Source organism: Ctenocephalides felis, unplaced genomic scaffold (assembly GCF_003426905.1).
Source record: "Ctenocephalides felis isolate EL2017-DRISC unplaced genomic scaffold, ASM342690v1 CF-g0.4_SCAFFOLD_01170, whole genome shotgun sequence".
In the NCBI taxonomy this organism is placed as follows: Eukaryota; Metazoa; Arthropoda; class Insecta; order Siphonaptera; family Pulicidae; genus Ctenocephalides; species Ctenocephalides felis.
The window spans coordinates 66,608,468-66,680,556 of NW_020537324.1; the positions used below are offsets into that span (position 1 = coordinate 66,608,468).

The 72,089-nt window shown below is 28.4% G+C and overlaps 2 protein-coding genes across 2 annotated transcripts in view; one reads left to right on the plus strand and one right to left on the minus strand.

Moving 5' to 3' along the window:
- Window positions 1-3,992, minus strand: part of LOC113367556 (alanine--glyoxylate aminotransferase 2, mitochondrial-like) — a 13,090-nt gene extending 9,098 nt beyond the window's left edge. The window contains exon 1 of the mRNA XM_026609154.1: window positions 3,971-3,992. Coding sequence (XP_026464939.1) covers window positions 3,971-3,992 — 22 coding nt within the window. The remainder of the gene's footprint in view (window positions 1-3,970) is intronic.
- A 19,299-nt stretch (window positions 3,993-23,291) lies between these two features.
- On the plus strand, window positions 23,292-58,683 carry LOC113368104 (dual specificity protein phosphatase 15-like). Its single transcript, XM_026609667.1, has 9 exons — window positions 23,292-23,688; window positions 40,864-40,980; window positions 42,967-43,091; window positions 49,929-50,100; window positions 50,216-50,369; window positions 52,358-52,706; window positions 53,153-53,190; window positions 57,768-57,957; window positions 58,387-58,683. The coding sequence occupies exons 1-9, from the start codon at window positions 23,668-23,670 to the stop codon at window positions 58,424-58,426; spliced, it is 1,206 nt and encodes a 401-aa protein (XP_026465452.1). The 5' UTR covers window positions 23,292-23,667; the 3' UTR covers window positions 58,427-58,683.
- Window positions 58,684-72,089: the final 13,406 nt, after the last annotated feature.

Below are 72,089 nucleotides of genomic sequence, written 5' to 3' on the forward strand. Positions count from 1 at the left end.
CTCTACGAGTCTATGAATTAGATCATCATATGCATACTTATATGATGATAGAGTCTCAGTAAAGTTCATATTTATAGTAAAAATTCGTAATCTATTACATTCTTAATTTCACGAAAAATGGATAATATCTTTAAATATGGGCCTATAATGCATCTATTCTGCCTAAAGTTCAAGGAAGCTTTTAATCAACAATTCATTGATAAAATGACATACGAGGTCTGTTCAAAAAGTTTTCGTAATTTTCGTTTTTTCAAAAAAATATTTATTTATTCGTCTACATTAATGTGGTCCCCTTCAAAGTAGTCCCCCCCAGATATAATACACTTATGCCAGCGTTTTTTTCCAATTTTCGAAGCACCCTTGATATTCACTTTTTGATATGTCCTTGAGCACTCTCGGCGATTTTCTTCAATCGAGGAAAACCGCCGTCCTTTCATGGGTCTCTTCAACTTTGGGAATAGGAAAAAGTCACACGGAGCCATATCTGGTGAATTTTTGCACTTTGCAACACTTTATTTCATTTTTTACGCAAAATTTAATACAAATTCTTTGACTTTTTCAATTCTTCCATTGTAAAAATCGCCGAGCTCAGAAAAACACGTCGAACCTTAGCGACTACCACAGACAAAGTAAACAGTGAATATAGCTGAAAATTTCATCATACTTTAGGGGCATGTATACCAACACAATAAAAAAAAAATTTTGACAATCAGACACTCCAGACCCGCGAAATTTAATTATTAGTAATTCCGGGTACTTTTTGAACACACCTCGTACATAGCAATTTTACTTCTTCAGTTTGTCTCTATAGGTGATTCGAATTAAATGTTTAACATGTTTTTTTTTATTATATTGAATTTTTACACCTGCCTTGAAATGGACAATAAGCAAAACTGTAGAAAAAAAAATTTAAAAATGTGTTTTAACTTATTATTATAGAACTTTTCTATTTATTTTTGTACATGGTGTCTAGCAATTTTTTATATCGAGAAAATATCTTGTGTAAAACAATTTTGCATTAGTGTCAATGAACTAGTAATGAATATTACCATTTCCGTATATAAATAATTCTACGTAAACACCATTGTTCGCAAATATTTTAAAATGAATTTGAAATTCAGCTAGCCTTGATACATCTTTGAAATTTCTTTTTCTTTTTAATTTTATAAGAATTATGTAATTAGTCTTGTGAATGAATTTGCAATTTTATAACATGTAATAATTTGATAAACTGCGTGACTCCGGAATATCTGATTCGAAACTGGAACAAAAATCATATCATTAACGTTGACGTATTTTAAAGTGATTTGTTTACTGAACTTTGATACCTTTCACTATCATAATTATTACGTCATATAAAAACAAAATTTATATATATATATATATATATGTATATATGTAATATTTTTTAGATGATATGTTGATTAACAAAATACTTCTTATTAGCCATCCATCCTGATAATAAAATAGAAACTAAACTAAAATATATTTCTTAAAATAATTTTATTAAACCCATACATTTCGAGTCCCAATTTGACTCTTCCTCAATGGAACAAAGGACACATGCTAATATGGTACAAACACAAATAAAAACATGATCGATGAAAACATAACTTCACTATCTATCTTCAAGTCAAATTGGGACTCGAAACGAAGATCTATTAAAATTATTTTAAGAAACAAATTTTAGTTTACTTTTTATTTCATTATCTGGATAGAGGCATGTTTAGAAGTATTTTATTTAATCAATATATTTATCAAGTAAAATCTATTCTAACATACTTTTTTCATTAAAACAATAGCTTATACGATACTTTGTATCTTGATTGCTATTATAAAAAATATATTCAGAACCTAAATTTTTTATAGCGACATTTCTTATATTTTATATTATATAATTTCCTACGCCAACAGTTTTAATATTATGTAAGGGCAAGAGGAGTTCATTCACTTTCTTTTATCAATTTAGTGATAAGATACTTTGGCCTTTGTGGTAGTTAAGGGTTCACCATATGTTCGATAACATAATAGTTGGGATTGTCTGTTTTAAACTTTTGTATATTACAAAGTATCAGTGTTAGAGAAATTGTAATAATAAATATAACATATAGAGATAAGCTAACCGAAAAGCAAAATAGTTAAGAAGTACTTTAAGTTCTGATTGCTATTTTATAATTTTTCTAGTATTATTTTATTATTCAGAAATTTTATTTATATTATTTATTAATTTTATTTTTATTATTATTTGCTTATATTTTATATCATATCATATTACGGATATTATTTTCATGTAAATTTTATCTTTTGCACTTTTATTTATTTAAATTTATGTTATTATTTATCAATATTACTTGATTTTAATAATTTAACAACTGTAATACTTATTGAAATTAAAAAAAATCAAGAATATTACAAAAAAATTGAAGGAGGAACAAATGTAAACTGTAAACAATTTAACAAATTTTTATTAAATAGATTTCATATAATAGTGATGATAATTTCCATTTTTCGAAACATTTAGGTATTTTAGCAAATATTAATTCTTAAAATGTCGATGTACCTACTCATTTAATATCCTTTTAGTTAGATAAATTTATTATAATTTTTGTCATACTACTTGTTAAATTACTGTAGAATCTCCATAATTCGACAATATTAAAAACCACAGCGTTTCGGATTAATGGAATATTCGGATTACTGGATTATAGTGAAAAAATAATTATCGGAATTAGAGAAAAAAAATTCAGCTAATTTCGACAAAATTGTCCAGCACTTTGATAACCTTAACTTTAATCTTAGAATTTTCGAAGTTGTATTTTCAAGAAATTACTTTTTTTCATAGTGAATATTATCTCGCCAACCGTCATTTTGCTTTGAAAAAAGAACTTTCTTCCGAGTAAAATATGAAAAAACCTTAGCCTTAACCAATACTTAAGAATTTTCTAAGTTATATTTTTAAAAAATTACTTTGTCTTTCGTAGTTTATATTATTCCGCCAACTGTCATTTTGCTTTGAAAATTCATTCTTTTTCCAAGTAAAATGGGAAATTTCCTTTAAAGAAAAATTGTACGTGAAAATTTTGAAGGATATCATTAATATTGTGCTCATTTTTAGGTAATATTATTAAATATACATATAAGTCCAAATTGATATCGTTTGTGGCTTTCATAAATTGCGCACGTGCTTTTATCATATGGTGTTTATAATTCAATCATTCATAATGTAAACAAACATTTTGTTAACAAATTTATTTTTACGATATTTATTTTGCGACTACTCCATAAAAATAAGTTCTGAATGTTTTGAATAAGGTGACAAAAAATGAATTATTTTTCATATTATTAAAAAGTTAACACAGGACACTATATTTAAAGACATTGTTTTATGGAAAACGAACTATTAAGATAAAATAATGTACTAAAAGTTAAATAATAAATTTGTGTCTTAAGCCACATGATTAACGAATTGTAAATGAAATAAAAAAATTGCTTTATAATTGGTTAATCATGTGACTTGCTATATAAATATATTATTTAACTTTTAGTTCATTATTTTATTTTATTGATTTGTTTTTTTCATTAAACAAGGTCTCTAAAAATTATATGTTATTTTTTTCTCTGGTTTGAATTTTTTTAACGTGCTGAATGATGACGCACATATAGTGTCGAAACGTACATGGTAAACGGTTAATTATTTAATATACATTTCTTGAAAATATTTGTAGAGTATGTCGTAGATACACATTATATTTAGTATAATAATATTTTGATTTCACTTTCTTTAGATTAGTTTACTGTATCAAATATCGTTTTCTGCTAAGAAAATTAAATTAAACACTTTTATCCACTCATTTACCTTATACACAAAAACTCACAATCGATGTATTTTAATATTTAATTTTAATGCATATTATAATATTTACACTTTATATATTTTATTGTCTCTATAAAGTTGTGCTTTTCCTCTTACCTAATATAGTTTTCCTCGACATGATTTTTACATCTGTTCACATGAACTTATTTGAAAGAACTAATAAATCGAATCTGATTTTTGTGCAAAGTTCAATCTATTGTTGTTTATACCAATGTTTACAAATACAATAACTTCTCTTACAATTAGTTTGTTTACAATGCGATCGCACTTGTACACATATAAAATGAGAATGATAGCACATTTGGTCTTTCGAACACTCGTTGTTTACTCTGGTAAAGCAACGCGTATAAATGTGATGATCTAAAACTCTACAAGACGCACATACATACATCCAAATATGATGTAAAGTTGTGTTGAAAAATAAAACATACCACGAGCTTCGGTCGTGATATGATTTAAATGCACTTGGTCACTTTATTAATGATCACCCTGATTCATTGGAGAACGGGTTAATTGATAGGAGGGCCACATTTTATAAAAGTATTAATCTCTAAAACAGTAATTTTAAGTTATGAGTCGATTCTGCAGTAATATAGACTAAAGTTACGTAGCATTTTCATATAAAGTGGTACTAAAAACTGTCAGACGGTTTAGATAGAAAACTTTAAAAAAAGTATCTCTGTGAAGTGGCATAATAATATACGAGTGAAGTTACATTTTATGTGTGAAACGCCTGATTGCACAGGCGAAGCATTTTGAAAGTTTTAGTACTATTTTATACGCAAAACACTACTTAACATAGTCTTGCCATAACATTGTTCTATTTTTAGCCCAGAATCAGTCCCTTAATTTCAAAATTTTTACCCAATAAATTTCATCCTTTTAATTAATTTCATAACTAATTACAAACCACTGAACATAATAATTTACATAATTATAATAATAATTTATACTTAGAGAACATAATAATTTAAACTTAGAGACTGTTTCTGGCGCTAAATGCCTACTATAAATTAAAGAATTTTATTTTACTTTAAAAAAACTATTTTATGAAACACTAGTTTTAGCTGAGACTAGCAAATTGTAGTACTTTTTACTTTTTATAATTATTCAAACTCAATTGTTTTAGATTTTAAATTAAAATTTATATACGACTAAACAATAATTTTAGCACAACTACTGACACTAGTTTTCTATCTATATCTGGTCTATGAAATTAATTGCCTAAATTGCAATTGAATTTATATTGGGGAAACAAGCCAGATAAGAATTTGAATGAAACGACCACAACAATATTGACTATAAACAAAAATTCCAAACAATTTATAACTATGCTTGAGAACATACTATACATTTTTTTTAACCCGACTGTAGTACGTTTTGAGGAAAATTTATATAAAAGACGCAATTGTGATTGATCTTTTTTAATAAAATAATTTACTACTGACACTAGTTGCCTATCTATATCTGGTCTATGAAACTAATTGCCTAAATTGCAATTCAATTTATATTGTGAAAACAAGGCATAATTTAAAGTGAAGACTACAATATTATTGACTACAGACAATTCAAAAAAAAATCCAAACAATTTAAAACTATGCTTATAGAACACATTAGGATTTGAGAACATACTATAAATTTTTTTAACCCGACTATAGTACGTTTTGAGGAAAATTTATATAAAAGACGCAATTGTGAGGAATCTTTTTCGGCTAATTTTAACAATAGGTCGATGAATAAAAGCAATGAACTCAACACAGATATTCTTTATCTTCATAGTATTTTCAAATTTGTTACAATGCAATGAAAAATGTTGCAAAAAATTTACAATTAGTTTCACACATGTTAGAATTTCGGTAAAAATATTTTTTTTAATACTCTCTTCATTTACAAATAACACAAATTTTTCACACTTTGTCATAATTTTATGTTAGTGTTAGTATAATTATATATTCTAACTTAAATATTACATAGTATATTGCATCACCATATCCTCTTACGATAGATTATTTGTTTTTTTGTACTTAATACTAAGATTAGCAAATTGTAGTACTTTTTATAATTTTCTAAGCTTAATTGTTTTAGATTTTAAATTTAATTTTTAGTTTCCACTGAATGAAATCTAGGTCTATAGCCGAAACGTATATATTTCCAAATATATTTTTAAAGACATTTATGTGTTTTCTTATTAATGTTATGCGCAGTTATTAGACTTTAATTTTCATAAATTTTATTATTACTGATATTAATTTTATTTTATAAAATAATTGATAATACTATAAAACAGTCAGTTAATATTTCACGATAAATATGGCACTTGATCTAATCCACATTTGATAAATATATTATAACAAAGATAATTCTCTATGTAAATACGATTAACCTTTATTGACTAGAATGAGAAGATTATAGGATTACTTGTAGGGTCAATGTTTGCAATATCCCTTTGCATTAGCCCATGTCAAGCAAAATTACCATCTATACATTATCCTTCCACTTTCAATATAAGTTCAATATTAATGAATGCCGTTAAATTTTGCATTTATAGAGATTATGAACTCCTCGTTGTTTATTAGATTATGCATTTATTGGGATTATGAACTTCTTGTTATTAGATTATGAATTTCAGTCTTAATTAATAAAAATTACTTGTCTTTTTGTAGAGTATAATTTGATAGTGGATAAATTGAAAACCTAATTTTAAATTTTAGGATATTAGGAAATCATCTTGGAGATGAGTTAAGTATTTTTATTATAAATTTTACTTTTATGACAAGTTTATGGATATGGTAAAGATGGATATTTGTGACAGTTATTCAATAAATTCATGTCGATCGGATTAAAACAAAGGGTTTACCGTATTTTCACACTATTGAGCTTTCAATATTTGAGTGTGAGGGACTCAGACAAAATGTTTCTATTCTATGGGTTAAAACGGTGGGCATTTCCAAATAGCTCGTTTGATCTGTTTGAGCTTGACTGATTATTTCCGAAATTGTGCAGAGTATGAGGGTTATGAAATCGCTGGCTATTACGATTTTCTCTGCTCTTACGAAGTTTCTGTAGTATGAGTAAAAGCTTATTTAACAGGGCTGTACAAGTTTTAAAGAGTAACTATATTTAATTTTTTTGGATTTCATTTGGAACTCTTTTAAATTCCTGTAGTTTAAGTTATAGTAATCGTTTGGCATATTTAGCATAAGGTGAAAATAGGGAAAAAAATTATTGATGTTTGAACAATTACTATACCTTAGAAAAAATGGATGTGATTGTGAATGTGTTTTGTGTGGATACAATTTTTCGTCCACAATTTCGGGAGCACGGATCAAACGATTTAAAATATTCGAAAAACATTTGATTCCTACTGATGAAGAGACGTGATGATTAGTGTTTGGCATAGGTCCAGCAAAAGTGCGAAAAATATAAATTGAGTTTTTAAGAGGACATACCTTGCGATTTGAATGATTCAGAAAACATTCAATTTGTAATGTTGGATAGAAGTGGTGATCAGTTTTTGGTGAAAAATTCAAAATTAGTAATTTTAAAGCGCTTATAAGTAAAACTTCTTTAGGCGCGACTAGGAAGTAAATCAGCAAAAATGCAACGGAAGCGCGTTACGGCACAAATGATTCATCATTGGCTCTTGATTGTGTGCGTAAGATTTTTTGGGTAGGATAAATTTAATTTAATAATGACTAATTCTCTATTCAAAATAAAATTACATAGCGTTATTTTGTCATCACACCATTTCCCTCACGTGTCAATCAAAATTTGTGGAGTTATATTCCACCAACCGCGCCTGTAAGTTTTTCCATATTAATAATTTCGATTATATCGTATTGTTTTGTAGATTATTTGCTATTAACAAAACAAAACCCTCGAATAGTGCCGCATAGCATTGTTTTATCTGTGGTAGCTCATTGCGCGAGACACCGACACTACCGTGGAATCGATCCGACCACCGACCACCGACCGCCGACTGTCTAGGTGGGTATCAGACCTACTACACTACAGACAATAACATGCGGGCAAAGAAGCAGAATCAGAGGAAATCAACAATTCACAAAAAAATTAAGTGTTTGACAAGGAGCGATTTTTGAGAACATTGGCTGTATATTAGCATCTTTCATCTAGAGATTTTAAAACTAGTGGAGCATGGCATAGTGCCTTGAGGCAAATATCTGGAACTTTCCGTATAGTAATTAAACAATCAAGCAATTAAAATTGATCAATGATCAAATATTTTTTTACTTTAATTACTTTGAAATTTTTGAAGATTTGAAATTTTCAATTTTTTTTGAAAAAAATGTATTTTTTAAAAAATGCTGGATTTACCTTCTTTAAAAACCAATAATCTCTTCACATTTTTGATATTTCGTCGACGTTTCCTCAAAACAGCCGCATCCATTTCAAAATTTTGAAAGCCATTGGTGTAACTCAATTAAGACTATCGCTTTGTGCGACAAACAGCCGAGCCATTTCTTTGTAATTAGCTGATAAGTGTCATGAATCATTTTTCCACGTTTTAACCCGCAATTATGAATAGATTTTAAAAATTCAAAAACTGTTTGGAAAGAAATTGCTTTGAAATCATGCTGATTAGTTTTTGATAAAGATCGGTTAATAAACCGTTCATTCGTAATTGAATGTTAATTTTTTTACGGTTTTATTGATATTTTGTATAATGATAGATTTTGTAGTCTAAAATAACATACCTAAATATTATAGGTCTATGATAATTAGTTGAATTATATACATTCATCAAAATATGGAATTGCGTCGCGCGCTTAGGCGATTCTAATCAGAATCTATGCCGAAGCTATGTACGTTCTGTGTTTTGTATGCAGCTACTGATCACAGTTGCCAAAGTTAAATAACATGCTTTATTAGAACCTGAAACAAATGATAACAAGTTAATTTAATTTATAGAATTACATATATTATAAACATGCATCAATTGAAGATTTTAAAGATTATTTTTTATTAAAAGCAAAAATTGTATTTTCGAACTAAATAGTAGAATATTTTAACCTTTTCACATTTAATCTCAATTTGTAAGTTAATAATGTATACGTATCGAAAAATTCATGCAACTTGCTTTCAAGCAAAATGTTACCTACAACTAGTTTAATTTTTCATTATTAGATTATTTCATCAAGTTCAATTAAAGAAAAAATGTTGACGATGTATATTTCTTTACATTGATTTGCATTGATGGGTGCCCTATTGACTGCGTTCATACTCGTGTTCGTAGTAGAAAAAATAAAAATAAACCACGAGAACAACGCGAAAATCTATTTATAGGAAGTAGTGCAAGAACAATTTGTGGTAGGTTTTTCTCTAGGGGATTATAATTTAGAAGCTTTTTGCTTTTCGTTGAAGCAAAATTTTTATCAGAATTAATTTTTCATACATATATTAAATATACTTGATTCTGCTTATATATTCAAAATACCAAATAAAAATATAAATATTATTTCTTGAATTAAGTCGCAATCCTTTGAAATACGGACATGTTAATTTTTTTAACCAAATAGAAATAGCAACTGTCTGAAAAAGAAATAAGAATATAACTTTTTTTTGATATTCTCAATTAAAAAAAAAATAGTTAAAATTGGAATTAGAGAATAGGCGTAGTAGTTCATACTGAAGAAGTCTTTAAAGAACCATCTGTAAACATTTTAAGTAAATCGGTCCAATAGAAGTTTAAAAATCGTTGGTATTGTATCGAAATATTCTGTTTCGAGAAAAATGTGTTAAAAGTTTTGCAGACTAAGGAAAATGAAGTGGAACTGAATTGAAAATAACAAAAAAACACAAAATCGATTTTTTGAAAATTCTAGCCCAGGAAGATATTTTGTCCATGAATGACATAACTTCAATAATGAAACAGAAACTTTTATTCAAAGTTATTTTTTTTAAAAAAAAGTATTTTATTACTTCTTTTCTTTTTTATCTATTGCGTAGTAGTAAAGTTCTGTAATATCCTGGATTTTCAAGTTTTGTAATTTAACGCTATAAATTCGACTGTTTTATTATTAAACTTTACCGATTACGTGATTATACATCGACTAAAATAGAACTGTAGTACGATGTCTATTTATGGGTATCATGTGCAAGTTCGATTTGCACTACTTTTTATGTATTTATGGTATTGAAGTTTGTGTCAATTGAATTTACGCGATAAATTAGATCAATGTAATAAAAATAAAGCATATAATAAACTAAGAATGGTAAAGACGATAATTTTAGATTTTTGATTTGTAGTATTATTTAAAATATTTTTTAAACATTTTATTAATTGAGCTAAATTCCTCAATTTTGGTAGATCATTTATTTATATTAAAGTTTTTGATCACAAATCATAAAATACAATATTTTTTTATTTGAGTTTAACTTGTCATTGACAGTTCAACAATTTAATAAATAAATGCAAATAAATAGAATTGATGATCTATATTTATATCCCTGCGCAAGTGAAAATGATGAGTTTTTCCTTAGGGATTTCTGTAATAGAGTTCAAAGTAGATGCAATTTGTTACTGATGTTATTTTTAATGACTTATATCTTTCTTTTTCATTGAAGTACTTAATTAAGACTTGAAGCAAAATTTATATATACAGTGCAGATAAAACAATTGTACCGTACAACATTAATGCTAGTTTTGTTTAATAGAAATAGAAAATTCTATTAACTTAATATAGCAAAACATAGTCTTTCATGTTTTACAGATAGGTCAATTTACTATTTTTAGGTAATTATTTTTATTGCATTAAAAATAATTGTTTGTAATTTTATTTATTATGTTTGATGATCTAAATCCAATTTGGGTGCTGATATTTAAAAATTTAATTATATTGTAAATAAAAAAAATGTTTATTCGATTTACAAAACAAAAATCATTTCAGTCTATGAAGTCTTTTGATATTGATTTTAAATATTTAAGTGTTAGCTTGGCTTGACTATCAAAAATATCTCATCACAATTTTGAAAAGCTTATGAAAAATGATAGGTTATGCTTATATATTATTATATTATAGAAATCTTAAACATGTAATATTTAATTCACATTCTACTTCCAAAGTTTGATGATTAATACTTGGTCTGCCAATTTTTTAAAGAATTATTGAAAATAATTATTATTTCTAATTCTATTGATAAAATGCTGCCTTATAGTATCGGTATCAACTGATTAATTAATAGCAAATTATTCTAATATTGAACCTATGCTATATCAGAATTTTGGCGCAATAATTTGTCAGAAACGTCACGGTACGGTTTCCGATGGCAAATAAACTTATATTATTAATAGAAATCGAAGTTTTTTTCCAATGTATGATGCTTTGATTTAGCCTTTGGTTGTGACAGGTTTGATATATTGTATGAAATTTTTGTTAATTTGTTTTCTAAGTGCTAAAAACATAACAAATTGTATTTGATGAAAAATATTTTATGTAAGGTCAAAAATCGACTAACATACACACACATATACTTGTTTTAAATTTGGTCTTAATCGATTTAGGATATCTTGAAATGTTCGATTGAACATGAACTTAGAAAATCGGATTTTTTAGCGAAAACATCAACTATGATTTTCGAAAAGTCAACATTTAGCATAAAGAAGCCCTTCGAGGATTATCATATCTGCAAGATACCGTCCCGGTTTTAAAATAAAGTAGTGGTGTATGGCATCGTACCTTAAGGTAAATTGCTGGAACTTCCCGTACTGTAACGAAATGTTCGAAGAATATTATCTATTTTCAATATTATCATAAATACTGTAACTTATGTATCTGTTTTTACCAAAAACTACTCACCACTTTTTCCTAATCATTACAAATTGAATGTTTTTTGAATCGTTGAAATCCTGTTCTCCCAAAAACTCGATTTCTATTTTCTGCACTCTTTGCTCCGTATCACCGAAACGGATGGACCTGTCTTTGCCAATAACTAATCAGCACATCTCCCTATTAATACAAATCGAATGTTTTTGAATCAATCAAATCGGTTGATCCGTGCGCCCAAAAACGTGGACAAAAAAATGCGGACATACAAAACACATACACGCACACACATCAATTTTTCTGAAGTATGCCAAAATGTTTAGAAACTTCTGAAACGTGAATATATGCAATTTTTTTATTTTTGATGTTTTGGCTTATTACTATAACTTACCCTACGGAAAGTTAAAAATAAAGTCATCTAAATAACTTGCAACAATTGTTAATAATTTTTAATCTTTCATAGATGTTTCTCGTATACAAAAAGCAAAAGGTACGCGTACACCTCAAAATGTGTCTTAAAATGCAAAAGGGCCTATAAATCTCGTTTTATCCCTACATATAATATTAATCCAGTTCATAATAAGACACATAAAATAAACATACGCGCGATAATGCACAATTGCGGAGCGAGGCGCCCTAAAAACACGCTTTCAAATAAAAAGCTCGGAAAAGCTCGTAGCGGCATATACCTTCCGCATTCTATTATAGTTTTGTGATATTCGTTACACGTCCCTTTCTGACTGGAAGGATTGCAACTTTGTCTCGTTCCCTTCAGATGTAGGTCATGCGCGTGGAGCTTTCGTGCAAGTTCAAAGCTTCAGCATCTTTACAGAAGCCGAACTTCGGCGTAGTGAGCTTATAAGTTTTGACATAGTTTTGAGGCAAAGTTAGAAATTATTTGCGTTATGCAAAGTATATTATTTTATTTGCGGTTTTGACATGAGAAGGCTTTTAAGGAGATGGTTGTAAATTGGAAGCAATTTAAAAAAAAAACGAATTGATTTTTTATTATTTTTTATGATAAAAATATATACAATATATATGCAGCACGTTAGATGTACTTGAAGCTTGTAACATGTAATTATATTTATATTGGGTATAAATACCAGATTGATTCTGAATTTAATATACATAAAAAAACATAGATATTTGAAGTAGAGCTTCTGCCAGAGCTGAAATTAGTCTAATATTTTTTTTTATTAAATTTATTTAACTAATTCTCGAAGCTTAATTCATATTTTAATATTATTAGCTTAATTATTATTTTAATAATTTATACAATTTTTCTTCTTTTTGGTAAGATATTCCTAATTAGAAATTGAAACCGGGTTAATAATCTGGTCTTCAGGAGTATATTATTAAATTCGAAAATTGTTTTTTAGCAGAAAATGTTTCTGTTTTCAATATATGAATAACAGTTTAAAAAATTAAAATTGACACATATAGCCAAGAGAGATAGCTGTCTATTTAAAAAATATTAATTTTTAAAGTAATTTAGTCTTGATCAATTATTATTTTTTGTTCTATAAAATTGCATAAAAAAATCATCAATAAAATTGAACTGTGAATGATTTCAATTAAAAACTGCTTTTAATCACTCGAAAATTTCAGTTAGATTTTTTATTGGAATTATTTGAGCAAATAGCTTTTTTTAATAAGAACCCGAAACCGAGTAAAATCGATTTTCTGGATAAATGCCATTCGAAAATCGGTTTTCTAATTTGTCGGTTTTAGTATAATTTAATTACTTATATAATATAATTGCTACAATTAATTTTTTGTTCAAAATTAACTTCCCGTAGGGTAAGTTATAGTAATCGCAAAAAATCGAAAATGAAAATTTTTATATAATTTTACGTTTCAACAGTTTTTGAACATTTTGGCATATCTTGGAAAAAATGGAATGGACGCATAGACATACTATGCGTATGTCTGTGTGTGTGTCCGGATACAAATTTTCATCGACGATTTCGGGAAAACCGATCAACCGATCTGAATAATTCAAAAAATATTCAATTAGAATTGATAAGGAGACGTGCTGATTAGTTTTTGGGGCAAAAAGTGCCAAAAACAGTAACTCAGTTTTTAAGAAAACGAAGCGTCCGATTTTAATAATTCAAAGAAGATTTTACTTGTATTGACAAGATGAAGAACTGATTAAATTTTTTAGGAGGCGGTTATGGACCCTAAATAAAAAAAGACATTTTGCGGTCAAAAATGGTTATTGGACATATGTACATCAAATTATCAGATATTTTATAGAGATTTTAATAATGTGTACACATTTTGTGTAATTTTTTTGGGTTCCGTATCAAGGTTTGTAATTACGGTACGGGAACTTCCAGCAATTTGCCTTAAGGCACTATGCCATGCACCCTACTAGTTTTGCCATTTCAAATGAAGAGACCCTATTAAATGCCAATTGGTTTTGAATTATCAGGTTATGAATTAGGAGTATGAGAAATTTTAAAATATGATTGCTACAGTTAATTATATATTTAAGATATAAAGTATTTTTTTTATTAAACTATTTAAAAAAAACAACTAATTGCCAATTGATCTTTTAAGTCTTTTAAATTTTTATTTAACACCTTGATCGCTGATTATCGGACCAGGTCAGTTGATTACAGATACATCAATAATGACATTAAAAATAGTGTTCATCCAGGAATTTTTGCGAAAAAATTCTTTGTCACGTAAAGTTTCCTTGACACATTTTTAACTAAACTATCTTATAAAATCACCTTGGCCCATATAAAAATTTATCTATTATTGTGGCGATTAACGTGTTAAACTAAGATTTTATTGAAAGTCTATATATAATCAAACTATCTCCCACACCTTTGATATTTCTATTCTTCCCGAATGGGTTTTTCTAATAGCCTCTTTTACAAAATTCACCTTAGCCTAGGTTATGGAAGCTCTGTACTGGTTTCGTCTCTTTCAGTTCGAAGCTTAAAACGGTACAATCTTTCCTACTTCTTCCGATTAAATATTTTAGCAGCATAATAAAGAGCTAAATGTTCGGCATCTGGTCTTATTGAATTAACGGCATTAATTCCACAACAAAAGCTTTTATTTAGCACGTGGTCTGGGCTTATATATTTTGGTAATAGTAACACAATACACACACGATATTAATTAACGGCAACTCCAAGGAAATTAATGTGTTTCATTAATACGCTGGTTGAAATAATTTTAATTTATTATAATTGTATAATGAAAAACAATATTTATTATACTTACTTGATCTGAATATTTAATATAACTGCTTCATTACTAAAAGCATATACTTATAATTTATTTAGCACATAATTTATGGCACTTTGTTGATTTGATAATTACTTTATCGTATTAATGTTTAAGGAAAATCATAGATTGATCAATATTCATTTTTGAATATAATAAATATACCTAATTAAGAAATTTGCAAGCTATCATTAATGCAAATAGATCATAGACTTTTTATTAGTGATTACATTGATAAATAGCTTTGACTAGCTCAGAAATGATTTAAAATTATTTTAGAGTTATAAAATATAGATATGTTGTACTTTTCGTAGTATTCTTCATATCATTCTTCTGTGATTTATTTTCTTATCGTTAGTATTAAAACTTTTTTTTTTCAATTTAATTTAATTGATCAAAAAATTTTATTTTCTTTAATCTTTCTCTGAACAAACAATATCAGTTTTATATAAAAATGATTATTTGACCTAAAACTCAGAAAATTTATCTTACAGTCAGGAGGCAAAAATTTTTATCATTTAATTTTTAATTTTAAATAAGTTTTGCGTAATCATAAGCTATACTTTTTAATAAATACGATGCAGTTTAATTATTAGATTGAGCAATAGAACTAAAGATAATAATATAAAGACATATGTATTTTTAAAACTTAATATTATAGTTTGTAGGACATTGTCTCTGAAGGCAAATTGCTGAAACTTTCCGTACCGCAATTAAACATTCAAAGATTAAAAATAATGGACTTGTCTTTTTAAAAATTAATCAGCACGTCTCTCTGTCAATGCGAATCGTATGTTTCTTGAATGAATTTCGAATAATAAGGTATGCCAAAACTTACCCTACGAAATGTTAATAAGCATTAGGTAATTAATAATATTAATTAGTTAATTAATAGTAATTTTTAACATTTTATTCATATATTAATTTTATTATATTATTCATCTAAAAATACTCTTGGATAATAAAAAGACTTTGAGCAATTTTATTGCGAAAACCAAACCAATTGTATCACAACTAATAACATATATTACACAAACAAATATCTGACTATGCTCAGTAAAACTACCTGCTAATTTATCATTGTTAAAATGTTTATCTCAAAATTTTATATTTTTATAAAATTCACATTTTTACAGAGATAACACTGTATATAACCTTGATCTGGCATTTAGTATATTCATGATTATTGGAAAAACTTCTTATATCATTTATCACGTTTGAAATTATTTTTCTAACTTGATTAACTGTTTTATTCTATATTTTTTATTGTTCACATCTTTGCCTGAGTAAACGTTTAGTTGGCTTTTTTTATCCCGACTACGCGTAAGCTTTTAAAGTGGTTATATAAAAATCTGTTGAATCTAACTTGAAATTAACAATACATCTTATAAATAACGTATGTTTGTAACTTATACTGAGATCTTGTAAAGTAAACAACCGTGTATACAACCAAAAAAACTAACTACGAAAGAAAATACTTTGACTATGGGTTTTCAAATATTGCCTTGCAATATAGCGACATCGTAGGAAATAAAATGATGGTTATTTTGTTGTTCAAAATATCTGAACTTTACTTGTTTTTGAGATATCGGTGTTGGACTTTTTCTTCCGCGGACCTTTAAGTCCCTATATCTGTAAAAAATCGAAACTTGAACTTCTCACTATATTTTTAACTTCCCGTAGGGTAAGTTATAGTGATCGCAAAAAAATCAAAAATAATTTTTTTTATATATCTTTACGTTTCAAAGGTCTTTGAATATTCTGGCATACCTTAGAAAAAAATTATGTATGCGTGTATGTGTGTATGTGTGTGTGTGTGTACGGATACAAATTTTCGTCGACGATTTCGGGAACACCGATGAACCGATTTGAATAATTCAAAAAACTTTCGATTCGTATTGATAAAGAGACGTTCTGATTAGTTTTTGGCAAAGGCAGGTCTATCCGTTTCATAGATACGGGGCAAAAAGTGCCAAAAAACGGTAACTCAGTTTTTAAGAGAATGGAGCGTCCGATTTTAATAATTCAAAAAAACATTTTACTTGTATTGACAAGATGAAGAACTGATCAAATTTTCATGAAGGCAGGTCTAGCGGTTTCGGAGATCTTTTAAAAAAAGCAAAAGAAAATGCCATTTGGCGGTAAAAAATGATCATTAGACATATGCACATCAAATTATCAGATATTTTATAGAGGTTTTAACAATAAGTATAAATTTTGTTTACATTCCTATGGATTCCGTACCGATGTTTATCCGTTAGCCGGCGACGCGGCGCTTACGCGCTTCGATATTTCGTCTCTATGCAGTTAAAGCAGTACGATTGCTTTGAAAAAAAGTTCAGAATTTCCAAAATATATCAAATTAAAGAAAACATTTTTTTTTCAAAAAAAAGTAATTTTTTGTCAAATTTATAGTTTCTCAAAAATCTAATATTTTCGAAGTATTTTTTTTTCAAAAATGTTAATCGTTTTTAAAAAAATAATAATGTTTGGTACGGCAAGTTCCAGCAATTTGCCTTAAGGCACGATGTCATGCGCCCCACTAGTTATTTCGAATATTTAGTTCTGGTATGAAAAGTTCCAGCAATTTGCCTTAAGGCACGATGCCAAACACTACTAATTCCTCCCACAATTTAAAAACAATAAAATAAAATGTTACCCCCGTATCAGTGCCTTTTAATACCGAATACGCTGATGTCTTCGATCCGTTCTGGCGTTCTATTCCCTCCATGCCTCTATTCCGCCGCCACATGATGCCGTAGTACCCGCCGCGGCACCACGTTCGGCTCGGTTCAGTCCGCCGGTCGTCGCCGAAGCTCACGCACGGGTTCGCTCTATTTTCCCGATGGGGAAAATTCTAACACCAAACATCATTTTCTTAGCACTTTTATCAATAATTTTGCACAAAAAAGTGAATTGTTACATATGCCGGTAGTAACTGGTCCTCCTGTCCTATTGACTGTTGTTTGTTAAATATAAATATCAATATTTGTTAAAAGTGACATATATAAAGTTGATGTTTACAAGTTGTTATTCAAGTTGTTGGCACATTTTCAAATTGGTATAACGATATTAAGTGAATACATTGTTTTAAGAATTTGGCAGAGGAAGAAGTTGATTAACTTGGTAATAATATTTAGTATTTTTAATTTTGCTTACAATGAATCATACCAATATATAATTTTATGCTTGCTATTTAATATATTTTAATCATTTTCAATATGAGGTGTGCTAGAAGCTTGTGTTTTTTTAAATTAATATATCTCAAGATCCACTGATTTTAATTCTACGAAATAAAGCTTTAACTAATAAATTAAATTGATTACAATTGATTACAATTAATCATACCAATATATCATTTTATTTAATATATTTTAATCATTTTCAATATGAGGTGTACTAGAAGCTTGTGTTTTTTTAAATTAATATATCTCAAGATCCACTGATTTTAATTCTACGATAATAAAGCATTAACTATTAAATTAAATTGAATATATCTTAATCATTTTCAATATTAGGGGATTAGGGCTTGTTGTTTTCTTATTTAAATTAATATATTTTATTCACTATAGAATTTTAACTTTTTAACTATTTCTCTACCAAAACAAGTAAAAATGATTCTACAACTAGTTCATTATTTCAGAACTAATCATTTTCCAGAAAAGGGCGATGTTACAACGACAATAATACCTCTGATGATTTATTATTTATTAATTTTTAATTTAATTTTAAATTGACTTGTTTCTGATTAATTCTCTTTATAAACTAACGCAAAGTCTCAAACTATAATTAATACAAATGAAACATATAATAATAATACAAGTTTTTATCATAAATCATCTTAAACTACAATTATTATCATAATGCACATTAAAGATATAGTACCTCTTATAGCACAGTTTACATGTGCTCACATGTTACAATTTATTTATTTCTTCCAATGTTTATCAATTAAATTTGTATTTGTAATTCTTGTATGTTACAACTAGCCCAAAGGTTTTGTCTCAACTAACCTAAAAAGTGATAAATTTTATTATTTTCAATAAGATATATGAAATTTAAAATTAGTTTTTAATAATAACGCAAACCGATATTTTGAGACAATGTAATTTTACACTTTTGTACACTTTTGTTTACTAGAAGACGGTTTACATATTTCTTAGGAAAAATACTGTTTGATTACCGGTTTTCAACATGTGATTTTTGTATAAACCAAAGCAAAAATGTTGTTACTCATAGTAATTGATATTTGTTTAATTTTTTAGTTTATATCTAAAAAAATTTAAACATTGTTTATCTATATTTACCTATTTAATTTTACAATCCACATATATTCTAAACTATTGTTCAATAGCCTTGGTTTAGATTTTAGATTTATTATTGGTTTAGATTACGTATATATATATATATATATATATATATATATATATATATATATATGTGGGAGTTGTAATGATTATGATAATATATTTAATTAGAAACTCCCAACATAATAAAAAAATATAAATTTATTAACTATAAAAATATTTTCAATATCAAAAATATACATGACATGTCCGATTGTTTTTTACAAAACAAAACCAGCCTGCTTGATATCGCCACACACTCCCTGCCCAGTGTTGATCTCACAGTTTAAAAAAAAAAAATACAGGGAAACACGTTATAAAAATGTGGTGGGAAAGCAGATTATAGCAGACCAGTGTTGTAATACTGGTCAATTACAAATTTCCATGTTTCGTCAGCAGATCCACCGTATGTGGTGATTTGACCTGCCATCAACTCCATATTCTGCATAATGTTCTCGATCTAATGGGTATTAGTTATATCAGAATAACTTAATGTTTAGAATGCATAATTTATGGGTACAGTTTCCATTTCTGCAAGCGTTGCATTCGTATCTGATGAGTTCCGATCAGAGAAAGAAGTTGGCTCTTTATCCAAATCAGGATCATTGGTTTCTTTGACATAAGAGTCCAGAATTGTGGAATCCAATAAATTATGTCAAATTTTGTTTTGACTCGTCGTTGTCACCGATAATGGGAGGTAGCATTATAAGACGATTTGTTGAGTTAACAGAGAAAGAGAGGTTGAATTGCATTCCAATGAAAAGTTCAGGCTCCAAATTATTTTTTCTGTCAGCAATAAACACTGAGGTCTGGGTATACCAAATGAGTAACCTCGGAAGTCTGATCCAGATAGTAAGTGCGTTAACTATGATGGATTGGACTGGACATACCTTATAGGTCGTCACTGAAGACCAGTGATTATGGTGCTGCGTCAAAATCAATTTTTCTTAAATCTTCGAAAAATAAAACTCCTATATCTTCATCTCCATCACGTCGGGGTCACCAATGTGGGAGTTGTAATGATTATGATAATATATTTAATTAGAAACTCCCAACATAATAAAAAAATATAAATTTATTACCTATAAAAATATTTTCAATATCAAAAATATACATGACATGTCCGATTGTTTTTTACAAAACAAAACCAGCCTGCTTGATATCGCCACATATATATATATATATATATATATATATATATGCATGTGAGTACTTAATTCATCGATTTGCTATTTTCCGTGCAAACCCATTAACATATCAATTGAAGCTCGCCATTTACCTTCATTCAGTAAAATTATTTTTCCGTTAGATTTTTCACTTTTTCAATCCAAGAATAATGTTGAATTCAGTATGCAGAAAATGGCATTAATATTCCTTCAGCATTTCTTGCCGGATATTAAATGTGATCCACTTGCAAATCTGTTCGATGAAAATTTTTCTCTGTAAACTTTTGTTATTATCAGAAATGGTTTGTTAAAATTAATTGGTCAAGCATGTTAGTTTTGAATTCTGAAATAAAATTTTTGAAAATTATCTGAATATTTTCATTTAACATCGTAGGCAGCATTGCTGAAGAAACAACATAATTGAATAAAAAAATCGATTAACGTTAACTTTATCATTCAAATCAGCTGATCTGGCCTCTCGAAATTGTCGACGAAAAATTGTATCCGCACATACACCAAAAATATTGATTTTCAACTTTTTGCGGTTACTGTAATTTACCCTATGGCAAGGTAGAGATAGGTATATATTTTTCATCAATTTTACAATAATCTCCTATAAAATATACGAAACATTAATATGATTTTTCTTCAATTTCAATTTTCCAGAATTGATTTCATCTCACCTCCGCAAAGCGCGAGGTCGACAAAATTGTTTAATAATCTCATTACCTCTAATAGCTCATTGTTTTGTAAACAAAACAGTATCATATTTCATAATTATTATCTTATAGCCGGAATGTGAAACCATTTCTGGTGATTTAAAAGTATTATGTTACGCAAGGTGTTTGCTTACGATATTAATGCACCAGGATAGATTAAAATTTTATGAGTAATTAAATTAGGTAAAGATTAGAGAAATGAAAAAATGAAGACAAAAATTTGATTTGTTATAATAAAATAAATTTTACTGCGTTTGGCTTAAAAATTATTTCTCAAACGTAGACAAATATAAATTGTTATAACGACACAACTTGTATAAGATATATTGATAATTAAATAGGGTAAGATGGGGCACAAAGGTCCAATTTAATATTGAGCAATTATTTTATGAAAACCAAACTAATTATATAACAACAAATAACACATATCGAACAAACAACTATCTGACTATGTTCAGTAGAACTCTCAGCTATTTCATCATTGTAGAAATCTTTTTTGCTGTTTTTCAAAAGTTTGTAATCTGGTCTTTTTTACTTCATACACAGGGTAAATTAGGATAGTCATTGGGCAAACACGTCCCATCTTAATTTGATTTTAAAGGGATTTTACAAAATAAAATGAAATTATTCAACGAATGCAAGATATAAACTTTATGGGTGCATTTTTTACAGAGATAACATTATAAACAACTTAGATTTGTTTTTTGTCAGAAATATTTATCAGCGTAGTTGAAATAACTATTTGTTTAATTCATCTCATATAAAATAGCAATTTTTACCCAAATTTACATTTTTATTTGCGATTTTTTATTTTTTATATATTTACCAGGGTGAAGTTACTTTTATAAAGGTTATTCATAAAAAAAAAATTGAACTTAAAATTTTAAATTTCATAAAACAATTAAATTAAGTATATTTAAAAATTATATTGAGGTCTCGTAAACTAAACAACAGTGTCACAACAATGACACTAATAACCAAATAAAATACTTTTGTTATGGATTTTCAAACATTGCCGGTTTTTCCTCTGTAGCGACATCGTAAGAATCAAGTTGATGGCTAGTTACAAAATTTTTTCCTTCTACTTTTAAATATTGTTTGTTTTTTTTTATAATTATTTTTTTATTTGCATAGATTTATTGCTGATCAAAATAATACACATTTTTTAAGACAATATGCTGGGTGTAAATGCATCAAATATTGTTGTTAAATAATTCTTAACTTCACAGGTTTTTGAGATATGATGGTGGACTTTTGTGTTCGCCGATCTTAAAGCTCAACCCTAAAGTTAAAATTTTACAAATGCTGCAAAAATAAATTTGAACAACTCTGATTACAATCATTGTAACAAATCTCATTAAGAAACAGATTTAAATAAAATTAATATTCAAGAAGTGTATTATAACTAATTATTACGATCTTTGTTTGTTTCAGCCGAATCCCAGAATTGGAAACTAGTGCTCAGAAAATACAATGAAGTTAAAACGAGCCGAGGAGCTTTCGGTGAAACTTTCTTGATTGAACCGACTTCTAATACTCTTTGACTTGAGACGAAAATCGAATGCGACTGTGACAGACAATATTAACTCTCTGATGTACCATTATCACCTCCTAGCAACAAAAATACGGTTTCCTTATTTGAAATTCAAATTCTGATGAAACTTGCGTAGGCAGCATTTTGTCAGCGAATGAAAATGAGAAGCTAAAAATTAAGTAAACGGAGTCAATCGTAATCAAAATAAAATTGATTGCAATTAGTAGATATGAAATAGTTGAAATATTAATATTAATATTAAATATAGATTAGTTTTATTTATTTGTTGAAGCGACTATAACAATAGCAATTAACAAATAACTCACCAAAGAGCCTCTTTTAGAATATATGCAGAATTAATGTTCAGGTTATAACAAAAATGAATAAATATTAATTACAAAAATATATTGAATGCGTCAAAAACATCACTACTAACTACTACGTCTATTAAGAAAATTTTAATAATCATTATAATTATCTTATTAAATATCAACGTCATGTACCAAAATAAAATATAAATTTGTGGTAGATTGCATATAAAAATGTCATTAATCAATTATTACATTTTAAAATAGTGAAAAGCTCAATTACCAAAATTTTGCTAGTATTGATGTTGTAAAATTAACTTATTGCTTGGCTTGCAATTTTCAAAATTATCTGGCTTCATTTACTATCTAATCCACGTTAGTCAATTCCTGAAAAATTGTCTCCTAAGTGATTTCCCATAATATCTCCGTGTCAATTTTAAGTATTTATCACCAATATGTGTCTCCCATAAAACTGACATATTTACTCCGCCGATCCGTAGAATTTTTGACTGACATTTCGACAATACACCATAATTTTATACGACATCGGCCTGACAACGATCCACTAAGGAGCCGCAATGTAGCCCCCCATAATTCGGGGCGCCTCAAACTATTATCTCGGGCTTTGTGGGGGCGCTCGGTGTATGAACGCGACTTACAAGAAAACGTCGCCTTCGCACTACCGACATGGGAAATGGAATGAACAGAGTAAGTAAATGCTTTGAGTTAATATTTGTTTTGTATCGCATTTGGTTTACTTAAACAGAATGATATTAATGCTTTAATAATGTGGTTTTGAGGATATGTTGTAGTTGACGATGTGTTATAGAATTATAAGAGTTATAGTTAATTTATAAGAGTGTTATATTTTTATTAGTTTATTAACTTCCTGAAGGAGAAGTTTGGTTTTTCCAAAAATACGATTTGCTAATATATGTTTTCTCAACGTAATGAGACCAAATTGGTAGAAGGTAGGGAAGTTAGAATTCATTTATTAATATATCTTGAGATCCACTGATTATATTTCAACAGGATAAATATGGATGATGCAACTTTCCTCTACCGAATCAAGTAATAACTAGTGGTGCATGGCATCGTGCCTTAAGGCAAATTGCTGGAACTTTCCGTGCCAAAAATTATTTTTTTAAAAAAGATTGAATTTTCTTTTAGAACTCTGAAAAAAATCGATTTATGAGATTTTTAAAACTTTTGATAAAAAAAACTCCTTTTTAAAAATTATGATTTTTTATATACTTTGAAATTTTTAGAAATTTGGAACTTTTTTTTAAAGCAATCGCGATTCGTTAGCTGCGTAGAAACGAAATATCGAAGCGCGTGGTCGCCGTTTTGCAGTATAACGGGTAAGCATTGGTATGGCACCCATGGAAATGTAAACAAAATTTATACTTATTATTCAAATATCTATAAATTATGTGATAATTTGATGTGCATATGTGTAATGATCGTTTTTGACCGCCAAATGGCATTTTTTCACTTTTTTTATTGGGTATCCGAAACCGCTAGACCTGCCTTACAACTAAAACTTAATACTAAACAAAAATTTAATCAGTTCTTTATTACGTCAATACAAATAAAATGTTTTTTGACTTATCCAAATCGGACGTTCCATTCTCTCAAAAACTGTATCTCCGTAACGGCTAGACCTTTGCCAAAACTTAATCAGCATTTCTCCTCATCAATACAAATCGAATACTTTTTGAATTATTCAAATCGGTTGACCCTTGTTTCCGAAATCGTCTATAAAAATTTGTATCCGCACACATACACGCACACACATACACACAAACACATATATCCATTTTATTTAAGGTATGCCAACGGTTTGAAACGTAAAGATATATAAAAATTTTCATTTTCATTTTTTTTGCGATTACTATAACTTACCCTACGGAAAGTTAATAATTTCATAAATATTGTTTATTATTTTATTATATTATTTTATATGTAATTCTTGCATATTTCAACTAGCCTCAAAGTTCTGTTTCAACAAAACACGGGTGCATTTTTTACATTAATCAAGATAACTATCTCAACAAATAAATTTTATTTAATTCTCTATTTTATTTACAACTGTCCAGCTAAGAACATTTAATAAATCACAAAAATTGTTACACGTTATTAATGATTGTTAAACTTGAAACGCGTTGACTGTGGAAATAACAATTTTGTTTACAATTATACATCTAATATTTAAATGAACAAAATTATTAAAAATTAACCGCACTAACCGAAAAATGGTCCCAGTTTCACCAAAGCCTCAGGTTATTCTTAAAAGCACTTGCAAGTTACATTGAATTTTTTTCTTCTAATTTTTCAAAGAAGAACGATAATTATACCACGTGCATTAAATTAGCGAAACAAATATTTAATTGAAATTAAAAGTAGTTCTCTATTGCTATTCTTAAATTAAAGTACTTCTCCAGTACTATTCTTTAGCAGTAGCTAGAAACGTGACGCAACTATAAAAGACTTGGCAACTTGGTAATTGCAGAAAGACCATACAACAATATACGAATCAAATAAAACACTTTCTAGGATTCCTAATTTAGCTAGAAGCAATTAAGGAAACTTTCTAGAAGACGAACTTTAAATTGATGTAATAATTTACATGTGTAATGTACTCTATAATTTAAAGAATTGCTAAAAATTAAGATCGTGCAATATCAACCGTTTCTGATGTCTACTGATAAGTTATAACAAATATTTATTAAATTATTTGTCCTCTATTTGTTATTAAATTGAAGGTCCCTACTTCAAACAAATGTACTGAAATCTGTTAACAGGTTTCATCAAAAGTTTTACAAAAAAAAATCGAATAAAAAATAAAAACCTGAAAAACCTGAGGGATTTTCACAGTACTGTCCAATTATTGAATTTTTGCTTTTAGTCATGTATAGCATCAATTAAAATAGTATTATTTTGACAAAACTGTTAATTGATTTGATATCAAACTTATTAACCGTAGATTTCAAATATGTTATATATTTTGAGCATTTGAACTATTTTATCTACATTTACGTTATTGATCAAAGTTTCATTTACAAAGTATAGTAGGGTCAGGTGCTTCCAGGTAAACAGCTCCTCAATATGTTTTTTATGTTGAATAACAAATTTACGGAAAGAAGTCAATGATCACAGCAAGCTAGGCGTTTAGCTTTTTTAATTTACACATTTCCCTTTACGAAGGCGAATGAAGCCTAATGCTTTCAGAAAAACAACTAACCGTACATAGTTGAATCCAATAGATTTTTTTGTACTTATAGATAACAACATAAAACAACAAACCGACATAAAAATATCGTGAATAAATTAATTATATATCGACACAAGATAAAAAATATAATAACAAAATTGAACTCGTACAGCGAAAGTAACTTTCCGAACAATGTATCACATTTGAATACGAATCACGTGTAGTGTTATCGAAGGCAGAAATCAGAACAAGCCGTGTGGTTGGTGTGTTTTCTGGGACTTTAGGCTGCTTAGGGTGCGTTGTAAAACGAACATAAATATATCCGGACCATAAAATATTACCTGGCCCGCGTATGGAATGCTAAAGTCACCTCAGTCAACTGGATTGCTTTCTAAAGTAACGCAGAACATTGAACCCGGATAATACACACATTCAACCTATTTAGCAGTAATAATAGAAGAAAAATCATTTTTGTGTATCTATTAGTGAATCTCGGTCAGCTCGGTGTCAAACAGTATGATAACGAGATCTCAAGATTTATTTATTTATTTATATATCCTAGCCGTCAGTATAATGATATTATAATAAGACTCAAATCAATATTTTGCAGATTTAATATAATTTAATTAACTATTAACTATTTTATTAATTATTTTTTTATTATTTAATTTATTTACAAATTTATTTATATTTAGTCAAATTTAATTATTTTTAAATATAACTAGATTGTTTGTTGGAAGTAAATGCAAGATTTAGGATAGTAAGAGTTTTGATGTAGATTTTTCTTTGTTATTTTAAAAACCGATAGTAGGTCCATTGGTCCAATTAGACTTTCTGTCTGTTAAATAAACATGTATGATAATACATAACATTAATCAAACAACTATAGAACTATGTTCAGTTTCCAATCCTAATTATAGAAATATAGTTTTTATTATTTTTCTACAGCCAGGGTGCAAACAGATAAACTTGTTTTTAATTCTAAAGAGATTTTCCGAAATATTTAAACAATTTGAATCACAATTTTTATGGATAATTTTTTTACAGAAATAGTATTGTAATAATTATATACCAATATTGATTTGCAGATTTGGACTATTTAATTTGTCTCCTGTAAAAGTGATTTTTTTACACTTCTTCAATTTTCACTTTTTTGTTCACTATTTTTTATTTTTTACATCTTTGTAAGGGTGATGTTGTTCCTTTTTACCCTACCCACCCGTAAGCTTTTATAGAGGTTATATAAAATAATATTGTTGTATCTCACTTAACATCAAAAATACATTTTTTCAAACATGTAAATACCGTAGACTTAAAAACTCTATACACTATATTAAGGTCTCGTAAACTAAACAACAGTGCTCACAACCAAAAAAAACTAAGAACGAAAGAAAATTATGAATTTTCAAACATTTATCTCCGGATTGCAACGTCTTAAGAATCAAGCTAATGGTTGATTATGCATCTTATTCTCTCTACTTTCAAATATTATTGTGTATTAAGATAAATTGTAATTGTGTATTAAGATAAGTGTATGGCATCGTGCCTTAAGATAAATTGCTGGAACTTTCCGTACCCAAAATTAAATTTTTTAAAAAGGATTAATTTTTTTTCAAACTTCAAAAAAATTAGATTTTTGACAAATTTTAAATTAAAAAAAAGACTTTTTTGAAAAAAATAGATATACTCAGACAAAAGACCAGCCTGTGATGCATGAAGGCATTCCCTTTGCTATACAAAAAAAACATACACAGACATATATACACACACACATGCATCCATTCTTTCTAAGGTATGCCAAAATGTTCAGAAACCTTTGAAACGTTAAGATATATAAAAATTTTCATTTTCGATTTTTTTGCGATTACTATGACTTACTCTACGGGAAGTTTAAAAGTTCTCAACTTGTTTTTGTGATATCGGAGGTGGACCTTTTTATTCAATGTCTTTCAAGTCCCACTCTATTCTATATAGTAATATATGTAACTAAGGATATAAGTGAATATTTTGAATAGAGACTTGAATGAATGCCACAAACACCCTCATTTTTATCTCGAGTTATTATCGCCTAATATGTATTCTTACATAGTAATACGCAAATTCATTCTAGAATATCCCATATCCATTGTTATTTTATTTCTATTTTATTTCCAAGAATATACAAAATAAGAAGTATATAGATCCACGATTCAGTGCTTCGATTTCTCGACTCAATTTCTGTCGTTTTGTCAATTTATTTCGAGGGATGAGTTGGGATTTGCAAGCTCAGAAATTGTATGAATAACCAATCATTTTGAAAGTAAGGGGAAATGAAAGAAAGGAGAATTCTGTGTATTTGTAACAGTTTTTTTACTTAATCGATGATGAAATTCTCTTTAGAAAATTTTATCATTAATATACACAGCTTATACTTACTTTTGCTCGTTCTCCTGGCGAGCTTAAACTTTTACAGATAGTCATTTATTTTTTGCCGTTTTTAATAAGTTTACCTATTAGAGTCAAACCAATTAAATATCAATAATAACTTCTAATGGAAAAGTCATTATAGAGGAATGCGTTGTATGTTGTTTAATATGTGTTTTGTAGATGGTTTGGTTCAGATAGTAAAATTACTGAAAGTCACGTTGGACCTTTGTCTTCCGCCCTGCCCTATTTATCTACCCAGTTAATGAAAATCTACAAGTATTTAAAATTTAAGGCTTAAATGGAAATTTTCCGAAAAAAAATTGGCGCAAGATTATTATTTGCGCTATTTTTTTATTGAATATAATTAACATCAACATAATCACATATATAGTTATATCCATATTAGAAATCAGTAAAATAAATGATGGTAAAATTCTTCATTCTGACTGAACATGATCGTTTCGTGATTATTATGTTCATGGAGTATGTACTCCATAAAATACATTACATCCTTGATATATATTATTTAAATATATATGTGCATGTGTAAGTGTATGTTGGTATATAGTTATATAAATGGAGATATTTGTTTCCAATTTATAGCCAGCATATTCAAAATTACGCATTGGATTTTTACCTATGTGTACACAAAACTCCACGATTTAATTTGCTTTTCACGATCAGTCAATAATGCTATGCTGGGTCTATTTCTGATATAGCAAATAGCATCCGTTTTACGACCCATCAAATTTCTGTTTATACATAGAATTTTATTACGATTTTTGGAGTCGCAGTATGTTCTCGAGTTTTATTATGAAACTGTCCTCAGGGAATATCATAACATAACGACTTCTAATGATTGATACATTTCATCGAGAGTAAATATAATACAAATTATTAATCTTGATTGATTTAATTATCGGAAGATGATAGATTAGGGGGGTCACAAAGTCCAATTTGACTTTGAGAAATAATATTGTGAAAAACAAACCAATTATATTACAACATATAACACCTATCAAACAACTATCTGATTATGTTCAGTAAAACTCCAGCTCATTCATTCGTTTTTCAAATATTTGTCACCTGTTTTTTTACCCTGTAGGCGGAGTAAAATGAGACGGTCCGGGGGCAAACAGGTCCAATGTCTTATTTTTAATTTTAAAAGGTTTTTACCAAATTATAGCTTCATTATTCAACTAATGCAAAATGTAATTTCATTGGGTACATTTTTTACGGTGACAACATTGGAAATAATCTTCATCTTGTATTTTGAAATATTTATTACCAGTGTTGGAATAACTATTTATTAAGCCCCGCTCTACCCCATATAATATTGATTCTCTTAAATTAAATGTTACATCTCTCATACGTTTGCATAAAATCTAAGCTTATATTTCTACAGGTATTTATATGCACAAACATTTTTACACCCCGATTTCTGGTTGATTGGAAAAGTGTCTGTTTAATCTTGACTAATGAGAGAGTTTATACTTTAGTTTTCAGAAGGTTTTAATACTATACAAATCTTTACTATTATTTTTTTTTAAATGTTTGTGAAATATAAAAAATCACACTGCCCACATTTTTATTAGTACACAAATAAGGGAGATTGGGTACGGTTGTGCCACTTTTTTTGATCAACCATAATTTTGTTAATTTGCAAGTTAGCTAGGAGTAAAATAAATTAAATAGTAATAGTAAAATTTTTGACACTTCAAAAGTAATTTGTCTACAGATCATGTTAATGTAGGATGTTGACTCAATGCAAAAATGGGAACTTGTTGGAACAATCATACTTCATCTTTATCTCTTTGGATCCTATCTCAGTCAGTAAAGTTTTGTTGTTATTAGGGTTTGTCGGTTTTTAAAAACCGGTTTTTAAAACCGATTTTAAACCGGTTTTTTGACGAAAATTATGGCATTCGAAAACCGGATTTTAGTGGAAAAATTGGTTTTAACTATGGTAGAAATGGATGTTTTGAATCTTGGAATCATATTGGTTCGATAAATCATATCAGTTTGTTATTGTTCCCAGAAAGTTTCTGTATTATTTTTGGCTTAATGTATATATTATTTTAGATTATTATATCAATGTATATATTAATTTAGATTAATGCGACTTCTGGTTGAATGATTGAATTGCTCTACTTAAACTTAAAAAAAAAGAGTTTTAACTCTAGAAGCCACAAATAAAAGAACAAAATTTTCAGATTTGTTATATCACGCTTTAAAAAAGATTAATCCTAGTTCGTTTGCAAGTAAAAGAGTATTTTCTATTTCAGAAAATTTTGTGAGTAAGCAAAAGACACTTCTAAATAACAAATTGATAGACGTCCTCAGCTGTTAGCAATCATATTTCAATAAAGCAAAAATTAATTTAATATTTGAAATTAACAAAAAATCAAAATTTAAAAATTTTAATTAAAAATTTGAAAATTAATTAAAATTGTTCGGAATAGAACAAACTTGGGGTTTTGTTTGATTGTTTTTAGAACTAAAATTGACATTAACAAATATGTATCAATATGTATACATTTTTTATTTAATTAAAACTTAAAACTGTATTATTTTTATTTATTCGAAAGCTTTTCTTTCACTATCATAAAAATATTTATATTCTCATATGTGAAAATGATGCATGTTTAACGAATAATCATTTTCAAAGTTATTTAATCCATATTAACTATTATTTCTTAGTTCTTCTAGATAAAATTAAAATAAATTTATTTACTATTCATAAAATTGAACATTAAATAAATTCAGTCAAAAACTGCTATAAATCACACTAAATTTGCTGATATTTTTTTGTTATTACAGAATATTCGAGCAAAAATTGATTTTTTATATAAAATTCGAAAACCGGCTAAAACCGGTTTTTTGAAATGTCGGCTTTTGTATAGACCCTAGATGTTATGACGACTGTCACTACCGTACTTACTTGACATATGACAGATTTATTTTATATTTTATATGAATATTAAGTTTTATTCGAACAAATATACGTTATCTTTCTCCCTTTGGACCCTATCTCAAAATCAGTATAGTTTAGCTAATATAACGACTGTCATTATCGTACCCTGGCACAACCATACCCGATCTCCGCTACTAATAAATCACATCTAAAAAGATAATAAATTATGTGCTGATAAGAATCCCGAATGTCCGAATGCCCATTCGCGTGGCCGTTGCGAAAATCTCGTTTTCGCGTACTAAGGATGTGTTGATGTTAATTAACGGCTTGCCTTTTTCTGTCATGAATTACCTTTCTGATTACCCGGACTAATGTGCGCGCACGGGCGTGGCGGCCTGGCATTCCGTTTTGCGCTTTATGACGAACCAGAGCCATAGCCATAGCCAGGAGGTTATCATGACACCGCCGTAGTCGTAGTCACTCTTGTTGATTACAGCCGATGGATGAATCCGATTATATACTGGCGCTAAACCTATGTGTGCCCTGATTAACTTGCAGTCGACATTTGTTTTAGACGGAGATCTGATGGATAGTTTTTTCGTTATAGTTCATTACTTGTCATAGCCTTATAATATCTTAAAATTAGTCAAATTCAGAGTAAACATGCTTTGTTATTATATACTTTGAGACTAATTTCATGGCCGATTTTGCCTTAAAATAGACCAATGTTATTGCAAGGCTATGTGAAGTTACAGTTTTCATACTCAATGCTACTATGCCAATAGTAGCTAACACAACAAATGCCATGTATTTGCTGTGCTATCAGGCGCTTCACCCTTAAATTGCAACTCCACTCATATGTTATCAAGCCATATCTCAAAGATTCAGTTATGATAACATCGTTTTTTTGACATTTGGGCGTTTAAGGTTAGGTTTTCCTAATATAATGCTAAAGTATTATAAACCTCACAACGGTGAGCGAATGAATTATAAAAATTTATCGAAGTTTGGAATTCCCGCAATTAAGAAATTCTAATCAGATTCTATGTCTATCATATCTTACGCATACGTAGGTTTCCTGTTTTGTTGGGAGCTACTGATTACAGTTGACGTCCACGTTAAATAAAATACATTTTTAGAGATGATGTAAAATATGTTATACAAATTATATGTGTTTTTGAAAGACATTGGGTGGAAATCATATTGATTATATTTTAGTGAGGGCAAAAATTCTGAACAACAGTTGAATATTTTGCCAAAATAGCTGAATCTCAGTTGTTTTTAAGTTAGTTATATATATACGTATACGAAAGATTATGCAACTAGCCTTAAAGCAGAATCCTACTTACAACTATGTAGTTTCTTATTATATTCAATCGCTTTCTTCAGTCATCTTGAAATTTTGTCATCTTGAAAGTTTTTTAGATAGTTACAATCTAAACAATGTTACTACTTTGTTAATTTATTTCAACTTATTGTATGCAAAGAAATTGATTTTGCGCCGTTTTTATATTTATATTTTCTATCTTTAGGTAATGTAACTTTTGGAGCATTGTCTAAAATCAAATTCATCACACAGATAATTACATCTTTTCATCTTCATCACAAAGCAAATTATAATGTTTTAATTACAATAGGTCGCGTAACTCCTCTTTAGCGACATTTATCAATACAACCATTCTAACGAAGAGCCTCGTTGTATTTAACGTTGATTTAATTAATGTACGTCGTCTGAAGTCCCATTAATAAAATGTCGCGATTACTAGAACATCAGGTGTAGAAATAGAGCTCATTTCAGGCGTAAAAATCATTTCATTAATTGTTAATTATTAATCTCTAATATAATCTAGCGAACGAATATTTCTGACGTTTGAATATTTTTCTGATCTTAATTAAATCTTAAATTACAAAATGTTTTCTTTGGTTCTTCTAGTTTAAGATATAGAGAATATATATTTTATGAAAAAAATGAATAATTCTAATGTAAAACAATAATATAAAAACTAATAATAATAATTACGGCAAGACGGTCAAACATACATCAATCTGATGTGTACCACATGGAACATTATAATTTAAAACTTGATTTGAATAATATATTACATTTACCATATAATTATATTCCAGGCCACATACACTACAAACACCAACTTTAATATCGCGTTCGATCATTTACAATATATCATTAATAATAATACGTTTGTCACTACAAATGTAATATTTTTCTCAGAAATTTTCTGATTCCAATATGATATTGATATTGATATATTCTCGTATTAACATAAAACAAATGGATTAGATTACGATTATATGCAACCAAAGTAGCATGTCGGAGGCATATTACGACGAATGCCGAAATTTCTTGCGCGATTGTCGTGATACATGACATGCGGTGGAGCGATCGAGTCATTTTGCTCCAAATGCAAATTAGACCAAATTCTGATGTCTTACTAAACCAAGTTTTGGATATAAATGAATTTTTAAAGTAAATGATGAGGTTACTAATGCTATTTTAAGACCACGGCACGAATCACAGCAGGAATGTGGATTGTTTCGGTTGTTATCAGATTTATCACAGGGTGCGGCATACAGTGAAGTAATCTCATCAATAATTATATATAAACTTAATTAAAATAAAATAATCAATAGTCAAACAATGAATTTTTAAACTTGTTTTGATGAGAGTTTTGTGTTAAGGCCAATTGATTAGACTCTCCGACATGTGTAAATTAATCGCCTTGTATCTACAAAAATTGAATCTAGCAACTTTTGAAATTATTCCAACCATTAATGAATTTTTAGAATGAAACTATTCTGCGTAAAACTATATTATTACAGAATGTTTAGAAGGCCATAAAATTTACCTTTATACAAAGTTTTACTTTTTCAACAATTAATATCAAACAAACAGCCCTGATCTCTGATCTTTACCATTTAATCGCGAATGAAAATATTTACGTATTTACAATGAATAATTAATTATTTCTATGGTACTGCTTTATCTGTTCTATAAAATTATATAAATTAAATTATATAAATTATTGTGACAGAATCAATTATCAATTTATCTTTTTTTTACTTCATTCATATTTGAATATTTGTACGAAAATTCTAAACGATATCATATTTATGATATCATATATTTAATTATACTCCATACTAGTTCGTCATAACAAAGCAGATTTTTAATTAAATTTTAAAAGCTCCCTCGCATATCGTTCAAACGATAAATTATGTCATGTTTTTGCTTTTATGAGCAAAATTAAAATATGAAATAATGAATATAAATTATTAATATATGTAATTAAAAATATGCCACGGAGTGCTATATCTATTAGAATTTTGTATAAATTTTTAATTTGAAGTAATTTTTGTCACCAGTATATTTTAGTGAACCTAATATTATATTTGCTTCAGAAACTACAAGTAAATTGTGTAGATTATACAATTATCTTTAACAAGCCGTAATTAATAATGATGAATATTATTTCAGGTTCTTGTTAAGCTTATACATAATAATAAATTGAAGTAAATTTATTTTGTAGTATATATAGTTTATAAAATATATAATATAAATTAAGTCATGTGTAAGTATAAGAAGAAATTTAAGGGATTGTGCAGAATTTAAAAATCTATCGAAATAAACTTAAATATAATTTCGAACGATTTGAAAAATCTATGGAATAATATAATAATAAATAATAATTCTTAAGAAATAAAACGTTAAAATTATTTCAACAAAACATTAGAATTATTATATTTTTATAACGATTATATTATATTCAGTATATTAGACCATGAAAAATTCGACAATCTTCGGATATCTAAAAGTAAGTGTTCACGCCAAAATCAGAGCGTGCCATATATTGATATAGAAACAAAAAAAAATCAATCAACAATTATAAAATGAAATCAATCAATACAATACTTTAAACTTTGAAAATATTGTAAACACAAACACAATTTGTAGTTAATTTAAATTAAACACATCATATTACAATTAAAGTGTTTTACAAACCAGTGGTTCTTCGAAAAATCAATCAAACCAAACAAACAGTAAGAAAACATAATTGTCCTTTTTTGCACTTTTTGCCCCGTATCTTCGAAACGAATAGACCTGTCTTTGCCAAATCAATAGGAATCGAATGTTTTTTGAATTATTTAAATTGGTTAATCGGTGTGCCCGAAAACGTGGACGAAAAATAGTATCCATACATACATACACACGCATCCATTTTTCAAATCATGCCAAAATGTACAGAAACCTTCAAAACGTGAAAATATGCAAAAATTTTCAATTTCAATTTATGAACGATTACAAAAACTTACCCTACATTAGTTAATAAATGAATGCGGATTCCTATATATCTTCTATCTATACATCCTGAATCAACAGTCGATCGCAGTGTTTAGTGTAAAAACCGATGGCTGGCAGTTGCAAATTAAAATATATTGTTTGATCCTCGTTGAGCACGCATGCAATATATTCATCGAAAATGCACGTGTTTTATCGTGTTGTTTTGTTTCTTTGTGAGAGCTCGCGAGGAGCTATTGTACGGTTATCGATTTGCAGAGCGCCGCACGCTCGCGGCCCCCACTGCGGGCGCCGAGTGCCCATTGCTAGCTAGCTTTTGGTGCATCGCATGAAAACGAACTAAAAATAACACCCAGTTCGGCAGTGGGTACATATTTCAAACACCACTGTGCGAAATATCGACTCGGGGCCGGTAAACTACTCATTTGTATATGACTGATTGAGAAATATAAACGACAAACATATAGTTTTTGAACCTTTACAATTGCAAGTTGAAATCACAGCTATAATAGTATTTCTATAATTTAATTATTATGCATTAATGACACTTTTTCAGAATTGTGATAAACTACGAAATCGATAAAAACCCGGATATGTTAAGACCCAAGGCAAATTGTAGAATCATCACGAATATATGTACGAAAAATTTTAAACTATGGTCAAGATTTGACCAGGGCTTTTTCAATTTAACCCGGGACCCTTTGGGGTAGGGGATGCAATGGTATAAGAATAAATACCTGTAACTTACAATAATATGGGAGACTAGCAAATGTAATGATAGAAGAAGGTTGTAGAGTGAAGTTCAATATATATCATAATCTAAATAGTGGTTTTATTCACATATCTTATGGTGATGGAATATTTATAATTTACAGTTAACTCAATATGAAATTAATCATAGTGATCCTCACCAAACTATATGTTATTAATATATTAACAACCTAAAAAAAGCTTGGCCATATATGATTTTTTTGCTGTTGAATTACACGAAAAACTCGCGTTGATTGGTTAGTTTTGCGCTATGATTTACCTAATCTGGTTAATTTATGCAAAAGTTTCAAAAAATATAAGGTCTTAAAGCAACACGGTATACTTATAAACCATCACGTAAATTAATATACTGATTTTTTACATCACATTGTCACATGAGATTTGAACATAAACAATAATGTTTATTGAATTATTGGTAAGAAAAATGTACTTTAGAAATTATAATTGACAAAAAGCAACTTATTTATTATTTTTTTCTGAATTTTTTATACTGTTTACGCTAAGACCATAAATGAATGACAAAGGTAGGATATCAAGTAGGATATTAAAAAGTATAGGATAGGACATTATATACATACACACACACATATATATATATATTGAATTTATTCGATTTAAATAAGTAAAAACTTTCACTAGCTGTTCTTTTAAACCATCGAGTTTTTTCGAGTTTGAATACCCAAATGATAGATTGCATTTTACAGATCCGACGTATGCGATTTGATTGGTTTTGCAAGTGGTTGCTTTTCGTTTGAACTCGAATCAATTCTAGTCGTCAAAAATACCGTTGAAGTACAAAATATATGTTGAATCTAAATCGAAATTTCATCTCGAGCACAAGATAATATTTATACGAAATAGGATCGCGCAGTAGAGGTAGAAAAATATTAGATTTTTGGAAATTTTATTATTCGAAGAATTTCGAAGAACCTCTATAAAAGCTCACATCTGGGTGGGGTAAAAAGAAACAACTGAACCATCACCTTGGCAAAGAAATATATATCAAATATAAAAGTAAATTGAGTTAAATAAATCAATTTTACAAGAGATAAATTAAATAAATAGTTATTCGAACTCTGCTGATGAATATTTTTGAAATGCCAGATCAGTATGTTATGTCTGTAAAAATGCTCTCATGTAATTTATATTCGTAAAATGGCTCTAAAAATGAAATTAGACATTGGAACTAAAATTGAAATTAGGCATTAGACATTTGAGTTGAAAGGACCAGTTCACAAATTTTTGTAAAAAAGCAAAAAACACATTTCTATAAACATTTGTTGCTTGCTGATGTACGTTTCCCAGATTTAGACCCAAATATATGAAATTGGCCCAGAATTTTTATTTATAGTTAAAAATATTATTAAATATAATTATACCTAGCCAGAAATATAAACTTAATGTATAAAATATAGTATTGGAAAAAGTATTATACCATTGGCATTATTTTGTAAAAAATTATTTCATGATCATTTTTGATCTTTTACAAACAAAAAATCATCATAAAATTTATATTTTCTTATCTTTAAAATATAGTTATATGCTGTCTTACTAAACCATCAAAAATCTCATAACACAAGGACACTTCGTCATGCTTTTATTCGTTTTGCAGAATCGATATTTGTGAATTGTAGAACAGAAATACAACTATTCGCTGAAATATAAAGTAGATTGCGATTCGATGCATTTCCTGAACATTAATAACAACGAATGTCAATACGTATCTGTAATGTCATCGATTTTGTAACATGAAGGATCATCTGATCTGTTAGAATATTCGAATTCAAGTGTTCAGGAGAACTTGAATGAGAACAGTTTGCGAACTTAGAGAGATACTTGAAATAATTGATGATAGTTGAAATGAAATAATTGTATTAATAAATTACAGTAATAAGAGTAAATTCGGAATTGAAGCAATTGCTATTACATGAAGCTATTTAGCCATTTAAAATAAACTTATTTTCATTAAATTAGAAATTCGGCATGAACCACTTCGAAGTCTATATTATTTGGCTCAGATATTATATTTACTTTTTATATAACTAAAATAAAGTCCTTCAGGCATGACTATGTTATTTTGTACAATAATATTTTTTTTTAAATTTAAAGCATTTTAATATTTTATCAGATATCAACAGCTTTAATCAAAGTTTTAATCGAATTTCTACTTCATTATTAGAACTGTTAATTATAATTGAATATTGCTTTTTGTTTGAATAATCGATGCACATAAATTCAATTTAGATATTTGATTAAATAACTTAAACAATCTATGAGATTGGTACTATTATTTACACTAATATTGTAAATATTATTTATGATAATTATATTACTTCATAATACCTACTATACAAGAATAGAATTTTTACTTCAAGTTAAGTTAAAATACGTCATTATTTTATTTTGGTTGGTTTGTATTTTAATTTTAATTGTATAAATTATGAATTTCTTATCTTCCCTATAAAGAAGTTTATATTCTCGATTTGCTAATGTTTTGTTTTGTTTTCTCGTTTTTTGTATTCATACCGAATCGTTTGACACTAAAACTGTAAAAAGAAGGTGTGGGAATATGTATGTGAGCCTAAATATGATCTGTTGTCGATGTTTTCTCAAAAAACGGTTATACCAAATTCAAAATTTTAAAAATTTCGAAATTGATGTAACCGTGCAAATTTCATTTGATGAATCACGTAAGGCCTCGAGTTTTTTTTTGTTTTTTTTTGCGATTATTGGGCCAGCAGATTTTTATAGTTATTATTCAAAGGCAAAATTTCAACGCGGAAAATTATGAGACGATGTTAATGCTGTTTTTTAGTTTAATTACAAAAATAAGGAGATACTCTGTGAATATTCCGTTATGTATTTATACTGATCACCATAAACTTTGATTATTTTTTTATTATTACTATTTATTCATTATAGACAATTAGAAAATTCAAATTTCTATACGCTTATGTGATTCATAAATATGTCATGTAGGGGTCTCCTCCACTGAGAAAATGCCCCTATAGATAAAAAGCTATGTTAGTAAAATGAACCTAGCCATTTTTGAGCAATCAGCTTGGAGAAGGTTCTTTGATTAATAGTATTGCTAGATTTTGATGTTGACCTAATTTCGTATAGTATGAGTTTATAATTAAATGTGATGAATAAATGAAGCCTAAATGATGCAATTACAAATATTATACATTTATTTCAAAGATATTTTTTATGCATCAATAAAAATATACAATATTTTGACAATGAGCTAGACTTCATGCCTTTAAAGAGTTTATTTCCAATGAGTCATCGTATGGCAATTTTTTCATCTTTGAGCAGGATATTCCTCACTCAATTGGTTTGAATATTTGTTCGGGTGACCAGATAATTTTTTGTGGTATTTTTTTACTTTTGTCTTTCATTACTTCATTAATAGTTCCTATTTTCAAGTAAAGTGTCGTTCACAATGCATCTTCATATTTTTGATTGTGCTCTTTGTATTAGTTTTAAATTTTAATTACTTACGCACGCCCATAGTTCATTTCCGTATGTCCAGATTAGAATTATTATTGCTTTATATAATAGGAGTTTGTATTTCATGAGTTATTATATCTCACCTAGTTTTATAAATTAATTTAGTCAAATACGACCATGATCAACAAGAATAATTATCTGTTACTTAATTTGTCCAGATTATTTAGGACGACGCCACATCTTTACTACCTATATTATATTCTACCCTTTTTTATAATTTTATTTGAATAGCGATCAGAACTTATGAGTTCTATGAGCTGTTATGATTAAGATCTACGTTTGTTTTATTACAGATGGCAGCCCAAACAGTTGTCACATCTCTGTATGATAAATTTTTATTACAATCTCTGTAATAGGGAAAGTATGATGCAACAATGCCGGGTGAGGGCTATTTTCACTTGGAAACATATTGCTATCTATATTTCCAAGTGAAAATTGTTGTCAATGTTGCCTGGCAACAGGCTGCTCGAAGTGGGTATCGAACCCGGGATCTCTGAAACAAGTCCCGTCGTTCTTAACCGCTTACCTACGGGCGATCCCATATCCTACCTAGTTTTGTAAATTAATTTAGTCAAATACCACCACAATCAAAAAGAATAATCAGTGTAATTTAATTTGTTCAGATTATTTAGAACACGTGCCCCATCTTCACTTATGTTATAAATGTATATCCTCCTATGTATATATATATAATTTAATACGTGCCTTCGCATCTAATCAGGAATCTAATCGGATGACGTTGTTTTGCAGGTTTTGCCTGGTCTGTACGTGGGCAACTATCGTGACTCGAAGGATCCCGCCCAGCTGGAGCGACATCGAATAACACACATCGTCGCCATACACGACGGGGCCAGGAGGCAGCATCTCGTAAGTAGAAAACTATTAAACTACTATAAAATAATACGGCATGTTAGCCTGTCTGTATGACATTAGGGGAAGTACGGACAGTATGACATGATTTTTCTTCATTTTATGATATTATAATCGGTCTTAACAGCTATCAGAACCTTCAATCCTATTACTTACTTCAAGGGTTGATCCATCCATTTGATGATTTTATTATTATAATTGATCTAAAAGGGTTGACTTTTAATGGTGCAGCAATGCCGGGTGAGGGCTATTTTCACTTCGAAATATATTGCTATATATATTTCTAACCCGGGATTTCTAAATCAAGTCCCGTCGCTCTTTACCGCGGCGAGCTCACAAGTAAGATAGTCTTTTAATTAATAGGATCTGTAATATTTTATTTGTTAAGCAAAAAAGCAACTAGTTACAAAAACCATGTTGTCTATATAGTACAGACAAAATTACATATAGGTTAAGAATATACTGAGATACTAATTTTTAAGAATATAGTTTACAAATGAATCATTTGGTCCTTTTGGGCGCATCAGCACAAAATGAGCCTAAAGGGAACAATTTTATACAGTGTATCCTATCTTGAGCAGAATGTGAAGAGAGACTTTTGCAATAATTAGTGTTTCTATTTTTTGCCATTTATCGGTCTGTTTTTAGGGATAGTTAGAGTAGAAGTTAAAGAAGCTTGACAGGTTTCAATTTTTTCTTTTTGGCAGCGAATGAACTGTCTTGTAGTACTTACCAAATAGTACTAGGTCATTTTGTTCATTGTATAAGTATGTAATTTTGTCCTAAAGAAAAAAAATGAACTAGTGGTGAATGGTATCGTTTTAAGGAAAATGCTGGAACTTCTCGTACCATAATGAAATACATAGTCGAAAAATCTTAAATGTTTTTAAATAGGTCATTATAAATACTAATAGTTTCTTCATACTCACTATACAAGCAAAATGTTCTTTGTATCATTCGAATTGCATGCTGCGTTTCCTCAAAAACTGAAATTTTAGCACATTTTGCTCCATATTTCCGAAAGTTCTGAACCTGTCTTTGCCAAAAAGTCGGTGTCTTTCATCAATAGGAATCGAATGAATTTAAACCTTTCAAATCGGTTATTCCGGGCGCCCAAAATTGTCGACGAAATATTTCAGACACACAAAACACAAACACACACAACCATTTTTTCTGTGGCATGCCAAAATGTACAGAAGCCTCTGAAGAGTAAAGATTTGCAAAAATTTTTCGAATTTCAGAATTTTAGACGATTACTATAACTCACGACAAGTATTTGTATAATTACATAAAATGCTTATGTATAAAAGGGAGGCTCATAATATAACACTGAATAATGTAGAAGTGTATTCGTTATCAATTTTATTAAAATATATAATTTATATACCGGTTTCATTGAAGTGACGAAGTGTAATTTATATGCGACATTCTGAAGAAAATGTAAATGTTATTCGGCCAAAATTGCAAATGACTACGTTTATACAATATAATGAGTTTTGTACAATATTAAATAAAATCATTTGCATAATGTTGACATTCTCGGAAGCAGGGTGCTATAAATACAATAGATAAAAGGTGGCATAAAAAAGTACTGATTGCTTTGTATTTTTAATTTATATCTGAAACAAAGGTCGATGATACACGCTTTGAGCAACCTGATGTCAAGTGGTAGAGGCATGGGATTTTACTTGAAAATATAATAATAAAAATAATAAACGAAGGTCCTTAGTATGTGACTACCAGAAAATCAATGATTATTAGTATTATATCGGACATGTGATAAAAAAATAGATTAGTCAATTTTTAAAAAAAAAATTATAGCGATATTTAGCATGGGAAAGTTCCAATTACACCTATGGGTTGATCAGTGTATAGTTTGGCATGGCGTTGCTATTAAAAAAAAATTTTGTATATTAGCACAGGGCCTTAACAGGAAAATGTGTCATTAATAGAATATTTTATCAAGAATCCTTTTTATTTCAGGATATGCATTATCTGTGTGTGATTGCTTCGGATTCGCCGGGGCAGAATCTCTCGCAATATTTTCCATTATGCAACGATTTCATTCATGCGGCCAGACTCAGAGATGGAAATGTTCTTATTCATTGGTAAGTCTAATATTATATAAATTCACGCCATATACACAAAACTACGGACACATATAAATACACATATGACAATAATTTTAGAGCAGTTAGATTATTATATTGCTACAATCTCCATAGCACTTAAACTTCTTGCAAATCGCGAAATTCTAAAGTTTCTTAAATAGAAAATTAAGGCGAAGAAGTATCATGAATTGATAGTAAAGTTATTCGAGCATGCGTACTTTTGATTGTTAAAATGTTTAAGTATTTCTGCAAGAATTGTAGAATTTGTTTTGTAAGATGACAACAACGTAGAAGAGCGAAATAATTCTGACTCGCTATTTACAAAGAATATTGCAATTCAATACTTTATTTGTAGCACGATTTTCTTTAATATATTGAATACTTGACTTACCAAATTTTCTATCTTATTTGTTTTCTAAAACAATTTGAAGCACATATATATCTACTATTGATTACAAATGGCACCTTGATTCCAAAAATAAAATGAACACATATTTTTCATATGAATCAATTTAAAATGTAACTGTAGAACGTTAAAATTGTGAAATGAACGCTATTGTGTTCCGTTTTCAGTCATAATAGTTTTGAGTAACATAATATGAATGAAAATAGACATTTTCAAAAGACAACTTCTAATTGTATAAGCTATATTATTAATGAAATTATTCTTAGTGTTATAAGAACGTTGAGAAATGTAACTGGATTATCTCAATCGCGTCTAATAAAATTTAATCAACAGCGTTTGATTGCATCATCAAATTATCTCATTATATATAAAGCTGATAAACTTTAAATATTATTAAACAACTCAGGTTTATATCAGAAATTCTGACTCACTATAAGTTATACTGTGACTAGAAATATAAGATTAGCATGTTTATTACAAACTTTTGATATGTTATGAGGAAAGTTTTTGAAATTGGTCATAAAATCAAGGTATCAAGAAATCTAAATTATCTTTAATTATATGTTCATAGGTTATTAATATATCATTAATACCGAAATAAAGTTCTAATTAAAAGAACATTAGCTTGTTTTCGTGACCTGATCGGCTATAGATTATAAATAAAGTGACTACATAGAGTAATGATATGTTAGCAACAATTATATGTGGGAATAATTCTGAAAATTTGTGCAGCATATTTCAAGTCATATCTCAATTTTAATATTTGTTTAATATTTACACTTTGTATTAATAGGGGCGACCATTAATTATGTGTTTTGACAAAAAATCACGTGAAGAAAGGAGGGGTATAGCAAAATATCACGTGTATTTATTTTTACGTAAATTCTTTTTAAAAAAATCCAAACATTTTCAAAAAAAAATTAAAAAAATTCTCTTAATTAAAGACGTTATGTTTGATGCGGGAGGTGTGTATCACCAAGGGTGAGGGGGGTCCAAAAATTCTTACAAAAAATTATCACGTGATTAATGGACCCTCCCTATTTATTTAATTTAATTAATTGATATATGAAAAGTTTTTGTTATTACTAACATCCCTTACATAACAACGTTATAGTACTTTTGATGTCTAGTGCATTACCATATTATTATTTGGGTCTACGTTATATTATCTGCGGAATAATTTAAGTAGATTCATATGCAGCAACATTTCAATTTTGCAGATTTGTATGATTAAATTTCCATTCAAAGCATAAATGCAAGTTGAGTCCAGATTAGCACGACAAACTTGGTTAATTAGACGAGTATTACATTAGGCGGCGTGGCGTGTGTGACGGCTCCACCAGGTCGCATTTTCCCATTTATTCATGTTATCAAACGTATCACGCGAGAAACAGGACAGATTTAAATTTTTAACTAGGTTTTTCCATATTTCATTATATAAACACACATTATATATTCATCACGAGCCAAATATTTTAATCAACAGAACAAACATAATTTTGGTAATGGTAATTTATAATTCATATTTGTATTTAGAGAGTCAAATCAATTAGTGTCGATTAGATCATAGTCGCTCCATAGTTACGCTAATTATTAACTTTCCGTACGGTAAGTTATAGTAATCGCAAAAAAATCGAAAATGAAGATTTTTGTACATCTTTACGTTTTACAGGTTTCTGATCATTTTGGCATATCTTAAAAAAAATGGATTTTGTGTGTGTATTGGATAAAATTTTTGTCCACGATTTTGGGCGCATGGATCAACCAATTTGAATGATTTAAAAAACATTGGATTCCTGTTGATGGGAAGGCGTGATGATTAGTTTTTGGCGGAGACAGATCCAGCTGTTTCGGAGATACGGGACAAAAAGTGCCAAAAATAGTATTTCAGTTTTTGAAATGCGCCCGATTTGAATAATTACTTATATTGACAAAATGAAGAACTGATTAAATTTGTGTGGTGCATGGTATCGTGTCTTAAGGCAAATTGCTGGAACTTTCCGTACCAGAATTAATATCCGAGTAAAAAAACAATAAATATTGATCAATGATTAATAACAATTGTTTTAAACATTTTCAAAGATATAATTATAATTGCAGTGACGCTCAAAATACTTAAAAATGTTTACATTAAGAAGCGATGCCGAATGAATCCATCTAATTATGAAGATATATTTCTTACGATTAAAGTAAAAATATATGAAGTATATACATTTTTAAACTGAATTATAAATTTAAAATCTATATTTTAAGTATAAAACTTTGCATATTTTTGAAAATTTAGAAAAAAAATCTGAAAATTTTGAAATTTTTTTGAACTTATAATGGGACCTTAAAAATTAAAAATTTTAATACGGAACCCAAAATTTTAACAAAATTAGTACTCATATTTGAAATCATTATATAATATCTGATAATTTGATGTGCATATGTCTAATGATCATTTAAGACCGCCAAGTATCACACTTTTTTTACAGTTTCTTCTGTATCTACGAAACCGCTGTCCTGCCTTCCCAAAAAAAGTATGAGTATTAAAATAATTCTTTTATGATGTAATTTTTTGCTATATGCCCTACATTTAATTTCCAGTTTGTTTGGGCTGCCCTACCAACCGAGCAGTCATCAAAAAAGTGAAGATTTTTTTTGCTTATTTTAAACACTGCAAAACTTTGAAAGGGAAAGCCAATAGAGTAATTGCAATAAAATGTCTATAGCATTTTACTAACTTTATATTTGATATACACTATAAGTTTTATCGAAATCCCAGCTTCTAAGATATTACGGCCAAAAAAAAATTAGTGAATTTGATCAGGATATTTTTCGAGTTTTGATCGAATTTAACCCGGAAAATATATGAGTATTTAAATAGTTTTTTTTGACGTTATTTTTTTTGCTATATGTCCTACATTTAATTTCTAGTTTTGGCCCTTCTACATGCCGAGAAATCGTCAAAAAATTGAAGATTTTTTGCTCATTTTAAACACTACATATATATTTATTTATATATTTGTTTTACAAAACCAGGTTCTCCGTTTTTTTTAATTTTGAAGTTATTTTGAAGGTATTTTATTTGAGTTGCATTTTGTTTCCCGCTAGAGAAATATGCTTTAAAGAACATTTCCGGAGACAAGGGCATCTCTGACGTGTACTAAACTTGCATATTTGAAGAGAGGAGATAGCTTTCTACATAACATAGTGGAGCTGGATTTTGCACTGTAATGCCTGAATAAACAACCATGAATAATCGCTTAACTTGTTTTGCTAAAATTCTAGGAATACATTGTCTTAAATTATACACATAATCGATATCTCAATGAGTTTTGAATCGTTTTTTTCTTATCCCTAATGGAAAAGATCAGTATGTTAAAAGTCAAATTGGACCTTTGTACTCGTATTTTACGCCTTTGTAATACTCTGGCGTTTTTAAAATATTTTTAAAAACAGACAAATTCAATGCATTGCATGAACAACCTACTAATTAACGTATATTATATGTATATGTTTTCTAAGCTAATATATTGTAGTCAACACAAGCTTCGTACTATGTCATAAACTCATTAATAACTAAGAGGAATTACACCTCATATTTTCCTCCTGTTACGGTAACTCTGACAGTTAAATTTGACGTTGAAATTGAAATATTCAGAAAACTTGTTACTAGAGCAATGATGCATAAAATGAAATAATGCTTTGGTACTTTAATTTAAACTGCAGTCGATATTAATTTCCATATCTATTTTTAGAGGCGCCAGTATGTACGTGCTCTGGTGTTCGCATCTTAGTTTTTGCATTTTTCAATATTATGCGGAGTGTGTTTGGAATTGAGAGAGAACATATTTTATGCAATTCTAAGAATCTTTTAGACTGAGTTTATAAAACTTTTTGCAGTTTTGTGAACTGCATATTGGAACTATGGCGTTTTTTTCTTCCAAATATGCAGTAAAAATTATAGGAAGTTCTTAATATGATTAGGTGTAAAAGGCTTGAATAATAATTTCATTTTTAAAAAGGGAGGTAGCGCTTGTTATCACAAAAATATCTAAAATGAAAATTATGTAGTCAATGTCTATAGATCAGATATCAATCTTGACAACACTATAGCAAATTTATATTGGCCTTAATCAATAAAGTTTGCTCTATCTTGTCATAGAAGCAATCTCCATTACTTTTGAAAATGTATTCTGTACTGTACATGTGTGGAAAATAATTTTATGAAGTTTGAAAATTAATTTTGTATTTGCAGAATTATAATTTGTTTTATTTTTTTTTTATAAAATTTCAGTCTCTGAATAAAATATATTGACTGAAATTAAAATATTCAAGAATTTTATACACCGAGTATAATGTTTCTTTTTCTTATAAAAATTTCGAATAATTAACTCGTATTTTATGCAATAACGGTGTAATCGATTCATTAAGCTGTGCAAGTCTCAAAGACTGAATAACATTTTCCGAACTGTGCTAACGTGGAACTTTGCCAACGTTAATTATCTTAAATCTATAGGCCATGTCGTAATATTAAATCACTCATTATTACATAGAAGTCATTAAAATTAAGATTCAGTTTTAATCAATGATATGGTTTCCATTGACACGGAAAGAAGAATTAGAGACAATTATATTTATTTTAGAATGAATTTTTATCTAAATCCTTAACATTTGACATTTCGTAATTTACATGGTTGCCGTACCAATCGCATTAACTCGTTTCAAATGACGACATCGTTGGCCAATGACGAATTAGTATTTGGCGTAACGCATTTCCGTTGCATTTTTGCTAAGTTACACACTAGTCGCGCCTCAAGACTTTTACTTAAAATGTATGTAAAATATTTTAAATATCATCTGTTTCATATTAATCGAATTAACTTGTTTGCATCAATGACATTATTGGCCAATGACAAAATCAGTATTTGGCGTAACGCATTTCCGTTTCATTTTTGCTGAGTTATACCCTGGTCGCGCCTAAAGAAGTTTTACTTCAAAAATTTATGATAAACTAGATGAACCGACAGACGTTGTCCTGTACCCATGTCTACAATCTTTTAATATAATATACTAATATTTACCGTTTACCTAAAAATAATAATTATTGTTTTTTAAATTACTCTACACGCCAAAATGCATGTACGTTTATAATATGAGTGATGTTAAATGTATAACTGCTTTAAATAAAATGATGAGTCTCAATTACCGCACTATATTGCAAATTGAAATCTTTTAAACGGTATAACATAACCATAACCATAGCATAACACTGGTACTTTGAGTTGGATTAAATTAATTTAATTTTTTATTATTTAAGATGTCCAAAATTGCCATCTTAAACTTCTTCTAATCGATATCGTGAGAGCCGAATTGTATGCATTCATCTTTCCAATTTGTTGTTATAAAGTAAATTTTTAGGAATTTTAAAAATATTGTGGAAAGGTTAGTAAAAGATGCAAAGAAATTATATATTGAAAAAAAAAACTATGTTCAAAATTTAATATCCGAATTTTGTGTTGGCGCTCCCTAAGTCATGCGCTCGTATTTTTTGCATGTATCGCATTACAGGTAGGACCGGCCTTGATTAATACTTAATTTCATATTTTAAGTGAATTAATTTGTCATATCCTGTTCATATGTATATCATTCAATCTGCCATCGTGTCATCTGGATTTTATATTATTTATAATTTTTTTTATCTCAGCTGCTTTTTGGAAATAATAATGTAGACATTCCATTTTTCTCTTATTCATAATCATAAATTTATACATATTCTAATATCGTCTAGGTTCATAAGTGAATTGAAATTTTTGGCAGATGATAGTTTTCATTTGTTTTCAATGCAATTTTAGTTTTGCAATTTCTTCCATTTATTTCTACAATATTGCACATACATCCCAGTACTTTATAATCGCATACATCCTAGAAAATTTCTTTAACAAACTACAGAAAGATTTATCAAAATCCAAATAATCGTTTAGAAGGAGTATGCAGTGAGTGCTTGTAATTTAATATGAACTTTATATAATAGCAATAAAGCTCAAATTGATTCTACGTTATAGTTTGGAAACGTTTGTATGAGAAAAAGAAAAGGGGTGTTTTTAGGGGTTCTCCCGCAATTATTCGATTTTTGGACTTCAACGAACATTTTAAAAAAATAATTGGCCAAATTGGTCCAGGCGTTGTTGGGTTATGCGCTTACTAACACATTTTGCGATTCATTTTTATATAATTATAAGATATTTTACATATCTGTTTCATATTAATCGCATTAACTTGTTTGCATCAACAACATTATTGGCCAATCACGAATCAGTATTTGGCGTAACGCATTTTCGTTGCTTTGAGTTACACTCTAATCGCGCTTAAAGAAGTTTTACTTCAAAAATCTATGATAAATGTTTTAAATATCATATCTTTCATACTATATTATTTTTTAGTCTGGCAGGCATGTCACGCAGTGTGACGGTTGCAGTAGCTTACATTATGAGCGTCACGAATCTCTCTTGGAAAGAAGCCTTAAAAGTGGTACGCGCCGGCAGAGCTGTCGCGAATCCAAATCAAGGTTTCCAGAAACAACTGCAAGACTTTGAACAGAAAATGCTTGCAGAGGTAATAAATAAAACATTAAGATGTTTTATACGTACAATTGTTTTTGCCACATTTTCCACTACAAATGTAAAATATTAAATTGGTATATGATATTAATGGTGGTGATTATTTAAAGGAACGCCGCAGGCTTAAAGAGCGTTACCCCAGTTTGGCGTTGGAGGCATCCGACCGCGATAACTGCGCGATTATGCTGGACTCTTACCAAAGTTTACTTTCCGCAAGGCATATCTGCGAAGGACAGTGTCCCATGGGTCAACCCTGCCCTACAGGTAAATCATAAACATATTACCTTCCAATAGGGTTTATACAAAACCGACATTTTTGGAAAACGGTTTTCCTAAAATGTCGTATTCCTAGGTTTCGAGTTTTGAACAAATTTTAATAGAAAATTTAGAGTGATTAAAAACTGATATTATTTACTATTCAACTTTATTGATAATAATTTTTTATACAACTTTGTTAATTAAAAAAAAATGAACAGGTTTAAATAAATTTGAATACAATTAATTATACGTTGTTCATACATTTAAAACTTGTATTTTCTATTAAGAAAACGGTTTTCGAATTCCATAATTTTCTCCTCTATAAAAAAAATTATATATGACTTTATATTGGCATCGTGCCTTGAAGCAAATTGCTGGAACTTCGCGTACCAAAAATATTTTTTTTCAAAAAAGGTTAAATTTTTTTTTAAACTTTGAAAAAATTAGATTTTTGAGAAATTTTAAATTTTTGAAAATAATTGACTTTTTTTTTAAAAAAAAGGACTTTTTGAAAAAAATGTTTACTTTATTTTGAAATATTTTGGGAATTTGAACATTTTTGTAAAGCTATCGTACTGCTGCATAGAGACGAAATATCGAAGCGCGTAAGCGTCGCGTCGCCGTCTAACGGACAAACGATGTTACCGCACTCATAGAAATGTAAACAAAATTTATACGTATTATTAAAATCTCTATAAAATATCTGATAATTTAATGTGCTTATGTCTAATGATCATTTTTCACCGCCAAATGGCATTTTGTTTTACTTTTTTTACTAGATCTCCGAAACCGCTAGACCTGCCTCCTCAAAAATTTAATCAGTTTTTTATCTCGTCGATACAAGTAAAATGTTTTTTGAGTTATAAAAATCGGACGCTCCGTTCTTTTAAAAATTGAGCTATTGTTTTTAGCACTTTTTGCCCCGTATCTTCGGAATGGCTAGACCTGCCTTTGCCAAAAACTAATCAGCACGTTATCTTATCAATAGGGATCGAATGTTTTTTGAATTATCCAAATCGGTCGATCCGTATTCCGGAAATTGTCAAGAAAAATTTGTATCCGCACTCACATACACACATACACACGTACACATTCATTCATTTTTTTAAGGTTTGCCAAAATATTCAGAAACCTCTGAAACGTAAAAATATATAAAAAAATTCATTTTCGATTTTTTTGCGATTATTATAACTTACCCTACGGGAAATTAATAATTAGTCTTCAACTGTTATTTTAATGTCATTATCGGACTTTTGTTTCTTATTTGAATCAATGGTGATATTATTTACTAGTAATGATTGGGCAATGATTTCTTTTCTTTCAATTCTTTTATTTTTAGTAAAAATAATTTATCTGTTTTTTTGCCGGTTTTAATGCATGCGTATGAACATAAATAGACTGCATTATACCAAATTAACATCTTTTAAAATTTCTGTCCTTTTGACTGTTTCAAGGTGATTTTGAAAGGATTTGTTTGGCATATAGCTGATGTAGTTGGGCGTAAATTTTAGGCTAAGAATATTAAAAAAATGTATCTTATCTGATCTCGGCTGTTTGCGCCGCATCGACCATGTCGCATTTAACAACAAAAAATTATTTGTTCATCACATCCTTATTCAAGAAATATTTTATTTCAATTTAATTTAAAGTTTTAATGTTGAAATACGTCGTATGTAAAACTAAATCATCAAAGCAATACATCAATTAAAAAATTGTAGAAAATTATATCATCTTTATTATTCCTAAACTTTTCGACATATAATCTCATGTCATCTTCAGTGGAATATAAATTGGAAAGTTCCTAATCAACTGTTATTAGTAATAATAATTCACAACAACACTGCAACACTATTTCAAGTCAATTCAAATAGTATTCTTTATATATAATAATACATGAGAAAATCATAAAGCTAGTCATCGACTTATATTGCATATGAGATAATTATTCTGCTACAGAGTTTTTACTTAAGTTATCTCTGTAACTATTATTATAGGGGTATGTCGTACCGGTACCGGCAAACGTCTCTTCCGTCGTCGATCTTCGTCCGCCCGTCCCGGGCCACCAGCAACCACGTCCCGTTTACCAGCTTCAACTTCCAGATCTGCCGGCAACTCGCCCGCAACGTCCTCTAGACAAACACACACTTCTAGTAGCCTCACTACTATTTCTCAACAAAAGCAACTGATACAGCAACAGCTGATGCAGCAGCAGCAGCAACCATCTACTAGCAATACGAGTACCAGATTGCTGCCAAAGACACCGCCGTGTTCCTCGGAGCCGTCCAGTCCACGAAGACAAGCCACTGGAATAACTCGATCTGCCAGTACGATGAGCAACCAGAGGTAAAGGAGGATAGATGAAATAGTAATAATAAAAAATTATATTTTAATTAACATTATTTGTTTTGTTATCAAATAAAATCGTTCGCCTTTTGATGCTGTTATTGAAAAAAATGAACGCATGAATCTAGTAAATATTTGTAGGATTTGCAAACGGTTAAATCTTTTGTTTATCCTATCATGTTTGAAGAAAAATGATAGGTACAGTGAACTATTACAAATAGAGCAAAAAATTATAAATCTTTTTATTTATTTTTTTTTTTTTAATTTTTATTTTCAATAGCAATCAGAATACATGACTATTCTATGAGCTATCTTTTTATCATTCTCCAAATATAATTCGTATCTGTTTTTTTCGATCGTTTATTTATTACAAAAGTATAGGTATTAGTTATATATTAAGAAGAAATTTTTTTATGTGAAGTTGAACAAAAACTTATTATTTTCAGAGTTCGATCAAATCCTTCAGGATTATACTCGTATACAGGTAAGTTATTTTGTCTTTTTTTTACAATATATATATATATATATATATATATATATATTATATTTATACTGGATGACCCGGCAGACGTTAACGTCTACAATTTAAAAGTTCCAAATTTTTAATATCCTATCCTATACCTTTTATTATCCTATTTGATGTCCTGCCTTTGAGATTCATTTATGGTCTTGGCATAAGCAGTATAAGATATTCAGGAAAAAATAATATGGTATCTGCGGTAAAAGAACATTATCACACTTGATTTTACCACACAACGTAATTGCTTCAATAAAATTTAGTCTATAATTTTCATTATCTCGTACGATATATTAGTTGCTTTTTGGCAATTATAATTTCCCAAGTACATTTTTTTTACTAATAATTTAATAAACATTAATATTTATGTTCAAATCTTAGGTAAATTAATTTGTAAAATTTAGTTAATATGATCATTCTTCAATCTAAGATCAACTTGCTTAATATTCCATAACTAATGCCAAACAAATGAATTTTTGACACATGAAACAAAATTCTAAATCCTTTTTTTAATAAGTAGAGATATTTTTTTGTATTGTTAAATAATTTAGTAAAGTAATCCAAAATGCGATATGCATAAGCTTAAAAAACATTGTATTTTGGACTTATTGCGTTATTTATTAAACTGAATGATATAATTTCATCTGCCAAACATCTATACTGTTGGCTGTATCTCATATTATTTTAATTTCTGGCACATCTCAGCTTCTTTTCGGCAATAATAATGTAGACATTACATTTTTCTTGTATATTATATTCTAATATTATCTAGGCTCATAATTTCGGCTAAATTCAAATTTCAAGTGAATTGACATTCCAAGCAGATGGCAGTTCAAATATTTCCAATGTCCTACCACAATGATAAGTGTTTTTTGTAACTTTTGCTTCTACAATATTACTACAGTTTTATCGTTTATAAAATCTTAAAAATTGCCTTTGACAAGCTCTAAAAAGTATTATCAAAATCCGAATAACCGTTTAGGAGAAGTATCAAATCATACACCCGTACAGAAGAATTTTATATATAAGATAATAGTTTAATTTATACATCCGCAAAATATTTTAAATTATACTGTAACTAAATATATTATACGTGCATATAAATTGAACATTGATTGCAGTATGTAGTCTATGCATTTTTAGAAGGAACGTTCATCCAGATTAAAAGCAAACAACTCGGTCAAGGATAAGTTACCCCATGAATAATATTTTTATCATGTTATTGCGAAAAGATGATGTTTTTTGGATTATATAGTCCTAATTCAATTTAAGATTTATCGTATTACTACAACTTGCCTTATGGTGGTGTTTACTTATTCAAATAAATTGACCTAAATTGAATTTTCTTTGAGATGCATCTGTGCAATGAGAAAAACAAGGCTTCGAAGTAAACAAGTTAGTTTTATAAGTGCAGATTTTGAATTTATGGTTTATTAGATTATTTTTGTTAGTGATTTTATATTTTGATTGAAAGAGTAAAAGAATTATTACTATTATATTATAATCATATTCAAAATTTTAATATTACATTTATTAATTACTTAGTTAACTATTATTGACGAATATATCCGTCTTTTGGAATTGGCAAAATTTTGTGTTTTGGAGAGTATATACGCGAAAATAAAACATTGACAATGTGCTATTTAAATAAAAAATTTTGAAAGTAACAGAATTTATTCCGATATTTCAAGTTATTTAGAATATTTTCAGTATACAACTTCATAAAACAAATAGTTATAAATGACATTTTACCTTAAGGCAAGTTGTACGAACTTCTCAAAATGTGGAAATAATATACTTAATCCATGAGAGTTAGGATTTAGCTATTTAAATAACATGTTGATAAAATTCACCTAAATAGTCCTTCGAAAATTAGTTGAATTCTATTAATTTATTAAAAATTTAATAATGGATCTGAAAAATAGTCTTTCGAAAATTAGTTGAATTTTATGAATTTATTAAAATTTTAATAATGGGAGTATTTAGAACAAACACGTATTTGTGCACTATAATTAATAACGCCACTTACGCCCAATTAATCATATGTTTCAATTACTTAATTTTAGTTATCAATCTTTTTGAAGTAAAACTTTTTTAGGCGCGACCAGGGAGTAATTCTGTGCAAATGCAACGGAAGTTGCGTTACGCCCGAATTGTTTTTCATTCGCTCTCGATGAAATCATTTCTATATGAGTCGATTTTTATTAGTCGTCGTGTCAAGTGAATAGAGTTTAGAATGTCATTAGATTTTAAAGCTACATCGTAGAAGAATTAAAAGAACATTTTTCCCTTTCCCCCGTAAATAATTATAATGATAATAATAAAACAAATGAAACATTTGTGCCGCGTAAAAAACGTAAGTTTATTGAAATACTATTCGTGTTTATTTATTGAAATATTATTCGTAGTTTCTATAAATCTTTGAAGTTATTAAAATTGAATGAGATTGCATCGCCAGCGAAAAAGTAAAACAAAAATAGAAGCAGTCAATGAATGCATGTTAATTTTAATTACATGAAGTTCTTCAAATACAGTTACATGATGAGTGAAATTGTGAAAACAATATTTCTTTAGGCGTAGTTTAACTGGATCCAATGTGTGAACGAATATTATAGAATTTATTAATCAGCAATTACATCATTTCTCTGATGAAGATTCAAGTTCTAAATGCTAATTACAATGACAAATCGATCATGTCATATTTGAACTATGACTAATTACATTATTGTTTTCAAATATTATAAATATTTTTAATGTTTTATAATTATATAATTTATAATTTATAATTATATAAATATGTTATATAATGTATTCATTTTTAACTTAAATGCCATCTCGTGCAATAGCAAAAAAGTTCTACTTCAATCGCGTGTGAACCTTACGCGCACTCTTTTTTTTAAATAATTGGTTGTAACTACGATATATCAATTACTTGAAGACAGTAATAAAAATGATTCCTCTGTCTTGTCCCACAACACCTCAAAGGTAGGCATATACATAATATATGTCAGAGGCTTAGTGCTTATCCCTGTTCCTTCCTCAGTTGGAAGAACCATAAAAAATTCATATAGTGTAAAGAGAAACAAAACCATAGCCGACCTTTACAGCTCGGAAAACAATACTTGAATAATTGATTAAATGATGTGGATTGAGACAATTTGTTTAAGCCCGTACTATAATAAATAAAATACTTTTGGCAGATTGCTTCTGCTGTTGTGTAATGTATACCTTTCTGAAAAGTAAAGAGCTATTTATTTTCTCGAGAGATTTATGCGAATTAAATTATTTGTGCTGCAGGAGTACTGGAGTATTGTGAAATATCGCTTGAAAACCAAACTGAACATTAATCAGCTAAATATTTAAATATTTTTAGGTATAGAAAGAATATTTATCTCAATAAGTGCAGTATTGATGATTTATTTCTTCCATTTTAATTTTTTATCTTCATTTAATTTGATTACTGTATGATAATATATCAAATATGATAAATTATATTTATGCAATACTAATATTAAATTACTAAAATAGATTGTTTAATACAGATATTTAAAACCTATTTTTTGTTTATTTTATGTGATATTTCCATTATTTAAATATATACATTTATATATATAAATTTCTACGTTAATATTCAATTATACAAGTTCAATTCTGAAGTAGTCTTAAAACGATTACAAAATTTATAAATTTTAATAATTTACAGAATGTTGATAATTTAAGTTAGTTAATAAATTGGTAAAAATATATTTTAATCATTAATCTCAAAAATGCAAATTAAAAAAGATTATAATAGTTAACTTTAATTTATTTTTAATTCAATTAATCATAATATACTTCTTCGAAAATTAAAATTAATAAAAATACATGTAAAATCGTCCAGATGGCTTGAAAAACAGTTTTTTTTTATTTCTAATTAAATTACAATATATCTATTATTATATGAAAACATTATTATATGATTGTTTTGTTAATTATATTAGAAGACAATGGGAAATTTAATTGTGATATATTTTCATCGTAATTATGATTTTTGTTTTATGTACTTCAGTATCAATGTCCTAAAAAGCTATTTTTACTTTATATCACATTTGATATCTATAATCTCAAGTGAACATTGGATATTACTATTGCTTGATATCGAGCTGACCGAGGAGTGTTGCTAGGGCAAGTTTTTACAACAAGGAAAACAGATAACTAACTAAAAAATATTTATTGAAATTATTTGGGGTTTGTTCTCAAGTAAGTTCTCAAGATATTAAGCTGTAGTGACATCGGTTCTTACTTAAAAATATAGATAACAATATGTTTCCAAATGGAAATAGCCTCTACCGGGAATCACTGCAACAATAAAAATTTATCACTATTGCAGAAATTGTAATAATAAAAATTCATCACATAAAATTGCAACAAGTGTTTTGGCCATCTATAAAAAATCAACGTTGTTTATAAAATATTCATCAGAACAGCTCATAAAACTTTTAAGTTCTAATTGCTGTCCGAATCAAATTAAATAAAAAAAACTTACTTAAATTTACTTTCACCAGGAACCGGTTCGTCAGCACCTCCATCGCGCTCTGGTTCCCGCCTGGATGTATCTTACACAGAAGGCGGCGGTGGTGGCGGAGGTTCTGCAATCGTGGTAGGTGGAACCCAATGGGCTAGACACAGAGCCGGATCTGCACCGAGTACTCCTCTTCCAAGTCCACCTTGCTCACCACAACACTGGCCTAGAAGGTAAATGTTGTAAACATCAAATAATAATAATTATAATTTTAGAATAAGATGGATTTGTTTGGTTTTTTAACTTTTTGAATGGAAAATTTATGATTTGTCAGAAAACCCGACTTGCTAATTTTGATTTCTCGAGTTTTCAAGTAGTGCTGAATCGTTAGAGGCCAATATTGAAAAAAACTGTCTGTATGAGAGTGTGTGCACAATGTTAAATAACTGTTATTTACTCATTCATTTAAAAAATTACAACGGATATTTGATTGATTTAATAAACCAACAGGATTAACACCAATGAGAAAACTGTATGAACGCCTATTGATTTCTTGTTGGAAGCATCAGTACAGTATAAATATCTCTTATTCAATAAATACATAGTACTACATATTTTGTACTATATTATCCTGTTTTTTTTTATCATTTACTTTCCTTTAGGAATGCATCATTGGCAAAGCGCAGTAGCGCCGCCACATAGGGGCGCGTCCAGGGTGCTCTTCAGCCCCACCAGCACGCATCAGGCGGGCGCAAGATTTATCCAGCGCCTGCCTCACCGCACGGTTCGCACACTGTCAACGCACGCACCACCGATATATATCAACAGCTTGGTCTTTTTTGCAAATGGCACTTTGGAGCTTCACGTAAGTGAATGGATAATGTAATTTATGTAAGGGTCGAAAATTAATTAACAAGTTAATCGCCATGTGTGTCATATGTGTCTGAGGCTAAGAAGTTCTACACGAGCCATGTCAGATATTATAAGACAAAGTCACCTAAAAATTTTTTGGCTGGTCGAGAAAAAGTCTTAGTGTAGGGATGGTCCTATATATATGTCAGCTATATATATGACATAAAAAATAGTGTTTTTTCCAGGAAATTTGGCAAAAAATTCTTTGATACATAAAGTTTCCTTGATATATTTTCAACCAAATTATCTCACAAAGTTACCATGGCTCATGTGAAATATTTTTTGATACTACATTTTGATTGAAATGTTAATGCAGTGGTTTCCAACCTTTTTTGCAACGCGCCCCCCCCCCTCGGCACTAATAAAAAAAATTGTTGCGTCCTCCTCTTAATTTTTTCAACAGTTTAATTTTATAAATACTCAACTGATATTGACTATGACTATGACTATGTAATATTATGTAAAAGCATGCATAAAACCTAATTATTTTTTGTTCATTTCTCAATATCGTTCCAAAAATGTTGAGTTATTTTCGATAATAATGAGGGGTCGCCCCTCACAGGTTGGAAACTGCTGGGTTAATAAATGTTTTCAAGTGGTTGCAAGGTTTTTTAAAATAAACAGCCTGAAAGGTAAATTACATTTATAAACACTTCGATTTTTTTCAAATAAATTAAACAGTGAAGGAAATCGTTTGAAGTGATTTATAAAATTATGCAGAAGTTTAGGAAATGGGCATAAAAGTAAAGTAAATATGAAGATTGCTTATAAAATTATGTTGATGCATTAACCAGTTAACTATAGATCATGACGAGTATATTCGTCTATCACATGGTAAGATGCGCTGTAAAGATATAGGATGAAAAATGTTGACTTATTTCACAAAATTGAGAAAAGTTTGTACTGAATTTTATTTATTCCTTAGCATGAGCATATATTACATACTTTGGCGAGACTGGGTACGATTGCGCCATTTCTTTTATCAAAAATATTTATTAATTTACCTTATTATTTTGTTAATTTACTTTAGTTGAGAGAAAAGTAAATTATTTAGTGATTTGAACACTTGTCTACGTAGAAATACTAAATCAAACAAGAATAGGGCGACACACATTTTTTCTTGTATTGAAATTTCCTTTTCCTTTCTCTTTCATATTTCGTCTTACAATTAGTTAATTTAGATTTTGATTTAAACTTGACATTACAGAATATATTTTGTTTTTTTTTCAAAACTTCAATTTTAGTAGCAAATGGTCTGTTTTGTATGCATGATACGCAAGCATACTCGTCAATACTCAAAATTCTCCATGGCGAGTATATTCGTCAATCACAGTTAACTGGCTTAAAATGCATTATCGTATTTTATATAATTTATATTTCCATTCTCATAGCTCTACGTTGAATGAAAATACGATTCTGAAACATTTAGCATTGTTCGAATTTTCATCATGGCTAAAAATACGCCACTAATCCAAGATATTAAATTAAAATTCTACACATTCGATGATGCATGACAAAAAAATGTAAATATAATTTTTATTAAATGAGTATCAGAATAATTAGATAATGCAAAAATATCTTGCTCAAACATTGAAAATTTATAACATGGTTTAAGCATATGATGCTGAGGCTTTTGGTACACCAGTTGGTGCATTAAAAATATATAATAATGAAATATATTTAAAAAAAAATAATGCAAATATGATTAGTTAACTAGTTTCATTTAATTGATAAAAATATATTCATGGTTTTAAAGATTGTATATATGCTAATTTGTTAAAAATTTTATTCTGTTGATATTTTTTAAAAGTATTTGTATATATTATTTAGATATTTAATAACAAATTATTTAAATTATAGTTTATAAAATTAGCTAGTACAAACATTAGAAAAGTGATACAATTTTCTACTTCATCGTTGTCCTATTGTTTAAGCATACAAATTATTGGTAGATTAGAAAGATATATAGAAAATGTTAAATGTTAATAATTATATGAAGATGTTATCTGCTTAGGGCTCAATTTGTGATAGATTTTACCTATGCATCAAACAATTAATCATTTATTTTGAATTGAAGAGACATTTTCAAAATTTATTAGAGTCACATTATAAAAGAAAAGTAAAAGGTTTACTATTTTGAATCATTTACTAAACATATGATTATCTTGAATATAAAAATATATTTAGTAGAGATATTTTTCACATCATCTACTGTTGTTGGCAGAATGTATTAAAGTTAAAATCTGTGATTCATATTGGATGCGGGCATCCTCATATTTTCAGTTATTGATTAGAATTACTGAAATTATATACAATATTTAACTAAAATTTTGGGCTTAAATTTATTTTCATATTTGCTAAACGTTCACACATCTGGAATGTTCAATTGTTAGAAGTTGATCTATATTTTATAGAATAACATATGAAAAATATGGTTTCTCAAAATGTTAATGATTTGTTTATTAGGGACATCCTGATTTGTTAATAGGCACATTACCACAAAACTAATTTAGTATTTTTCTACAAACTTGCTAGCATGTTAGGTTGTGATATTAGATTAGCTTGAAATAAATTGCAAATATATTGTTATTGATGATATTTATTATGTATTCATGCATTATTGCAAAATTTAAGCACTGCTGATATCAATGTGAAATAAATATATTTGCAAAAATAATTTTTCTTTAATTTTCACATTATGATATAAGCTAATAAAAGTGTGAATTAATCTTACATAAAACTATTTACTTGCTGTCCTTTGTAAATGAATAATTTAAAATGAATTTTCTGTTATTGAAACAATAAGAGCTGCCGTACCACAAGGTAGCGTACTCGGACCAATTTGTACCTAATATACAACGATATATACCAACTGACCCCAAAATAACCCTCGGAACATTTGCAGATGACAGCTTTGGAACAACTGCAAAACTATTCATTCAAATTAGAACAATGGACTCGTAAATGAAAAGTGAGCATTAACACAAATAAATCAATTCACATCACTCTTACCAAAAGAAAAGGAAATTGCCCTGATACAAAAATTAGCAATGTAGAAATGCCAAAGTGTAAACAAATATAAGGGCTAATTGGCAGATGCTTTAAGGCATACAAAAACAAGATCCTCATAGACAAAGCAATAATAGTACAAAAGTACTACCGATTTGAATTATTCAAAAAACATTCGATTCCTGCTGATTTCCTGTTTTGGTAAAGATGGGTCCAGCCGTTTGCGATATACGAAAGCAAAGAGTGAAGAAATAGCAGAGTTTCAGAGAATGGAGCATCCGATTAGAGTGATTCAATAAATATTTCTCTTGTGTTGACAGTAAGAAGAAATTATTAGTTTTTAGGTAATGCAGGTTCATAATTTTTTTAATTATAAAATTTCAGATTTGTTTAAGGTAGAAAATGATACGGATTTTAGTTTTAATGCTTTTTATAATTCTGAAGCTCCCTTATATACTTGTAATAAAAATTTTAACTTTGCAATTCAGTTTATATAATTCTTAGAAAAATACGATAAGGTATTTTTCTAATGCATGATGAAATTTGAGATAAGGTCTTTCGTTCTAGTTCAGCGGTAACATGATTAGATTTAATTTGAATTTTAACTAATGGTATCGTGTCTTAAGGCAAATTACTGGAACTTCCCCTACCGTTACAAGATGTTCGAGGAATATTAAATTTTTTCAAATAGATTATTATAAATACTGTAACATTGTCGAATATTTATAAGAATTATATAAACTGAAACTTGAAAAGTTGAAATTATTTCTTTAAAGTATATTAGAACTTTAGTCAGAATTAAAAATAAAATCAATTATTTTCGATATACAAAAAAAAAATTGAAATAGAAAAAAAATTAGAAAAAAAATTGAAACAATTTTTTTTCGCAGAATCAATTATTTTGTTAAAACAAGCAGAAAGTTTGAATCGGACGCTAGGTTTCCTCAAAAACTGCCATTTTTTACACATTTAGCTCTGTATTTTCGAAATAGCTGGGTCTGCCTTTGCCAAAAACTAATAACGACTTCTCCCAATCATTACTAATTGAATGTTTTTTAGATTATCAAAAACTAATCAGCACATCTCCCTGTCAATGTGAATCGAATGTTTTTTGAACCATTCAAATCGGTTGATCCGTGCGCCCGAAAACGTGAATGAAAAAATGTGGACACACAAAACACACACACACACACACATCAATTTTTTCTGAGGTATGCCAAAATGTTCAGAAACCTTCAAAGCGTCGAGAAATGCAAAAAATTTCTATTTCGATTTTTGGACGATTACAATAACTTACCCTAGTTACGTACCCAAGTTAAAAATTGAAATATATTTATAATAGATTATATATATATATATATATATATATATATATATATACATGTCGTCGTCTGAACGATTTTATATTTTATCTATAAAATACAAATAACGAAAGTTACAGTATTTCTAATAAACTATTTCAAAACCTTTAAAAGAATTGTTATTAATTTTTTATCCATTTTTTATCTAGGATTGATTATTTTTATTCCTCAAACATTTAATTACGGTACCGGAAGTTCCAGCAACTTGCCTTAGGGCACAACGCCATTTGCAACCAGCTTCACCCAAGACAGCTGACACATGCAAATATTACTCTTCCGTTCCCTAGGCAGATGGCCACACTGTTTCGTACCTGAACTCCCTCGGCAAACTCCGTTATAGATGTGTTCGGTGTCGGCTATCCCCGTCGGCCTCTCGTCGGTTAGCTTGCTTGCTTGCATCTCGCACACATTGAACGTTTCGCTGGAAAGTGAAATGTGAAAACAATGTTCTTTCAAGACAAGACATTTTAGATTTAGACCATAAGAAGTGAGTAGTTTATGCCGGCATGGCATAGTAAAATAAATTTAATATATAATTTAAAACTGTTTTAACCCTTAACGACAATGTGATAATCGAAATAAATATACGGGGATATATTGACAGATCGCGAGTGTCTTTTTAGGGAGGGTGTATACAGTTTACATTGTTCTTGAGATGTTTGTTATTTTCGAGACACAGCAATGTAAATATGATGTGAGTTTTAACTTTTGTTCAATAGTGTTTTAGTAATATAAAAAGGTTGTTAGTGAAGACTTTAGAGACATTTCGTTAAGCTTTGAATTGATAATTAACAGTAAAGTAATTAAATAACACTATTTTGATACATTGTTTTGTGATTGTGTGAAGTTGCATAGTTTTCGTGTGACATTTGTAAATCGTGACTTATAGGATTAACATTTGCATCTGAGGTATGTCTTAAAAGTCAGAAATAATAATAATATATATACATATACATATATATATATATATATATATATATATATATATCATGTGTATATATAACTAACTATTTTTCAATTTACTAAAATTATATTTTTTATTATAATGGTTGCCCCCCGTGACATTATTTCAGGTTATAACCAAACATTTTTGCATGTTTGCTGTTTTCCAAATATCAAAAGTACATATATAAATTTTAGTACATATTTAACATACACATAAAGTATATATTGTTATTTAATATTTTTAAGATGTTAATGTTAAGTTCGTATTTAGTTTTTAAATCTCGTATTAAATTTCTATTTTTGCAAGTAAATGCTGTGCACCCCACCCCTTATATAAACGTCATTGATTATTTGGAAGTCGTTCTCATGTTCCGAGTCGCGCCTATTTACTAAATATTCACTTTATTGAAGGGAACGTTATATGTATTTTAAATGTCATATATATATATATATATATATATATATTATATATATATATATATATTCAGATTTAGATTTTTTTGTTCGACTTTGAAACTTATTCGTCAAATATTGATTTACAGCAATATTAATTTATTTTGCACGTTTTTTGTACGTTTCGACACTGTATGTATGTCATCATATGTTGACGTACTTAATATTCAGCATATTTTCACTAAACCTAAAAAAGTATTTTAGCATTAATATTTCAAGATATTTACATTCTACTTGCATTTAACAAATTTCAAATAAATTTATGTTTTTTGAACTGTCAACTGTCAAAGCGAACGCCATTAATTATTTATTATTAATACCTTAATCACTGGTGTGAAGTTTGTATCTTTCACTCATCAAATTTAAGTGAATTGTCATTTTGACAGTTCTCATCTCATGTGTCAAACAATTTAATTATTTTCAAAATTTTCTACTTTCTTCTCCATAAATATTATATTTATTCTGTTCAGAACCACTACTATATATGCATTGACACATTCTGAAATGATTTATCAAAATTCGAATATCCGTTTAGGAGTAGTTGAAATTCGCTTGAAATTCGAATTTAGCTGAAATTTGAGCCTAGATAATATTTGAATATAATGTACAAGAAAAATGTAATGTCTACATTATTATTGCCAAAAAGCAGCTAAGATGTACCAGATATTAAAATAATACAATATACAGTCAACAGTATATATTTGGCAGATGATATTATATAATTCAGTCCAAAATTGCATTTACGTTATTTTTTTAAACTTATGCATGTCGCATTTTGGTTTACTTCACTAAATTCTTTAACAACACAAAAAATATTTCTACTTATTGAAAAATGATTTAGAATTTTGTTTCATGTGTATTTGTTCGGTTTCATTGGATATGGAATATTTAGCCAGTTGATCTTTGAAGAGTGCTCATATGAACTAAATTTTACAAATTAATTCACCTAAGATTTGAACATAAACAATAATGTTTATTAAATTATTAGTAATAAAAATGTACTTTGGAAATTATAATTGCCAAAGAGCAACTAATATATCTTACGAGATTATGAAAATTATAGACTGTATTATTGAAGCAATTGTGTTGTGTGGTAAAATCAAATGTGATATTGTTCTTTTACCTCAGATACTATATTATTTTTTCTGGATTTCGAATGCTTTCTTAGCTTATGCTAAGACCATAAAAGAATCACCAGGGCAGGGCATCAAATAGGATATTAAAATGTATAGGATAGGATATAGTAAAAAAAACTTTTTAATTGTAGACGTGGGTACAGGACAACGTCTATCGGGTCATCTAGTATATATAGCCGTTCTATTCTTGTCTTGGACAGCTTGATATCAAGCAGTAGTACTTGAAAATACAGATCTAAATATGATTTTAAGTAGCACATAGCCTTTCGAAGCAATGATGCACTATTATTTAATATCGAATAATAGTTTCATCACGAAGAAAATGGACAACCACTGGGTTGCTTTTTAATAATACTAGGTTACAAGGAATTACATCACAACAGATGATAAAAAACTAAGAATAGCTCTGATTGCTGTTCAAAAATAAAAATGGTAAAAAATGAAAATATATAAAATACATATAAAAATTGTCCATGTCTAGTAATTTTTGCATCAGCAATTAACATGATATCAATTCAGTTCACGGTTTTACCTGTCGTAAATCAACACGTTTATATGGCAATTAATTTACGAAATCTATTATATTATCGCATAACTCCGTTATTTACAAACAAAGAAATTCCCATGATGCGAAGGCGATTTGGGTAATGATTATGCATTGTTTTAAAATACTAGTAGAATTCCAAATATTTGTTTGAAATTCTTTGGAAATAGCAACGAGAATAACTATGCTTGGAAGCCTAAGCAATTCAAAGTCATAAACGAAGTATTGAAAATAATATTTCGTGTTTATCTTTCATAGATAAAGTATTTAATTTAAAAATAACAATGCATTCGAAGCCACTTGAATGATGAATTTTTAGATGCATTAATAACACTTGACAAATGTGGGTCTCGATGGTGTTTGTATCAATTGTATCTCTGGGCTAAACATATGAGCAACATCGGATTTTAAGTGATTGGGAATGTAATAACCGGAGAGAGAAAGGTTTGACTAACGAATAGGAAAAGTCTTGTTCCTAAATTTATTTACCTATCAATATAATTTATTACTTTGTTTATTGCAACTATTATTTTGGGAATATTAATAAATCATTGTGTTTTTGGAAACTGTAGGAAAACTTAAATTTAATTAGTGGTGCATGGCATCGTGCCTTAAGGCAAATTGCTGGAACTTTCCGTACCGTAATTAAACATCTTGGTACGGAACCAAAAAAAATTACACAAAATGTGTACACATTATTAAAATCTCTATAAAATATCTTATAATTTGATGTATATATGTTCAATAAACATTTTTGACTGCAAATTTAACTCGATACAAGTAAAATGTTTTTTGAATTATTAAAATCGGACGCTCTGTTCTGTTGAAAACTGAGTTACTGTTTTTGGCACTTTTTGCCCCGTATCTTCAAAACGGCTTGACCTGCCTTTGCCAAAAACTAATCAGCACGTTTCCTTATCAATACGAATCGAATATTTTTTGAATTATTCAAATCGGTTGATCGGTGTTTCCGAAATCGTACACATACACGCTCACACATTGATCATTTTCGACCGCCTGATGCATTATTTTTTATTTTTTATCTACGAAACCACTAGACCTGCATTCCCAAAAATTTAAACAATTCTTCATTTCGTCAATACAAATACAAAGTTTTTTAAACCATTCAAATCCGATACCACGTTATCTAAAGAACAAAATTACCATTTTTGGCACTTCTTGCTCCTTATCTTCCGAACGGCTGGACCTGCCTTTACTAAAAGCTTATTAGCACGTCTCCCGATGAATACGAATCGAATGTTTATTGATTTATTTAAATCGGTTGATCCGTGTGCACGAAATCGTCGACGAAAATTTGTATCCACACACACATACATCACTTATGTTAATGCCTTGTATTTAATTAGTATTAAGTATTAATATATTTCCATAATTTGCGATTATTTTTGAACAAAAATCAGAGCGATTCTTAGTATTCTATAATTGGTTGTGATTTCGGTTTTCATAACTTGGCATTATCAAAAGGCAACCCAATGGTTGTCCATTCTTTAGGTCTCGAAATTATTATTAGTTATTTATTAGTGCAGCAATGCCTCGAAATGCTATTTTTACTTATAATCGTATTAAGATTTCTATTGTCAAGTACTACTGCTTGATATCAAGCTGTCACTGGGACTTTGCGTAGAATTTTTTTAAAAAAGACTAGTTTTTGCATTTTTAATTGTCATTTATTTTGAGATTTTTGTATTGAAAAAATTTTTTATATACAATATTTTGGGTAAGATTTTTTTGGGCTAATACATCAAAACTTTTGTTCTCTCTCATTTTAGAAGAGAGATTGGACTTTCTTTTCATCATAATTAATGTCTACGAAATGAAAAATCCAACCCATAAATATTTATTCTTGGGAAAAAACGTTACTAACTAAATAATATAATCTATAAATAATTTTACAAATTTAATGTAAATCTGAATAATTAACAAAAATGTACTTTATAAATTATAATTATTTCTTGAAGGTAAATAAAAAAAATGTAACGAAATAGTTTGAATTAAAATGATACTATATTTATAAGATATATAAGTTCATTAAAATATTTTGAATTAGTATAAGTATTTTTTTTGGTTAACCTTCACACGGACGAAAAAAAATTTTGACAATCTGTTATCTACCTCATAAACTATAAGTTAAAATTTGGAATATAGGGAAAATTAAAAAGTATACAAAAAACGAGTATAGGATAGTACATATAAGACATATTTCTGAAATATTCATTAAAATAAAAATTCAATCAAAAATAATAAATAACATACATGTATGCATAATATACCTAATAAATACTGCAAAAATTTGGAGCAAGTTTTGCTTATCTTTGTAATATGAACGGTAATTTGTAAAATCACACGAAATGATCAATTAAATAATACTTAAATAGAGCAATGACTAATTATTTACACCTGTTCAGGTGTCAATGAATCATAAAAAAATGCTGATGACCATATATTTTTATATTTATGAATTGTCGTTCAAAGTTCAACGCATGATAAATGTGATATTTATGTCTTGATCCAATTTATTTGTGCGTACACATTTATTTAAAGATTTGCTATCAAAACAATACCAAAATTTAATTAAGATGTAATTTAGTACATCAATAAAAGGTGTGAACCACTGAGTTTTCTTTTTAAAATTCTATGTTATGTTGTTAAGTAGAAAGACAGACTGATTGTAATTTATAAGCATTTATAAGAAAACAAAAAAAAAGCTATCAAAATAATTTTTTTGAATAAAGGAATAAACTATAATGAAAGGGAAAGTGCAAAACCAAATTTTTATTTCATGGTTTTGAATAAAAAAAAATTACTTATGTCTACTATGAATTATATTTTGTACATATATTTTCTTCCAAGTAAAAATATGATTGGTGGAAGGACTTTTTTAAATGATGTTTATTAATTATAAATAATTGCATATTAAAATATAATTTCTGTTCTTTGTAAGAATACTGAGTCGATAAATTTCAATTCAATATTTTTGAGGTAAACACAATTAATTTGGTCGCACATTTAATTAAAAGTAATATATTAATTTTATTCATGTAATCGTTGTAGAACGTGGACTAGCAACTTCTGGTTGTGGGCTTGATACCTACTTCGGCCAGCTTGGTAACAAGCAGTAGTGATATCAGATCTTTACTTGAAATTATAGATTGAAATAATTTTATGTTAAGTCATAATTGCTTTTCGGGTGATTGCTGCAATAGATATTTATCTTATCAATATATGATAAAAAATCTAAATCAACAGAGAATGGTCAACCACTGGGTTGCGTTCTACAAAAATTAAATCGTGTAATGCATGTATATTTTTAGTTATTTACGTGACAGATCTATTACATTTATAAAACAACCAGTTGCGAAAACAATTAAACAATGGTATAATGATTTCTGTTTATATCCAAGCTCTTATATGTTTACACAATGAATAATAAAGATAAAATTCATTTATAAGAATTGCAAAATTTAATTTTTGCTTATCAAAGAATTAGTAATCAGAAAAGTTAGTCAAGCTTCTCTAGATTGATAACACGAGCATATTTCATATTAGATAATAATAATAGTCATTTTGTTCTTTTGAATACACTTTTAGAAACGCAGTTCAATTATAGTAATGCACAATTAATTTGATTCTAACATTTAGTCACACCAAACCCTTTTGTATCGTGCCATTCAAAAATAATTATGCGAATTGCCTTTTTTATATTTTTATATAGTTGTTTTCTAAATAAATTATAACAAGAAAATATATGTATAGCTGTTTTTTTACACGAGATCATGTAAAATTATACTCTAATTTAATTACTATTACACATGATTTAATAATATTGTTCAGAATGATTTCTTGATTACCACTTATTTTTCATTTATTTTTCAATTGATCTTATCCCTGGTAAAAGAAAGCCAGGTTGTATTTCCTATAGCTTGGTGTCAAGCAATAGTGATATCAGTTTCCACTTGAGAATATAGATATAAATATGATTCCAAGTGAAAATAGTCTCAAGGATATAGTACATCACAATCAGAAATATTAAATAACTAGTGATGTATGATGCCTTGAGGCAAATCGCTGGAACTTTTTGTACCGAATTGAAATTTCGAAAGTCCGTGTCATTTTTGATTCAAAAATTTTTTTTTTGAAAAATAAATTAAATTAAACTCTAATTTAATCAGTATTACATATGATTTAACAATATTGTTTAGAATGATTTATTGATTACCAAAAAAAAAAATCATTTATTTTTAAATTGATTTTATCCGTGATTCTGTGGTAAGATAATCCAGGTTGTATTTCCGTCTCCTACAGCTTGATATCAAGCAGTAGTGATATCAGTTTCCTCTTGAGATTATAGACCTAAATGTGATTTCAGGTGATAATAGTCTTTAGAAACATTGCTGCAATGGATATAGCACATCACTATTAGAAATATTAAATAACTAGTGGTGTATAATAAAGAAAAATTGCTGGAATTCCCAGTACCGAATTTAAATTTTGAAATTTTGTATTATTTTCGATATTCAAAAAAAAATCGAAATAATTTTTTTTCGTTCCATAAAAATAATTGTTTCGTCAACACAAGCAGAAAGTTTTTTAAGTCATTCAAATCAAGGATGTTTATTTCTCTCAAAAACTGCCATTTTTTGCATATTTTGCTCCGTATCTCCGAAATGGCTAGACCTATCTTTGCCAAAAACTATTCACCGCTTCTCCCAATCATTACGAATTGAATGTTTTTTGGTCATTCAAATCGGATGCTGCGTTCTATCAAAAACTCAATTTCTATTTTCTGCTCTCTTTGCTCTGTGCTCCACTCCAAAACGGCTGGACCGACTATTGCCTAAAATTAATCAGTACTTCTCCTTATCAATAGGAATCGATTGTTTTTTGAACCATACAAATCAGTTGGACATGTGCACCCGAAAACCTGGACAAAAAATTGTATCCGTACATACATACACATCCATTTTTTCTGAGGTATGACAAAAATCTTCAAAACGTGAAAATGCGCAAAAATTTTCAATTTTGATTTTTGGACGATTACAATAACTCACCCTACGGGAAGTTAATAATCTCATCACTAATTGTAAGAGAATGGACAACCACTGGGTTGCGTTTTAATAATGCTAAAGTTATATCAGCATAAGATTACTAGTTGTGATTGCTGAGTCACCCGACTAAGTTTTATATTTTCAAGAAATGTTCGATTAAGTTCGTACTTTTTATTTTCTCATATTCTGGGAAAATTAATTATATGAAATAAATATAAAATTAAATCACTAGTTTGCAATAAGCCATTAAATTTATTACTTAGTTCAATTTTTTTGTTGCAACATAGATTTCGACCAACACCATATGTTTCAGTAATACATTTACTCTTGTACCGTACTGTTTCGATATGTGAAATCAAATTAAAGTTTGTCAATAGCTTGTTCTGATTGTGAGTAATTTGATTGAAATTCCTGATTGATTGATTGATTGATTATTTATAAAAATCGATATCCTAAATTTATCTTTAACAGACAATTTCACGCTAAACGATTTCAGTTACCTTAACCTCAAGCCAAGTCGATTATTAAAATTCCACTATATTCAATGCAATTTTATTATAAGTATATGTTGATTTAGCAAAATAATAAATATACTAGTGGTGTATGGCATCGTGCCTTGAGGCAAATTTCTGGAACCTCCTGTAACTTGACGGAACATTCGAGGAATATTAAATGTTTTCAAATAGATTATTATAAATACTGTAACATTGTCTAATATTTATAAGAATTATATAAACCGAATTTCAAAGTTGAAATTATTTGTTCAAAGTATATTAGAAGTATTTAGTCAGAATTGAAATTAAAATTTGAATTATTTTCGATATACAACAATTTTTTTTTGAAAAAAATTGAAACAAAAAAAATTTCCAAGCAATTATTTAGTTAAACAAGTAGAAATTTCTTCGAATCATTCAAATCGGACCCTTAGTTCTCTCAAAA

What these genes read in the sequence shown, in the direction of transcription:
- LOC113368104 (XM_026609667.1), top strand. Translation starts at nt 23,668, where the DNA reads ATGGGAAATGGAATGAACAGA. An exon ending in TGGGAAATGGAATGAACAGA is followed by an intron (nt 23,689 to 40,863) that starts GTAAGTAAATGC and finishes GTTGTTTTGCAG; the next exon opens with GTTTTGCCTGGTCTGTACGT. An exon ending in AGTACGATGAGCAACCAGAG is followed by an intron (nt 52,707 to 53,152) that starts GTAAAGGAGGAT and finishes TATTATTTTCAG; the next exon opens with AGTTCGATCAAATCCTTCAG.